This window comes from Dryobates pubescens, chromosome 3 (assembly GCF_014839835.1).
Source record: "Dryobates pubescens isolate bDryPub1 chromosome 3, bDryPub1.pri, whole genome shotgun sequence".
Classification (NCBI taxonomy): domain Eukaryota; kingdom Metazoa; phylum Chordata; class Aves; order Piciformes; family Picidae; genus Dryobates; species Dryobates pubescens.
Window position 1 is genome coordinate 34615822 of NC_071614.1, and position 72089 is coordinate 34687910.

The following is a 72089-nucleotide window of genomic DNA, read 5'->3' on the forward strand; positions in this document are numbered from 1 at the left end:
TACCTCAGAAAAAAAAAAGATCATATTACATGGAAAATTCAATAAAGTTAGATAGATCCATCTGCTGCCCAAACAGTTCAATAGATGCTTTGGGGTAAATTATTAAAAGATGAAGCCTAGAAGAGGATTAAAAAAATTCAGGTGAAGAAACATGCAAAGCACTAACATTTGTGTTTATCATTTGAAAATGTGTATAAATGCTGAAAAAATGTAAGCCACTATTCCTAGTGCTATCCTATTTTTAATGGGCAAATCTTTGGAAACAGTTTTCTTTTAAATTTAAAACCATGCTCCATCTTTTTTCCCCCAACACTTAATCTTACAATATGCTAGTACATACTTTCTTCACAAAGAAGATGTATAAAATTAATCTTACAATATGAACACTATGAACAACTTCCTTGAGATATCTTCTGGACACAGAATTTCTGTAAAGATTTACATATAACAATTCTAGGATAATTATGTAAAAACATGTACATTCATTCTAATGTCCTAGACCTAAGAAGAAACCCAAGAAAGCTCTACAAAAGTGGCCAGTCAGTCTTGCCCAGTTAGGATTAAGTCCAGCTTCACTATTCCTTCTGTACTTCAGCATAATCAAACAGTTTTACTTGCTTTTGTGTAGGAGATTGCCAAACTTTTGCATAAACCCTCTCAGCTTATTTTCATTAGGCTGCAATGGATGGTAAGCAGTTGAGTTGTAGCTGACCATGTGATTACCCCTGCCATAACTATTATTTCCTAAGGTCTTGTTTTTGATATCTGAGAGATGTGAATTGCTGTTGGGTGCATTTCCTGCAGGTTGGCTGGTATTTTCCATCTTGCAGAAGGGCTCAAAGCGGCTATAAACACGCCTTTCACTCAAACGAGGTCTTAGCTCCTCTTGGCGTTTGGAGCTTGCTAGCTGTGGTGTCACTGAACTTGCTCTTTGAAGAGCAGAAACAGGGGGACTTTCAGGAGTAGCATTGGAGGTGATTTCCTTTACATCTTGATACTGGATCTGTTCTGTGTTAAATCTTGGGGTAGATGCATCTCCTGCAGTTTCTATGAACGTACTGTCAAGGGGGCACAAGAGAGGACACTTTTGACTGCTTTCATCAGATGGAGGTTTTTGAGGTTTTGGTGACTTTAGAGACTTTGGAGACTTTGTTGGGCTGCTGGTTACGTCTTCTTTACTTTTGTTCAAGCTACCTTGAGAATTTGTTGATGTGTTTCTCTTTCTCCTTGGGGAAGAATCTGTCTTATTCTCAGAAATCTTTGGTTTCTGATTCTCCTCTTCAGAAACCAATGTGTCAGAACTGCTACACATTCTGTAAAAGGCAGGACCTTTGTTTTTTGACAAACTTTCCTTCTTGTCTGGTGTGAGGTTAAGAAGTGACCGCAATTTCTGGGATCCTTTCTTTAGAAAACTTGGGGAACTCTTACTTTCTTTCTTTGAAGTGCAATCCTTACAAGTCTCCTCTTTGTTAGTTTCAGTGAGAGCAGCCAAAGAGATTGCCTTGCTAGCAGTTGGGCTCTTCAGTTCTCCTTTGAGGTTCTTTCCCTCTTGAGTCAAGTGGTTGGTCACACTGTGTAAACTTTTAGAGCTCTTCAGTGTGTCTTCTGGAAGTTTGGGGCTAACTGGCTCCTTAAGTCTGTGCCTAGTCAATGTGCTGTAAACATAACTGGACGCATGTTTGTTGGCACCAGGGTCTAATATGGACTTTGAATTAAACATGGGAAAACTTCTCCTTTTTAGTATATTTTCGTTTTGAAGGTTCTTCAAATTTTCTGCATGCTTGTCTGTAGACAGTGTTGTGTACAAGTAGCGAGATGCATCGCCCACTGCATTTGAATTGACACTGGGCTTTGTATTGTCTGCAGTTTGAACTCTCTGTTTTTTTGGCGCATCTGATTTAGGTGAGACATCTGTGCTAAGTTCCACTAATATATTATCTGTTCCATTTTCCATGCTTGGAGCATGATTAGATGTCCCTTTAGGTGTTGCACTTCCCTCTGACCCAATTATAGTTGAATTTGAAGAACTAGCACAGCTGCTTACTTCCTGCTGTTCAGGTAAAGTTGGCTGAAACACCAATGATGATCGTAAGCGAGAATGAGAATACAGCACGTGAGCTTTAATGTTTTCAGCTGTGTCATAGCTATCATACCTGTCCCCCAAGGCTGACCCATTAGACTCTACTGGATAATCTGACTGATCATTCAAATATGACTTAATCCTCCAGTTACGCAGGAATGACTTTGTTGTGTGCTCGAGGGTTGGCATCCTTTGCTGCAGATGGCGAATGTGATTATCTGTCCCGTTAAAAGATCTCCGGACAATGGAATTTCTTTCTGCAAGATTTACCTTTGGTCGTGAGAACTGATCAGCAAAACTTTGCTGGGGTGTATTGTAGTTATTTGTGTATCCCCCTCGTAATGAAGAAACAATACTAAGGCTGTCAGATGGCATATTCCAAGTATTTGATGGATTGTTGGCTCTATTAATAGCTCTGTTGAGCAACAGATAAGGTGTCCTTTCTGGCTTCTCCCCAGCATAACTATGTCTCTTCCAGTGCTCATTTTTTTCACTAGGCTGATACTGCTGGACTGGATTTTGCATATTAAAACCTGGATGAAATGGTTGTTTATTATAGGCTTGATTTCTCAAACCATATTTATCAATTTCATTTACTGCATATCTTCCATGAGTTTTCCAACAAACAGGATCTATCTTGTGAACCTTGTCTTGCCTACCAAAAAGGTTTCTTTGGCTAGAAACTGAAGCCAAGGAAGACACTGAGTGTTGGTATGTATCATTATTCCAGAGTGTCCTGTGACTGTTTACCCGCACTAATTCTGGGGCAAAGCAACTCGGAACAGAAGAACGGGCATACAGTGTCCTGAACTCCTCATCAAAGGATTCAACCAGCTGTCCTGTGATAACTTGAACCATACTGAGGTTGGTTTTTTCATATGACCACATAAAGCTGAAAGCAGAAAAAATTACCATTAGAAAGAGTTCATCTGATCTGAATATTACATTGGTTACTTTTCATAAGAAAGCTTTCACACAAACCTAGGTCTAACTAACTAAAGACACCATGGGCATGATTCATGAAATTTGAATTAAATTCATCTGGAGACTTTTCACTGCTTTAGCAAGAGTGGGAATGATTCTGTTAACTACTTAATTGCCCTTATTAAAAAATGGATATTGAAAAAAAAATATTCAGATGTAGAACAGTGGAGGACAAATACCTAATGGTGCAAAATTACCTGTACAAAGAGTAAACCAGAATTGACTCAACCCATTGTATTTACCCCCAAGTCAGAGAATGTTAATGTGTGGTTATGTTGCAAAAACATTCAATTAGAAATAGTATGTAGAACTCCTTCATGAGTTCTGAATTTATTTCACTCTAAACATATTTTCAAAAAGACACATCTCAGAATTGCTAAAAGCTTTACATTTTCTACTATGCACATGAGATTGGATATGAACATTTCTTTCAATTGCAATGAGGAGACTCTGATGAATGAAATTTCCCTCTTTTCTGTTGTGCTTAGAAAGGCTGAACACATGCTCAAAGCTAAGTAGCTATAATTATTTCACAACTACAAAATGAGATCAAATACATTAACGTGTACATTAAGGATGTTTCAACAAGGCTAGTATCATGGTCTTGAAAGCATGTAATTTGTAAATTGCAACAAAGAAAAAATCTTATTTTCCAATCTTATTTTAATTTTTAAAAAAAAAGAAGCTAAAAACTTAAACTGATGAACTTGTTTTACTTGTATTTTTCTTCTGAATGTTAGAAAATAGGTTTGCTGTGTTCATGTAAATTGCTTCTTGATTTAGTTTTACTTGATTTGTTAGTTTTGTCATATTCAGAATATCATAGCATGCTGCAATTAAATCAAATCATGCTGCCAAAGTTTTTTTTCTATTAATTCTCACCATTAAGAATGACATATTTTGTAATATTTTGAAAAAAATCTAAACTTTAAATTGAGTTCAGAGAGCAAGAATTCAGAAAGACTCACCTTTCCTGTTACAAACCACTAGATTCTTTCATAAAGCAAGCTTATTTTCTACAGAGATTGATTATTTCAGCCTCTGTGGTTATAGATCTTAAATCAATGTTATTTTTAAAAAATAAATGAGAAAAAATATCACATTCTAGCAGTCTAGCATTGCATGTAGAAGCCAAAGCAGGTGGATTCTCTCTGGACTTTATGGATCCATTTATGAACTTGTCATTTACCTCACTTCCATTTGTATACATCAGTCTGACTTTGGGGCTGCCTGAGACTCAGAGGAAATGAAAAACAGATTTTTGAAAGCTTCTAGTGGTGTAAATCTAAGAAAGTCAGTGGGTGTGCATCTGGCACCCAGAGACAGTGTTGGCAGAAGTTAATTCAGTAGGCCAATGGAGAGAAGTGTAGCAGGAAAATACTTCACAATATCTGAGATAAAACTGTCCATGATTTAACTTAGGTGTTTTTCAGCTTGGCAAATCTCTAAATTCTCCCAGTCTAAGCTTTGCACACACACACATGAAATAAAATGGAACGAAGAACAAAGAAAGTTAGCCAAACATGATGAGAGACTGTATCAACTTGGGCAGCTCTGAATTCTCTGATACACTACAGAGTACCACTGAGTAAGTCCATAATGCCAGCTTTAGAAAATTGTTATGAGGAGAACTATTCAAGAGAGTTTATGAAATAATGTCAGCCTTTCTGGAGTGAAAGTTAAACAAAAAAAAAAATCAGACCATGTAATAAAAATCAGAATTTTTCTCTCTAGCACATCTGCAGTTGTAGCAAAACCCCTATTTAAAAAGCTTTTATTTCTTATTCGTGAGAAACTAGTAGGGAATCTCAAAAGCTGTGTCTGTTAGGCTAGTTAGCAGTAAGTATCTATAATAACTTGCTAAATTACAGAAAAGATAATAAAGTTTGTCTATTGAGTTCCCCAGAAGAATTTTCAGAAGTAGAAAAAAAAAAAGCAAATTTGCAATTGGAAAGGTGCTAAAATGACATATCTTCTACAGAAATCTCAGTAACTCATCTTACCTGTAAGAACCATATATGACTTTCTTACAGTCAACAAGAATAAATTTTTGTTCCATTTTTCCATGGAATTTTGCTCCTGTTTTAGAATAGTAATCTTGTCCTTTCACTGTCCGTACCCTCATGTTCTGAAAAAGACGGTTGAAAGACTTTAGTTGGTGTACTACCTTCCATACTTAGCATCCAGGAGTTTAGAAGTTAGATATACAGTAGGAGAAGTGTTATATTACTGCATATTAATAAACTCTGCAGGGAAGTAAACTATGACCAAATTTGTACCCCAGGGACCCAAAGTGGCCACTTATTGCTTTATCTTCGACACATGAGATTCCCCAGGGCCACAGAAATTAAAATTCTGCTTCTCCATAGCCACCAAACCCAGAAATAAAGTTCTGGTACAAGAAGTCTTTGACAAGAGAAAGAGGTTTAGTACTATAAAACAAATACATGTCTTCATCATCTGATGTACAGTATTTGACTTCCAAGCATCTCAGCTGATCAAAGACAATATCTAAAGAGCTCAGATCACTTTTCTTTTACTTGAACAAGGCTGCTAGATCTATTCTGAGGTGATCCACTGAATGATACCACCTGGCACCAGAATCCACTGCAGTTTTGTCACCCATACAATCTCTCATGCAGCTCTGCACCATGGGATCATATTTCTAAATTCACAGATGCTATCACAACATGCGTAGGTAGCATAAACTCTGTACAGCAGTTAAGTTTGAATTCTATTTTAAGAAGCTTTGTGTGTTACTTATGTGAACACAGTAAATTGCACTTGGGAAATTTTCTATGTGGGATCTCAAAAATGTAATCAGTTTTTCTCCCAGACAGTGGATGAAATTGATTAATCTAAGCCAGTGTATTTTTACCCCCCTCTGCTATCACTTGTTCTTTTAAGCTCCTAGAAACAAAGAAACAAAAAAAACCACAAAAGACATGCTACTACACCTTCCGAACTATTAGTAATTAGTAATAATTTAAAAGTTCTTACGTGGCTGTAGAAGAAATCAGAAGCATTTACCATAAATTGTTAGTGAATTATATTTTTTTTAATAGAAAAATAAACATTCATATTCAATGCAAACTGACCTACAGCATCTACCTCATGTGGCTGTGAGATGCAAAATGCTTCACAGGACATAAAAATAACTTGGAATACAGCTGTGAATGAACACAATATTTACAGTAGTTTCTAGCATGGTGATATTTGTTTTACCAACACAAATTTGTGGTAATTTGTACATATTTAAATGGGAGTAAAATCAGATGTTTAGCATTGGCAGTAAGCAAACACAATCCATAGGATTATTACATAGAATGTACACACAGAAATAGTAGAATATAAGACTTGTAAATACACAGGAATGTCTTGCTTCATTGGATTACAACATGGACAGGTTGAAATTTCATATATGAAGCTAAATGGCTAAGATTTTGTATAGGTTAAATTCAGAAAAATCATGGAGAAGACAGATGAGATGAGAAAGGAGAGGAGTGGAGAGGAGAGGTTGAGAGAGGAGAGGTTGAGAGAGGTTTGGTGAGAAGAGAAGAGAAGAGAAGAGAAGAGAAGAGAAGAGAAGAGAAGAGAAGAGAAGAGAAGAGAAGAGAAGAGAAGAGAAGAGAAGAGAAGAGAAGAGAAGAGAAGAGAAGAGAAGAGAAGAGAAGAGAAGAGAAGAGAAGAGAAGAGAAGAGAAGAGAAGAGAAGAGAAGAGAAGAGAAGAGAAGAGAAGAGAAGAGAAGAGAAGAGAAGAGAAGAGAAGAGAAGAGAAGAGAAGAGAAGAGAGGAGAGGAGAAGAGAAGAGAAGAGAGGAGAAGAGAAGAGAAGAGAGGAGAAGAGAAGAGAAGAGAGGAGAAGAGAAGAGGAAGAGAAGAGAAGAGAGGAGAAGAGAAGAGAAGAGAGGAGAAGAGAAGAGAAGAGAGGAGAAGAGAAGAGAAGAGAGGAGAAGAGAAGAGAGAAGAGAAGAGCTATTGTCCAAAGATCTTTTACACACTGACAGGCTTGGAGCATCAAGAGTTCTGGAGGAAGCCAGATCCAGAGTCTGACCACTTTCTCAGTAAAGAAATGTTTCCTAATGTCCAGTCTAATCTCCTGTGATGCAGCTCTGAACGATTCCCACGCATCCTATCACTGAATACCAGTGGGAAGAATCAGCACCTCCTTCTCCACTTACCCTCTTCAGGAAGCTGTGGAAATGTTTAAGCTTATGGAGTATTTAAGATTCCTGCCTATAAAGTATGAGTGAGTTTGCACTGCATTTATTGTTCATGGGAGCAGTTACACTTAAGAAATTTTAACACATAGAGGTTGCAGAAGTTGGCCTACTTTGAACTTTTATCTTTCCAAATAGAAAATTAAAAAAAAAAAAAAAGGAGAAAATCTCCATGAAATGAAAGCATGTTTTCAAATAACACATGCTTTCTGAATCAACATATATTTAATCATTGGTATCTTAAAACTTTGATCAAAAGCAAAATGAAATACGAGAAGCAAAAGATATATTTAAAAGCTACCAAGTTGGCAAATTATGGTTGAACTCAAGATATCCAATTCTTCACATTTTATTTATTTATTAGTTTTTTTCTTAGCATTTTTGTCAAGCTCTGTTTGAACAAAAATGCAACTCAGTTAAAATGTACAGATAGCATTAAGGAATTACCTATGCCTGCGACCTAAATACCTTGCAAATGCGGTAGAAACAAAACATAGTTTATCTCTTAATCAGATAAATAAAATGTATTATCCATAAAATTTAAAAGGTAAAATTTTAAAAGGTAAAAGTTCTAGAAGTTAAAGATGGATGCTTAGGCCTATTTTCAGAAACAGTTAAAAAAGAATAACAATAACAAACCGATTTGCACTCTTAAATGGGAGTTTAACATAATTTTGCATCTTTACCTGCTAATTACTTTTGACAATCAGGCACTGCGTCTTTCAGGTATTCTGTGCTCTGAATAGAAGTTTTCTTATTAATGAAAATAAATTTTCCCACTTTTTCAGTGTGGTTCTCGCTGAACTTTGAACTAGTCAACCCTACTTAATTCTTTCTCCAGCAGATACTCAAGCTTTTAGTAAAAGTAATTAAATGAAAAGCTTTTCTTTGGAAGTTTAATCATGTGGGAAAAGTTAATTCCTGAAAAAATAACAAAATAAAAAAATGGAATTTATCCATTCTGAAGACTACCACAATAGCAAACTCTTGTTTACTTTAAAATAAAATTCTGTGAATTAATCATGAAAATTTGCATTTCCTTCAATGGTTTACTCAGTTCTAGATACCATGCATTATATTTGCATATCAGATTTATATTTAGCTATATTAAATTATATTTATGTGATTATAATTTGAAAAATGTAATTTAAGAGGCAGCTTATACATTTTCAAATAACCATAACAAGTAATGCTAGCCTAGAGACATGCCAGTTGAACATATCAAGACTTACTGAGATAAGGCCCTGCTGATGTTGGACAAGATGCCACTTGGGAGTCTGGCACTCTTAGGTACAAGCAAGGCTAATGGCTTGCAAATTACAACACTGTATTTAAAACCCCCTTCGTGTTAGGTACTCATAAGCTGAAATATAACTTCAAATAGGAATAGCTATTTTGAGAAAAAAACAACCATATACTCTCTGCTTCCTCTGTTTTCTTATTACTCCTCCTGCAGCTTTCTGTCCTGTTTGCTTAATCCTGCCCTCTTTCCCTGTCTCAGTAGGTCATCCTCCAAAAGATGTGAACACAGCATTTACAAAGGCATGTGCCCAAGATCATGCTCCCCTTTCCTGTACAACACTTCCTTTTCATCCACAGTTCATCTGGCGTCCTTCACCTACTTCAAACCCTCTAATTAGGTGCCAAGGATGCATACTTTGAATCATCACCGAAAACACAGACAACATTTGTGGATATCTAGAAACAATGCATTACACTTTGGATTACAAGCAGTAAATATGCATGCACTGAATTGCAAGCCCCATTTGGTATGCAACGCTGAGCTTCATCCTCATACCTGGTTTCATCCTTAGGATACAGGTCTCCTCTGCTAACAGTGCTTTGTCACTGATCACTTCATCTTTGTAGATAAAGCAATAACTTATTTATGAATCTTGAGAGGAAAATCCTGGATAAATCAGAAACCACACATCTTGAAGCAACCAAGCTAGACTGATAGGGATCACAAATGTGTTTAAATCGCCCATAGTGAGTTAAATGGAAAGTCTGTTTGGGGCCTGTAAAATGGTTTTGTCAGTGACTGCTAATGGATATATGGAAGAACAATCATGGGCAAGATGCTAAAGGATGTTTTTGAAGCCAGACACAGGAAAACCTCCCTGATCTAAGAGCAGATTGTAGGACACTCAGGGACTCCAGTGGCCAGATTAAGGCTGGCCATCAGGGCTATCCAGTTAAATGAAACCCAAATGATGACCAGGAAACAAGCTCTAACCTCTTTTTGTGTATGACTGTACCACTAATCCTCCCAGAAAGAGCTACATAAGCATGATTTAAATTTTTTAAGTATAATTGAACATTACATATATATTTTCATTAGCAAATCCCTGATTTACTTTTCTCCTGTATGGAACTCGGAAAACAACCGCAGAATATATATTCAGTTACAGCTTTCGATAAAGAGGGAAACATGCCCTGATAATACAGTCAGACTAGAGATGAGGAAAATTGTGTGCACAGATATTTAGTGTAGATGTATGAATAAAATTCTCCATTTTTTCTATACAGAAGACAAGTGGATTGTAAATCTAAACTATACAGTTTTACTGATCACTGCATCTCATTTTTTATTGATTCAAAGGAAGAGAAAAAGAGCCAGAGGAGGCACGGTGTTAGAAAAGCTTTACTGAAATTCCCTATCACAAGGATCACCTGCCATATTCCTGCAATACTGAACCAAATCACTTCAGAGAATAATAAGAGTGATGTTGCTGGTGCTACCTCTTGAGAAAAAGAAAGAGATCCATACATGTCCATCCTCTTCCTGCTATCACTAACAGAAGAAGCCAAGAGAGTGAAAAGTTGAACATGATTTTATTTTTTTTGTGAACCTTGAGGTGATGGGAAAGAGGGAAAGGCAGAAACTTCTCCCAACTACTGACCATGAAAGCATGGTCACCTGCAGTTTCTCTTCATCCTCAATAAAGGCCCACGAGAATTCCTGTGGGTAGTAAGCTTCTGTTCTCAGAGCAACAGTCATTGGGAGCAGCACTTGAATGAGAAGACCATTAATTTGAAGAGTTTTATTACAAGCTACCTAAGCTGGAAATCCAGTACATTACAGGATTACTACTTGACTCTTCAGCTTATATTTTTCATTTTCTGATAAAATTCAAATTATTCTCTTTAAACCTTGCAGAGTACAGATGTCTCTTATTTCTCCCACCATTATGAAAAAGAAACATAAAACAATGTCATGGAAGTGGCCAAGTCCATACCCCTCAAATCCACACTAATTCATACAAAATCCACTCTAATGTATATACATCAATTCTTCAAACACAGTATAAATGCCTGTAGGTCTACACAACTGTATCAAAAAGACAACCTCAAACCCACCCAAGAGATGTTAAGCTTTCAAACAGTTGTACATACACAGTGCACAAATTTGAAAATGCATACTATAGGATTTTTTGAGGTATCACTTGAAATGCATGCTCCTAATTTCCTTTCTTTTGGGAGGATAAAATTCATGCCATAAAAAGAAATACCCCTTTTTTTGTTTGTTTTCTTTCAAACTCTACAGCATAGCTAACCCAAGCAACCAGCAAGTGGTGGTATCTCAAGTTCCAGATTATGGAAATATTGCCAAATACTGACTTCACAAAGGCAATCATGACCACTGTTTACAGAACACGAATTTTTGATCTTTTCTTTCCTAATGTTCCCACAGCTCTGTGCATCAGGCCACCAGAGGGCAATCCCATATATTCACACACAAGAAACAATGCAAAATGGTATGGGTATACTTTAAGGATCTAAGTAAGTGCTCCAGGGCAAAAATTGGTATAAAATACCAATTAGTTATTCCAAAATCTTAATGAAAAGCCTTCTTTGTCCTCACAAATACACCACATTTTCATCTGATTTTCTGAATGTGTTCTTAAAATGCTCTTCTGCTAAGAAAAGCTTTCATAGTATTTTTGCCTAGTATTAGCATGGTCTAGCTAGCTGCAGAAACAAAATTTGCAAACAGAACTATAAGGAAGTTTCACTTAATGCAGTGCTCAGAACTTCACAAAGAAACTCTGGCAACATCCTTGGAAATTCTTCAGTGCTATTTACATTACAACAAATCTACAAGTATTTCTAAAGCATTTACTTCAGGTCAGCGCAGCTCATGGTTTGTGTCCTAAACCCTGTTAAACATTAGGGTAGTAAAGCACATCTTGTGAAAAATTTAAATGTTAGTCCTGTTATCTTTCTTAGAGGATAAAATTATATATTTCATGTATAAAAGTAATACTTGCTAAGAGATGATAATATGGGTTTTCAGACAAACACTAATAAAGTAGGATCTTGGGATTTTAAAAGTATTTTAATACATAATACCTTTAAAGAAAAATATCATAAAATCAAGTAAGCAATTTATTAATTTACATAAGCCTTATGAGTATTTGCATGCTACTTTAAAAGAAAACAAAAGAAGCCCAGTATTCCTAAATATATAACTGAAAATCATTTTATAAATAATATATGAAAAAGGATGTCTTATTTTGACACATGAAGGAGATAAAAGTCTTTCTAAACATTTGTGCAGAAGGTTCTGCTGAAAGCTTACCTATTGACACATCGCCGTTAATGTGAAAAAGCACTATTTGATAGTCACTTTTTGAATAGACGAAGGAGAAATGAGTAGTGAATGTTCATGCACAGGAATACAGGAAACCTTACCCTGAGCCTCTGAACTTGACAGCCTTGTTTCTCTGTCATTTTCATAAAGTGACTGAAGTTTGACTCATCAAGCAGGAGATACACTGCAATCCCTCTAGCAGATGCCTCCACAATTTCTCTGAAAATATCCACATCTGTAAACATATCCATAACAATGGCAACGACCTGAAAAAAAGCAGTAAAGATACAAATTATTGTATTGTATAAAGATCTATATAAAGCTCTTCACAGAAGCTTGCACTTGACAGCTAACACTTTTTGACAGATCAAAAAGTTCTAGTATTTTTCATGTGGTACCACACTTTACCTGGAATGCTTTTTAAGACCACTGGATCTTCTTGAGAAGTTAGGTGACTGTCAGTGCAACATGTCATAAGTATCAAAGTTTGGCAAAAAGTTGTTTTGAGTGTGTGTATGGTGATCAGTTATATGAAGAATAAGAAATCTAGTGGAGGAGAAAGGAAGGGGAAATAGCAATATGAATAGACCAGAAAATATTAAACCATTAATATAACTATGGTGTGCATGGAAAAAAAAATACAATCAGACAACATTTTTGCACAAGAGGCTTCTTCATCTTTTATCATCTTCTCTAAAGCTAATGGCTCAAGAGGTTGAAGAAGTTAATCAAGAGGTTGAAGAAGTTAATAAATGGACATTGAAGGAATGGAGAAATTGAAGATTTCAGGACCATACTGATTCAGCACTCTTGCTGGGATGAAACTTCCTGAGCTCAAGAAGATTACAGTGCTGAATACCTGCTACTGCTGCCCTTCAGCCTATGAGGATAAAGTATTTCTGACTGGGAAAAGCAAGTGTTTTAGAGATGATATACTATTGACATAAAATTAGCAATTTGGGAAGAACTAATATAGAAGCATTACACAAAATAACAGTAGGAGAAGAGATATTTGTGTAAATTCTAAAGATAATACTCTTATCCCCTAGAGTCTTCATGAAAAGTTCCAATGAGATGTCTCAGGTGCAAATTAAAACCAGGTAAAATCTTTCACAGGTACCAAACATTTTACCATTTTTACTATCTTTAAACTATCTGTTTCTCAACTTTAATGGTGTAATTGTTAAGGTACAATCACTGCATCTTATTCTGGAGCTGCAACATTTACCTCTCCCAAAAACTGTTGTTGCACAGACTCAAGTTAAAAGACATGTCTCCCTTCAGTCATCTGAATTACCTTTTTGGATCCTATCTGCTTACAACTGAAAGACTCACTCATGCCAAACATACTTAAACCTCTAGAAATATTAATAAAAGCTGAGCAACAAAAAATAGAATAACAATGTCATTAGGGAATGCAAAAAAAGATGGCTCCTGAATTAGTGAAAATGAAAGGACTTGCCAACCATAATGTTGTCATCTGGAAAAGAAAAAGACTTTTTAAAAATCCACCAGTAACAGTGGAAATGAACAGCATGAAATAATCAAATTCTCTCCTAAATCTTTGGTAATATGCCCATCCACTGCCTCATTCATTTGACTGACTTTTTGAAAAGAAATGTGATTTTTAACTGTAAAAATTATATTTCACAATCTAAATTTGAATGGAAAGACCGAAACCTACAAGTTTTTCTTGACTCTAAGGACTCAACGACTTTCAGACTGTGCTTTTGCTTGTTCTTGTTTCTGAGATATACAACAGTAACTGAACATGGCAACCCTATTTATTCATCCGTCTTGTCTCACTTATGTCCAAGTAGAATTCTGCCAAGACAGTTCAAGTGTGTTAGGTAAAGAGACCAAAGAAGAAAGTCTGTTCTCAAACAGTTCTGTTTCATTACCTGTGTCCCCCTCCTTCCATACTCCCTAATTTCTTCTTAACCTTCCACCTTCTTCAGATCTTTTAAAAATATGTGCTCATTACATTCAAGAACCTATTTAAGTATCAGAGAGAAATCCTGAATGGATTTATTGGTGCACAGTGACATGAATACAGGAAATATTCAGAATCAACAGTACAGCCTTCGAAAATCACTCCAACATCTTCCTATGGCAGATATCGAAGCTAACTTATTGCAGCATCTCTGGTCACAAAGGCTGACAGAGAAGAAATATATAGAAAAGAGAAAAAAGAAACCAAAACCAACCAAAACTAAAAGCCAACACTGACTACAATGGCCATATCTATCTTTATGAAGAGAAGATAAATAAATATGTAAGCAAGTAGACCAGTAAGTTGGTGGCTTGAGAGAGATGCACGCACACTGCTATCCAGATACTCTGCTATTTGGGAATTAACAGGGAAATCCTCTCTGTTTTCACTAGCAGAATTATCTTAAAAGCATTTAGCTTATTAATTTTGGAGTTAATTCTGCAAAGCATCATAGTAGTCTTGTAAGAAAAATTAGGTTTCACTTCCAGAGCTGGAATAGGGATTACATTTTGAAACTCAAAGCTTGTGCTAGCTGAAAAGTCCTCACCAGATTTAAGGACACATATGCAAAGCCACAGTCATGATCTGACAACCAGCTGGACATCCATTTTTTGCATTCCCTGGAAACCAAAGATGTTTCTTGTTTGATGCCCTTATTTGCCTGCCCATTCACTCTTAGCAACACTCAATTAATATAGTCAACACAATTAGGCTCAATTGCTAGAGGAATAACAGTGCCAAATTTGAACAATGCAGATGATACATATGAGTAAAATAATTTACTAAAGTACTCTATTAGTCATCATTACTAAGTGAGAAGGTCATTTCTGAATATAGATTTCTACATACCAGACTACTTGTTTGATTGTAAACTGTAGATTTTGATACAGAAAGTATGGATTCCATAAATGTCACAGAATATAGCACATTTGTAGAAAGTATTTTAAAGCCAGTGTGCTTTATTTGATTTGCACAGTACTGCATAAAGTAACAGTTTAAAACTTACTATTTGTAAACTAGCAGAACATTTTAATAAAAAGTTTTTGCCCTTCTTTACTAGTTTTTAATAATCTCCAAGTTCAGGAAATGACCTGAATGACACATTCTTGCAAAACAGGACTTAAGTACATGACAAAATAACACCACAGTGAATATTATGAGTCTGTAAATGGAAGCTGATGCTCACCTCTGTTGATCTATCATGTTACTGAAGAAGCTGTTGCTCCTAGGAGTTGCTAGTCTGGGCCCATTCACATGCATTATATTTGCTTCACCTTCAGAAACTACTCAAAGGCTTATATGGAAAGAAGTTGCCAATCCCAACAGTACAAATACATCTATCACTAACCATCTCCTGAGTATGTTCAGGGGTAGGCCACCAAGATGTTCAGGGCTGGAGCACTTGCCTTGTGAAGAGCACATGAAGGAGCTGGGTTTGCTTAGTCTGGTACAAAAGTGGCTTTAGGGAGTCTTACCTAAGTCCCCAGTGCCTTACACAGAAGATCTTAGAGAGGTAAAGCTGGGTTCTTCATATTGGTGGCAGGACAAGAGACAACAGTGAAATGAAACAAGCAGTTCTGACTGGATATAGGGAAAAACCTTTATTCCCACAAGGAGAGCCCAGCAGTGCAGCAGGTTGCCCAGAGAGGTTGTCCAGTCATCATCCTTAGACGTTTTCAAGACCAAACTGAATAAAGCCCTGAGCAACCTGGTTAAATCCTATTGCTAGCCCTGCTTTAAGCAGGAGTTGGACTGGAGACCTCCTGAGTCTCCTTTCTCTGCAATTCAATGATTCACAGATGTCCACTCCCATCATTGTCAAAATCCAAGCAAATTTTGCCATGTTTGGTAGTAATTATAAACTTTGCTGTGAAGATTAAAGGAAACAGAGCTGAGTACTGAGAGGTAAATGAGATGTTTTGGCTTTACTTTCCCACTTTTGCTAAGAAAATTCAATGGATTTTAAACTTCACAGCTTAGTTTCAGGACATCAGAATCAACTCTTAATGGGTGTGTACTGAAAATAAGACATAGATGTGATGAAAGGCCTTTACTGCTAGTGCTTTGTAAGTCTATTTTGTGAACGACTGACAGTTTTATTGCCCCAGTAACTTCACTCCTTTCACAAGCACTAATTATAACTCTAAGGGATACCTTGCAGAGTGTGTAATTTAACACCTCCTTTGCTATAAACACTAAAAACAGGAATCCTCTAATGCAACTACTTCCTTCAGTCAGGATTTACTAAGAACCACACACCATTATATCAATAACCTATGAGTGAATAATGCTGAAGACCTACTCTACACTGCAAGAGTGCAGAGACTTCTTGTAATCTATCTTTTAGAACATGCCATGACAAAAATCCATTGTGCTCTGCAGCACATTTAAAAAGCACCACTCTTTCTCACCCCAAGACTGAAGAACCACATTTCAGGTTGAAATGTCAACTCTGTTTTCATTGACCTTTTCCTTGGTACTTCAATGAACTTCCTTTTCACATCTCTGTTTTGGAGAGAATCCCCTTGTGGCACAGGCTTGGCACTATTTGAATCTGTCCTTCCTCATAGAGCTGGCATGCCATGACCCTTGCAATAGTGCAGAAAGAAGATAGTACCGCATACCTTCCTGTTAGCAACAGAAGTCAGTCAGGCAGCAATTAGACCAGGTGAGTTTCAGGCACCATAAAAGACAGACAAATTTTCTGATCAATGCTAACGGTCTTCATGCTGGTAAGCAGATCCCACAAATTACTGAGAGGTTTTTAAATTATACTATGCTGTTATTTATGGTTAAGGGTCTAGATACACTTTATGCTTACTGCAATTTGTATTAGCTACATCTTAATAAAACATACTCTATCCATGCTTTATGGCACTGTTGCAAACACCAGGGTGCTTCTAAGATGATAGCTCATTACTTTCATATTAATTTTCAAAATTAAATACAGCCCTGGAATGATGTGCACAACACACCCTTCCATTGCAAAACATACTTTGAAATCATTGTGAGCTGCATCTGAGTATCTCAGGTCACCTTCAGGCTGGCTGAATTGCTGAGTTCTTACATAGCAACTGTAGCACCTCAGAAGTCTTGAGGTGTCAAAGAATAGTATCATGGTGGGAGGCCTCCTCTATAAACAGCGTCTAGATACAATAATACAAGCAGTAACCACATATCTGAGTATGACCCATGACTGTAGTAATGTAGTGGAATAAATACTCCGATGATTCACACTTATGCAACCTCCATGAAGTTGATGTCATTACTTGTAGTAGATTATCACCAAAATTGACTCCCTGAGATCATAATTCACAGAATGGTAGGGGTTGGAAGAAACCTCTGGAGACCATCCAACTGCCCTGATACAGCAGAACCATCTAGAGAGTATTTAATTTATTTAACTTAGCTCTGCATTCAGAGAGCAATAGATCATATCAACACAGTGTACTTCAAAATGTTCTTCCATTACTGCATTCTTTACAAGCAGTTTAATTAACTACAGGGAAGTCTGACACTTTATTATATCAGGCAGCTACACTACCTCATCATCCTCTTTCCCTCTTTCTGCTCCAAAAGAAGTTTCCACCATCAATTGTAAGGACACAGCTCAGAACTGGATATATCTTCTATTCTGATCACCAAGCCTCAGCTTATCATGTCACATACCACCTACACAAGCATTTTAAGGTGAATAAAGATTAGCTTTGACATGTATATTAGCAGTCTTCAATACCCTCAACTGCTTTTTTCCATAATAGTGTGTTACACTCGCTCAATATGAGAATTCATACAAAAAAAAGGTCATTGTCCAAAAAAATCAAAGGTAAACTACAATTCTATACTCCAAAAATATATGGAAAAGAAATGCAAAATACTCTGAGAAAATTATATGTGCAGGCAACCACATAAAGCACTATATAAATAGTTCAGCTGTGTTTAAATGTACTTAAATGTGTAGCCCACATGGCAAAGCCTCATTTGTTCTGTCCAAGAAAGATGCGTAAGAAAGATGTGTGGTAGGGGAACTTTCCAGCTCTTAGTAATGCTCTGTTAAGCAATTCCAGTGCATCTTACCATGCCTCAAAAAAAAGCAGATCAGAATACCTGGAGTAGCACTTCTACCAGTGAAACTAAAACCAACATGGAAGAAGAATTCTCTAAACTTTTGATAAGACTAAACTGTAGATAGGATCTAAATTGTAGATAAGACTGTTTTCTCTGAAATGCAAATGTACAGTAGACTTCTGTATTACCTTTCAGAAAGCTACTGCAGGCAGAGCTAGCAAGTCATACATGTGCTATCTTAAAATGACACCTGCATTACCTCTTAATATTCATGCAACTGGGAATTCTGCAAAATGTATGGGAGTGAGCTACATAATGTGATCTGTATCTGTGGGTTTGGTAGTTACTATTCTGGCTGAAGATTACAGCAGCAGAGGTGATAATTCCTCTGAAGCTTTACTTCCATGCATGAAGAATCGAGTTTCAGCAAGTCACAGAGACACCAGGAGGGAAGGGGATATCTGGGGGATTCCCTGTGGGGACTTTGTATAAAGCGTTTATAAACCTAAACCTTGGAAGAAGAGATCAGCAAAGAAACAAATGCTGAGCAGCAACTGGTGCACCATAGACAAGAAAATATTTACCAAAACCTGTAAAGAACTGTCATGCATGATTAAAGCAACAAGCACTCACAATGTTCCTTTTTAACACTTACATTTCTGTTTGCAATGCTCCCATCAATAACTAAACCATTGCTGGTATTTAACGAGCAAGCTGTGTTCTGTCACTGTGAACAGAGGTGGGCAGAGATCCTACAGAGAAGCACATAAGGCAGCATAGGAAATCCTTGGTGTGATAGCAAGAGTGTTTTGGAGCTTTTCTGCCCTTTCTTCTCTTGCTATTGATGTCATTGCTCTGTTCTCAGTGCCATGTGGGCTGCAGCTGGTTAGGTAGCAGAATTCTAGTATTTGTATTTAGCTTTTCAGAATGTTCCTATTCAGTTGTTATTTTGGGAAGCTCCCATGATTTTCCTGAGGAAAGCAAACAGAAAGGAAATGGCAGGATTTCTGACAGCTTACAGCTCAGTTATCCCAGAATGGAAATTCATGACAAAAAAAAAAACAACCAAAAAAGTACTTCTCTAGCCTCTGGCTTTCTCTATGATGCATTTCAAAGACTTGCTGCTTCAGAAATAGTTTTTTATTTAAGAGCATTAACAGCTTTAATATGTGGGTTCTCACTGGATGCCTTAATATTTATGGAATGTTCAGGCTACTAGAATTAATATTATAATGCTATACTTTTATGTTAAATTTGTTTGCAAGTAGAGTTACTCATTTATTCATGCATGCATTACTTTGTGACTGCCCCAAAACAAGCAATGCACAACCATGTGATAAGATTTAATTTATTTATTAAGTGCCAGTAGTAATCAGAATTAAACTCTTAATGCATTTTACTGTTTGATCTGCCACGTAGGACCGAAAACTTCATATGACAACCTCAGAGACATGTCTCAGTGTTGAGGCTTTTGCCAAACAATTAGAGTACTAGTAAGACCTGCAGACACTCCTGGATAGATGCTACCTGGCCAAGGGAAATACGAGTTGACTACTACACAGTTAAGAACTCTTTCAATACTTGAAAGTATGAATGTCTTCCATAAATTGCTATGCACAGTTAAGAACACAGGAAGAGGCCATATCAAACAGGGTGGTGTGGGGGGCAGAATGCAAAGGAACACAAACATTAAAAAAAAATTTAATAAGAGTATCCATTCAGACTGCGTCTGCTTACAAACAGCCTTCATGACAAGGTAAACTAGACTGGGCACCAACATTTCTGAGGGCTTTTTATGAGATCTCCTTCAAGAAATACTCAAATAATTTGAGGCTTATCAAGGACTTAAAATAAATGAGATTTCAGCTAATCTAAGTAACAATTCTATATTTTTAAAAAAATATATATTTTTCCCCTCCACTTTTAGAGTATGTTTGGTAGTTTTTCTCAGACCAAGAGTGGAATGAAGCTCTGAGCCAGTCTGCTTTCCCACTGCTCTTCTCCATCTCCTTAAGAATCCTGTTTGAGCACATTGTTAACACTGAATGCCACTTCCTAAGAGCTTACATATTTAAAGACACTAGAAAATCTATAGAAAATCACAATGTTAATGAACACTTACAGCCTATAGACTTTAAACTAAAAAACCAAGCAATATTTCTTTAAAGCAGACAACTTTGCTGGCATTTGTTAATTAGATACATAGAAACAATGAAAGATTATTTTAGTGAAAGGCAGATTTATAGGAATGAAAGATGATCCAGACCCACTTTTCAAGACTGGGAATAATAATTTTACTCTTAAGTTTGCTTATGCAAGAGCTGTGCACTGTTTGTCATATTTGAGACCTTAACAGTAAACTCACGTTTCTGAAATGAAATGGGAAGACCTGAATATCTAATATTCATGTTTTATAAGTAAAGAGCATATTTAAAATGTCCTGCACAGGTTTCAAAACTGCTGCTAGTATATTTCAAACAAACAAAAAAAAAGCCAGTAAAAAACCCAACTATATTGTTTAACTCTATTATACTGCGCTTGTTGTTACTTACAGGAATGAGTATGTGCTACAGGTACTTTGAACACAGAAAATGAGAATCAAAAAAAGAAAGTCAGAGACTTAAGACAGAGATGGAAACATTGTTTCCATAGTAAAACCTGGAAAACAGTGGAGGAAGATGAAAATATGTGTTTCAAAACCAGGAAACATTTATTTTCTAGGTTTCCAAGTACAGGAAGATTTTGGCAGATCCAAGTCAGCACACAAGCCTGATGTCTTTCAGAGCTGCTTGTGATTCAGACAGATTTTCAAATGCCTATATGCAGTACGGTAACCACAGTCCACAACAGCCTATCAAACATTTTTAGCATGCAGAACAATAAAAGCATACAGTTGTGGAGATCCTGTAAGCCACATACTACTAAGTCCATGAGCCATATCAAGGTGACCTTGCAGTAAGGAACAGAACTTCATTAGAAGTTTCATTAGAATATGGCTCTGGGAAACCTGATCTTTTGGAAGGTGTCCTGTCCATGGCAGGGGGGGTTGGAACTAGATGATCCTTGAGGTCCCTTCCAACCCTAACAATTCTGTGATATTCTACCATAAAAGCCACTGCATATGAATGAAAACAAGTCTAGTTTGGATAGCAATGCCCAATTAAAAAAAAAAAAAGACTATGCAACTGCCAGATTTCAAATTAGTGGAATCATACAGACCAATGAGCATGACCTACTTATACTCAATATTGAAAAACAAGCCCTAATTACATCCTTAGTTGCTGGAGGTTAGTTATCTATAGACATGTAAAACTTCTTCCAAAAGGAAGATTTCATAATCCTAAGGAACACTATGAGTAAAAGTGTCTCAGAGATAAAACAAGAAGAAAAAGAAGAACAAAAAATGTAAGTTTTTGCAGGAGACATTGTTAAATGTCCACAGAACCCCAACCGAGACTTGAACAAATTCTGGTTAAAAACCTCCCCTACTTCATGGTTTAGCTAAGGTAACACCAAAGTGGAGAACTCAGTCCTAAGAGAGGCTTCAGTTGGTCTTTGGAAAGAAGTGGCATAATCTCATTGCCTTATAAGTTAAAAAGGAACATTACAATTGAAATTGATTAATATTTTTTAGAACAGCTAAGATCTAAACCAGTGAAAGAATTCCCTTCACTGCTGCTGGCCATTTGTAATTAAACTTCTGAGTATCAGAGAAGTAACACTTATGCTCAATATTAAAAAATCAGCTTCATAACCAAGCCGGTTGCTCAGCCTGACTTCTAAAAGAAAAAACAATACAAGAGTCAATGAATGCAGAAAAAAAAGGCTAATCACAGATTTAGGGAAGAGTAAGTGGGACAAAAACCATTGCTTATTTCATCTTTATTCACGGATTTGGTATTCATCTTCATAGAGACAATTAAGAGTCAGTAACGGACACATAGGGTGTACACACTTAGGAACTGCCAGATCTATAAAACTGTAAAAACACTTTTATTGAGTATGAGTACTTCTAGCAGCTTGTAGGACTCAATGATATTAAAAATCTTCCTTGATGTCACAAAAACGCAAGCAAAACCACTGTACGACTATAATTTACAATTATGGCCTACTTCTGCTACACTCCTCCCTCTCTTCTCTTACTGCCTCCCTCTTCCTTACCACACTCTTTCCTCCCTTCCCTCTCCCCCTCCATTCCCTTAATTCTTTATTTCTCCCTCTCTTTATTTTCTGCCTTTCTCTCTCTCTTTAAAGAACTTCAAAGTCAGTTAAATTTGAGATTGGAAAAAAATAAATCTGATTTTTGGATACTGAATGTGGGCTTAAAACAGATTCCTATGCCTTTTAAGCAAACTTTAAAATATGTCACTATTTATTGCCTATTTTACGACTATGTCATTATTATATTTCACAACAAAGCTTTTGACTCCTGCTACAGAAGCTATTTACTTCACTACCACTAATTTTAAACTTTGTGGATGCACCCAATTATGTTTTAGGAGCTATATTCAAGGAGGAATATGGTTAGGGTGAACCAGAAAAATATAGAATTCAGGCTGCTTAAAATTACTTCTCCCAGGTCAGTGATAGGTCAGTACCAAGGAAAGACAACAATCCTCCTGTATAAATACATGAGGAGGAATAATGAGAAGCTTTCTCAGGGTTTAACTCTGAAAAGTTCTCTGCTTTTCCAGTTCAGCTACATGATGTAGTAAAATGCATTTTTAAGTCCAAATATCATGTCTGGACAAAAACATGTAGTAACAGTTGCTAAAACCCCACAACAGAAATGATGTCAGATCACTATTTTGCAATATATGTTACAGGCAAAATATGTGTTTGTTTATGTCCATATGGCACATAATAACATCATAAAGGCCAAGCAAACAATCCAACCATAAGATTTTAACTTTTGGTTGGGTTTTTTGTTTGTTTGTTTATCCCAGCACAGTGCCACTTGAGCTGGATCCATCCCTGGAGAAGGAAAGAGAAGAGGTTTACAATAGTTGATTATAGAGCAGCTACAGTTGATGGTGTGACACGTTGCTAATGACTGCATGCTGGCAAGCTGCATTTCAATTTCTCCTATTTTAAAGACAGGTTGTGAAGGTAATTAATTAATTATTGTTGCAAATCATGTTGAGATCCTCAGGTGAAATCCATTATCCTGGCATGCTAGATTATTTATTACAGATTAGATGAAAGAAAAAAATAATAATTGCAGACTAGTCTGAAAGCATCACCAGAATGTCCTAAAGATAAGAAAAGATTAATCAAGGTAATAAGTAATTATGTGCAGCTTTTCAGGAAGAAAACAAATTCAGATTTTTATGCATATTACCATATGGAGCAAAATGTTTGAAATAGCAGGGAAGCAATTAAAAAAGCCCTGCTCAAACCTCCAGTGAAGCAGACTGAAATGAAGCAGATAAGTAATTCTACAAATCTTGTAGACCCCAGTGGAGTGCACAGTGAATTGGAACTAAGTAAGGTATTAAACAAAATTTTATTCCTGGGTGAAGTGCAGCACTTAAAAACAATAAAACAAGAGGGAAATTACAAGAAAAATCATTACTAGTTGAGTCATAACTTCAGTAGTAATACAATACTTTAAATATTGTATTAAAAATTATTTTAATTTTAAAACCCTCTAGAATATTTTAAAGAGAATCCTGATATTCTTCTTCAAAGGTGAATCTTCCACAGATGTGAAGGCATTTAAGGGAGTCAATGCAAGGCAAAAGACAAGAAAGAAAAGGAAGATAAACAAGTTCCAAAAATTAAAAGAAACATTTATTTATTTATCTTTCTGGCAATATTTTGCTAGACTGATCTTTTAATCTCTGTGAGCTGAAGGTTGAACAACCATCTTTGTCAGACGACAAGCCATACAGCTTAAGAATTACTTTGGTGCTGCTATTTTTTTGAACATGCAGCTAGTGTCACATTTCACTGATCTGCATGCAACTCCTCAGCCAGGCCACAGGAGAAATATTAATTCATTATTTGCAATTTGATAATGTAATTATGCAAAGTCACAGGAAAGATTAAATGGTCTTTGTGATAAAGTCAGATCAGATAATCATAGTGCTCCATCTTTAATATTTACTAGTTTTCCATTTAAATAGGAAAGTTTACTTTTAATGTTTAAAAGTTTGTTCGGTGTATTCATAATATTTTCTCAAATCAGAGTCTCTGGTCACTTCCAGGATACGTCTGAGGAGAGGCAGCCACACAGCCAGCCTGCAGGACAGAGTTTTGCAGTCCAGACTCCATTGTCTCAGCCATCGACAGGCATTGTCATCCAACTCACAGTCTGCTCCTCTCATTTTTCTCACCTTCACCTTCACCTCTCATTTTCTCACCTTCACAAGGCTAATACAAAGCATTCATTCAGGAATGAATAAAATGAATGGTTATTCAAAAAAATTAGTTATCAACATGCAAGTAAATGAACCCTTTACACTCAATGCAGCTTAGTGACCAACATGGATTATCAGTAGGATTATATTAATGGGTAGGAGAGAAACATTATCACAACACTTACAACTTCATGTGTGAGATCATTCCCCTTTCCACAAAATATTCCTCCTGATGTACACTGCATACCAGTTCACAAACACCTCCCTCAGATTTGGGTAATGATAATCAAGGACCTAATTGGGAAGCTTGCTGAACACCTGCAAGAAATTCAAAGCTCCTGCTATGACAAGGGAGTTCCTTTCGAAACATCGGAGCAGGCACCTGAATTCAAGAATGAGGGGCACCTACCGCAGTGCTTCAACAGCTTTCTTTGAGAGACTTGCTGCCTATTTGTACCAGGGAGGCTTTGCAGCCACATAACATTCCCATACTAAATAGATTTATGTCTCAGAGATATCCATGGTAGCAAACATGAGAGGTGGAGAGAAAAATGCAATTTTGTTTGTTTTTGTCATTGAAAACTGAACCTGTCTAAGGAAGAAAAAGCAGAAACAAATACCACTGGCCACAACATTCATGGATTCACGTTAAGCTACATTCTGTTGGAAAATTTTCTATTGAAAAATGTGCCAAGCATCCTAATTGCTTAATATACTAGATGAATTGCTTCAAGTAAGGATGGAGATGAGATCTTGCAGTACATCTCTGGTAGAGAGGCAAACATTTTATTCCAGCAACACTTTGGAAAATAACTGCTTTTTGATGCAAACTAGTGCCTTTCAAATAAACATTTGTTTTTATGAAGTACCTCTCTGATCTCAGAAAAGATCTTCCCTTGAGTAACCTGCCCACTCCACATTCATGTTAATAAGGCTCTCCATACCAAACTGCTATGCAATCCTGTGTGCTTGTGCATGCCTAGAAACCATGCTTTCTGTAGCAGTGTGTACAGCCACATGTAAAGGATCACACACATGTGCATGCACACTGAAAAAGATATATTCTACTATTTGCCTCTTTCCTTTAGATAAAAGTTTTCAAACCAGCATTTTATTGACCATATGGTAGAAGAAAATAGAACTCTTTCCAGGTGTTATAACAGAACATCTTTTACCCATTTTTCTTGCTCATTTAAAAAAGTGTTTCTCTTTTGTTGTTCTTCAGAGTCTTTTCTTGTAATTCTGAGTCTGCTCCCAGATATTGGTGCAGTCTACACTCACTAGAGAGATGAGGTGTATCTGTCAGGATGGAATTTTTCAGGTAGTGTAACCTTTTTTGTAAAATGTGATCAGTAACTGATAACTAAAAGATACTCTTATCAGTCATAAAAAAAAGGACAATATCATCTTAATTGACATGGCAACAATGTTTGCAATGAAACAGGAGTCAGGTATGCAATAACTAAGGTACATGACATTTATGTGGGTGACTCAGAATTTGCTGAAATGCAACCTAAATTAGAAGCACTACTACAAATGAACAACAAAAAAGGTATTGTCTTGTTTCGCACAGCTGTAGAGAGGAATACTGTGAGGGAAAAGTATGAGCAGAACACAGGCAAATAATGGAGAAGCAAATGACTCTGCTTGGTATTTGGATAAGACTGAAATATCTCTGCATACTCTGAAGCAAACAATCTCATGAACAAGAACAAAAGCATAAATATAAAGTTTAAAAGCATCAGAAGAAGATGATGAATTCCAGCTTAGGCTCTTGAAACTACCCCTAGTATACGAGTACTTCAAACTACCTACGTCTTCGCAAATCACTCAAGCTATCATTCATATTTATAGATGGGAAGTCTGTGTCCCAAGAACAAATTGTATACAAGACTTTCAAGTTATAGACCAATGCTTTTAATCATAATACTTTTATATTCTGCAAAAATGAAAGGATACAAAGAATAATGATGTTTATTTTTTTTTTTAAGGTTGCAAAATGTATTTGCATCAATAAAGATTTATGGAACTGGAATAGCATGTGTATCACTCCAAGAAAGCATTCCAGACAGTTCTAGAAAATACTAGCCTAAAAATAAATTTTTAATAGCCTAATGTTATTTATGGTCATCCCAATCATCCAGTGCATAATTAAAAAAACCCCACAAACTTAATGAAGCCTGCTACTTCTCTTTCACAAACAGCTCAGAAAAATTACAAGAAAAAATAAGCAGCTTTTTGAATTCCTCTTGAATTACTTACAATAACACTTAAAATGAATACAGAAAGCTTCTCATATGCAAAGCACAAACCATTTCATAAATGTGGGAATAGCATTATTGCATCTGGTTTTATCTGGGAAACTGAAAACTGTATGTTTTCATGCACATGGGTGTGTGTCTGCATGTCACACATTAGTTTTGTCTAGACTGCAAACAGTCTATTTGAAACAATCTAGTCACGCTGAGGTGATACTCTGAGCAGGAGAAATACCCTGCTCCATGTGAATCTCCTTGCTGCTCTGCACTGCGCCATGTGAACAGATCCTCAGAGGCTAATGGCCTCTATTTGCAGAGAAGCTGAGCATCCTGAAGTCCCTCTGAAATCAATCCCTGCAGCTATGCAGCAGCCTGAGCCTTACCTTGCCCTCCAGTCCTGCATTTAAAATTCTCTGCATCTTCTCTTTTGGCTGACTGTCATGTTGAGTGATGAGACACAGAAGCAGAAAGATCAGGCAGGTTTGGTCCAGGCTCGCAAAATGGGTTTCTTCAAACAAATCACTTAGAGGAAAGCAATTGTACAGAAAAAACATCTGATCTGCTGAGCAATTATGAATTAGTTACCCAGTACTGACTGAAAGACTAGCACCCAAGTGTTTAAAAGTCAGATTTATTCTTAGTATCAGCTCTTTGAAGATGCAACACTGTCAGGTTTGTGTTGCACAGGGTGTCAGATTTCATTATCATAATGGTCCCTTCTGGCATCAAAATCTGTGAATCTTTGAATTTTATCAAATTCTACTGATACTGTAGTCTGGAAATGGATGCAAAGATGAATAGTGGGAGCTGAAATACTGATATTAAACTATGGGGTTTTAAAGGATACAAACATTGATTACTCAGCACTTCCAATAAAATCAAACAGAAGAACATATCTGAAAAAGAAAGCGATGAGAGGATCCCTGAAGGGGTTAAGTACAGAAGACTATTTATATAAAAAAACCCCAACTATTCATTATAATATCAGAATCACTACTAGTCTTTAGTTGGGGAGATCATGTCTTTATGAACTAGCTCAAAACTAAAGGTTTGCCACTGGTATTTTGAGGGAAATGAGCCTTGAGTGTAGGAAGTCTCACTGGATGCAGTGCAGAAGACTCAATCCCTTCGAAATTCCAGGCACAAAGCACTTAAAAGTGTGCCTAAAAACAACCAAGCAAGCAAAAGTGTGGCCAGCAGGTCAAGGGAGGTGATTCACCCCCTCTACTCAGCTCTGGTGAGACCCCACCTGGAGTACTGCATCCAGTTCTGGAGCACCTATTACAAGAGGGATATGGACATGCTGGAATGTGTCCAGAGAAGGGCCACGAGGATGATCAGAGGGCTGGAGCACCTCTCCTATGAGGACAGACTGAAAGAGTTGGGGCTGTTCAGTCTGGAGAAGAGAAGGCTCCAAGGAGCCTTTTGTGGCCTTCCAGTATCTGAAAGGGGCCTATAAGAAGGCTGGGGAGGGACTTCTCAGGATATCAGGCAGTGATAGGACTAGGGGGAATGGAATGAAGCTGGAGGTGGGGAGATTCAGGATGGATGTGAGGAGGAAGTTCTTCACCATGAGAGTGGTGAAGCCCTGGAATGGGTTGTCCAGGGAGGTGGTTGAGGCCCCATTCCTGGAGGTGTTTAAGACCAGGCTGGATGAGGCTCTGGCCAGCCTGATCTAGTGTGGGGTGTCCCTGCCCGTGGCAGGGGGGTTGGAACTAGATGATCCTTCCAACCCTGACTGATGCTATGATACTATGATGAAAAAGTGTAGATGAATGATTCTCTGAAAGACTGAGGAATATTTGGCAACTTAAAACCAAATCAAACATTTAATTTGATATTTTTTTTTTGTGTGTGCTTTTGGGCAAATTGGGGAAAAGAAGGGAAAAGTGGGTATAGTTTATTAAAGTTAAAATAATTCAGGGACAACTACTGACCTTCAAGAGCCAACCATGACTTTGAAATTCATTAAAATATCCTAAGTGAAATGTCATTCTTGACTTTCACAAAGTGTTAATTCAGTTAAATAGGTTAATAGTTACTATGAAGTATGTTTTGCATACATTATATTCATAAGTGCTCTGCATTTCCGCCTTTCCACCTCTGTGGTGAAATATTTGCTGGGGCAGTGGCTGACAGAAAGCTTTTCAATGAAATTCCAGAGTGTGAGCATATTTATTTATATAAATATTTTGTAACTTGTTTATAAACTCATCTGAAAATTACTTTACATCACTTTTTCCCTTTTTTTTATAGGTAAAGAGTTTTCCCCTATTTGATTTATAGAGTTTATAGTTATAAGGTTGGTCAGTTAGGATGCTTTAGGTTTTACTGTTTCAGGCTAAAATCCCATCCATAGCCATCAATAAGGAGCTTCCAAAGAAAATCAGAGCAGATCCACATGTGTTACTCACATTGCAATTGCTATGGGCTTTAGTCATAGCTGTTGACAAACATAGTATGATGCGAAAATCTAACTCACTGTATTTTTACTGTAACAGTGCTGTAGGATTTAGAATCAATAGAAGATACTAATTAAGATAAAAAAAATTAAAAAGGTACTGGATTATTTTTAATTTGCATTTTATAATGCTTCCCATATTTTCAAAATTATCCTCATTAGAGAAATAACCTAAAGCCTGGTCAAAGTGATTTCTTGCACACTTTCCAAACAGGAAACTATTTGGTGCAATTATCAGTTATACCTCCACTGTAAGGACAGCAATGCCTTCAACAGGAATCAAGATGAAAATTCTTGTAGTTCTTTGTCACATCAGAGATTTTTTTTCCTAAACTTTGTGAAACATATTCAGCTGACCAAAGAGTTTACCCGAATTTTTATCTACTAAGAAAGGAAAAATTATGCTTAAACAGCACTGGTTAGGCCACACCTCATGTACTGTGTCCAGTTCTGGGCCCCTCAGTTTAGGAAAGATGATGAGTTGCTGGAATGTGTTCAGAGAAGGGCAACAAAGCTGGTGAGGGGTTTGAAGCACAAGCCCTACAAGGAGAGGCTGAGAGAGTTGGGGTTGCTTAGCCTGGAGAGGAGGAGGCTCAAGGGAGACCTTATTGCTCTCTACAACTATCTGAAGGGACATTGTAGACAGGTGGGGCTTGGTCTCTTCTCCCAGACAACCAGCACCAGAACAAAAGGACACAGTCTCAAGCTGTGCCAGGGGAGGTTTAGGCTGGATGTTAGAAAGAAGTTCTTCAGAGAAAGAGTGATTTGCCATTGGAATGGGCTGCCCAGGGAGGTGGTAGAGTCACCATCACTGGAGGTGTTTAGGAAGAGCCTGGATGAGGCACTTGGTGCCATGGTTTAGTTGATTAGATAGTGCTGGATGATAGGTTGGACTCCATAAACTCAAAGGCCTTTTCCAACCTGGTTAATTCTATTCTATTCTATTCTATTCTATTCTAGTCTAGTCTAGTCTAGTCTAGTCTAGTCTAGTCCATTCCATTCCATTCCATTCCACTCCACTCCACTCCACTCCATTCCATTCTTGTTTTTCTTTTTGGCATGCATTATAGTATGGATCCCCACATAAACTGTACAAAAACAAACAGCTCTTAGTAAGTTCCATTTGGTTTTTTAGAACTACAAACTGCACGTAAACACCAAAGTTAATGGAAATGCAGCCAATAATGTTATTGTTACTTCTTTAAAACCAGACAGAGATATTTTGATACTCAAATTAAAATGCCACAGTTTTTTGTTTCACATTTGGTACAGTATTTCCATAACAGATAACACTGCCAGAACATTTCAGTCAGTGTACTTTACTAACTGAACCCAAAGATCTTGAAATGCCCAGCTTTTTGTGTTCCTTTTAGACTGATTATGTTCTACAGAGAAAAAGTCTGTCAAAGATCATCTTGGTAATTTCAATGCCTGCACTTAAATTATATTATATATTTCAGAAATTATATAGTTACCATGTTCTAAATACTTGTATTTTTGTCATGTGTAATCTTTTACATTAAAAACACACAGCTGGGTTATGAACGAGGGAGTAACATTTTAAACTGAAATGCTTTTATCTTTTGCTTTATACCTCAAGAGGGAATACTTTGTGTAACTAAATGTTGTGAGCCACCTCCTCAGACAGTGTATGCAATGTCATTTCATAGAATTTAGTAGAGTATGAAATTCTGATCCCTAGGAATTTTGAAAGGCCACTAACAAAATTAAACATAAGTACACACAATGTTGTACCAGCACAGTGTCATAACTGTTCATGAAACTATTTCTCAAGGTGTTGTTATTTGTAAAAAATTTAAGAATATGCATCATTTAAAAAACAAAATCCATAAACTACTTTTGAGCAATTCTGCAATAATAACTAAATTCCAGATGTTCACTTCTTACTGCTTTTTCTTTCAATTTGCTTGCTTGCATGCCAGCACATATGGAAAAGGGCGTGTGCACGTTCAATATACGTTTTGCAATCATTTCAAAAGTCTTAAGAGTACAAACTGAAAAACTTCTTTATGGAGTCTGTCTTGTACTGTGCATGAGCTCAGTAAGCACACATAATGTGGCAAAAATTAATACAGTCTCTTTCTCCTCTACAAACTCTTAATGTTTGCTAGCAGAGGACTTGATCTTTCGTTGAGGCCATTTATAAGAAGTTAGAGATAAAAGCTTTTCTTACATTCTGTACTGGCAAAACCTATTCTTGCCCTTCATTCATTCAAATGATAGCTTAGTCTTGCTCTTGAATTTCCTCTTAAAAGGCTAGCCTATATTCTGTAACATACATATGTGCATCCATTGCCTTGTATGAGACTTCTGTAGGACCTACATGTGCATGCTGGGGGCAGTAAAGGAGAAATGAGTGCTGGAACAGCATCTCAGAAAGGGAAAAAACCTACTAGTTTCAAGGTCTTCCTTGAATTTTATATATTCAGCTATTCAATGCAGTTTTCAATTAGAATAGAATAATTACAGCATTCTCTTTGGACACAAGTTACTTTTATTTTAGTTGCTCACAGTGGATGCAATCAATTGAAAATATATGCTTCTTTTGTACTGCAGGCGCACTGTGGCATTATTTAAGAGAAAGATTAATCAAACATTTTAAATCAGATTCTTACTGATACACAGTCATATCCCTAGCGATCAATCCTGCAAACACCTATGCATGTGAAGTTAATGGAACCTTTTGTGTACACAAATTGAAGTATTTAAATCCTCTCAGGATTAGGGATCTAATTTTCTTTGAAGAAGAAAAAAAGTGTCTTCTCTGAGCAAGTATATTTTTCACTCTCTGTCCTTTACTAAATACCTAAAAAAAAAAATAAATAAATTGTTTTATTAAATGTATTGTTTGACAAAATGAGATTAAAATCAATTGTGCATAGAAGTAATTTTTGCAATTAAATAGCACATTATAATTTCTGATACACAAATACTCTATCTCTAAACTTCATCCTTGTTGCTGAAAAAAACCTTCAATTTATTGCAAAATACAACAGCAGGCAAATAAGATAGTTTCTTCTTCACCACGAGGGTGGTGAGACACTGGAACAGGTTGCCCAGGTAGAGAGGTGGTAGAAGTCCCATCCCTGGAAGTTTTTATGGCCACGCTGCATGGGGCTCTGAGCAACCTGATCTAGTGTGAGGTGTCCTTGCCCAGGGGGCTTGGAACTAGATGATTCTTGAGATCCCTTCCAACCCTGGGAGACATAGAGGATAGGGAAAAGACTCAAACTCACTTACTGCAAGCACTTGCTTTAAGTGTGCTGAATGGCAACCTCCAAGGCACCCACATTTCTCTATTGACCTAAGAGGGAGTACGCAATCCCATGTCTTGCCTGGAACTACATTCAGGAAAGGTGCCAAAAAGTACCTGAAGCAAGTAGTATATAGTCACTTTTGGCTGAGATGCACAATGAAAGGTGAAGAGACAGAGGAGAGAGGAACTCTTCCATGGAGTAAGAGTTGGAGTGGGCAATGGAGAGGTGGGGGAAGGAAAGAGGAACTCAACCAAAATGTATAGATTTCCTATTGTACTGGAAGTATGATCTCTTCAAGCAGTGAGAGCAAAAATGCCTGCACACTGATATTATGCACACATTTTGTGCCTTACTTCCAACCATTTGATACCATTTCTCATGGAGTTACGTCCGATCAGCGCTCAACGGCACATGAAAGAGCCTGGCTGACTCAAACACTGGTCCATCTGCATTTGTGTTACATTGTCCCCTTCCACATGATGCTGTAAGACTTAAGTGATCCAAAGCTGCCAGTATTCTCCCCCTGGGTATAGGATCTGTAGGGTATGGACCCTCAGGAGGTCTAAACAGCGTATAATTGGTGCCCTGGTTTCAAATAGGAAGTCTTCCAGCAACTGAAAGAGCTAGCATAGAACCCTGCTCCTCTGACATGCCTCCTTCCCAACTCCCAAGAACAGCACAGTTTTCCCTTCCTTTCTATTTTTCCAAAAAGCACCTGGAGCTCTGTCTTCGTAAGGCTCTAACATTTACACAGAAGGGCTTTCTGTGCTCTCAAGAGCTCATTGCAAAGACACTGTTTAACTTCTACAAATTTCAAGTCAAAGTACTGGTCCTGTACTTGAGATGGGAATTCTATATCAAGAGGTTGCAATACTGGATCTGGACTGCACTTCCATCAGTAAATTTTATTTATGCAAAAGAAATCTAATCACTTAACTGAGTTTCTGACACAGGATCACAGGACCATAGGATGTCTGGGGTTGGAAGGTACCCAAAGAGATCTTTGAGTCCAACCCCGCTGCCAGAGCAGGACCATACAATCTAGCTCAGGTCACAGAGGAATGCATCCAGATGGGCCTTGAAAGTCTCCAGAGAAGGAGACACAAGTGGCTTACTGTCATTCAACAAGCCTAGAGTCATGAACAAAATAACTGAATGATATTACTGCAATCACATACTGTGTCATAAAATCTATCATAAAATACTAAAATATTACTGGTGATAATATAGTGCTAAAACATGAAATAAGGTGATAGCAAACAAATAGAATAATCAGCCATCATTCCCAGTTTCATCTCTACACTTAGTTTTCTCATTTCAAAAGTATCTCCTTTGAGCCTAGTTTTTGTTACATTTAAAAGCAGCTTCCTGTAGACTTGTACATGGTACTGTAAGAGTTGGATCTGCTGATGGCTGATAATTTTAGTCCTCAGCAAGGACAGGTTACAGATCTCTGTCAAACAGATGCTGTGCAGCCACATATACCTGCCTATTATGTAAAAGAAACCTACACTGTTCACAGTGACTTTTCAGGCAATTACTGCATGCCTGTGCTAATCCACAACTAGGCAGTGCCAACAAATTATCAGAACAGCAGATAGCTTCAGATATTATTGTGCTCTGTAATGCTGGATGGAGACCTGTTTGCTCTGACATGCCATGCCCCTGGCATTTGAGGGAAATTAGATTTGCTGGCTGACACTGACACTTCTGTTTAATGTCTCTGATGTGTCAGATCAGGAGGTACAGCTCACTACCAGTAAATTCTGTCAGCTGAAAAAGGGCTGTCCCTTGCTGGGCATTTCTTGAGAAAGGGCCAACAGAGAAGCAACAGATGCCCTTCTTCTATGCTGGTTATTTCATCTATTTCTCATTATTATTTCCAGCTTACTGAGCATCAAAAGCCTAGCAGGAAAACACTAACTACAATACTTCCGTGGGCTGATACCACTCAGATTCACCTGAATTAGAAGGTGATATTGAATGATTTACTAGTGCTTAAGCCATATACAGAGTTTATTGAGCTGAAGTGCAGTCTGCTTGGCAAAGAGCGCCTGCAGCTCCAGGAAACAGCATGAAGATGTACTTGCTGTTTGAACTGAAGGCACACCCATTTGGCTACCTGAATGCACAATCCTGTGCTACTGTTCAAGCCTGATCGCTAGTGGATAAAGTAGATATCAAAGTTTTCTTTTCATCTCTAAGATATATTGTGCATAACTTCTCATATTATCCTATCGCCCAGCTTCATCTCTAACAGCAAGATTGCTGGCAGAAGTGAAAAGGCTTGAGGAGATTGGCTGCTGCTGTCAGCAAAAACCCATGGATGCAGCAGGGAAGTTTTCTGAAGGCAACTTTGTGCCCACATGCCTTGCTCGCGAGAGCAAAGGTCATAACAGACCCTGTTTGTGAGGAATCTGTTCTGGTTTACATCTTCTGCTCAGTCACTGCAAGCATGCCAGACCAAGAGGCAGAACTGGTTAAGATAATCAGTTCTTAGCTAAGGTATGAGAACAGCCTGTGTATGTCTTGAAGATACACCCTCTTTATCTGAAGATAAGAGAAGACTTTAAGCTGTTACAAATATTTTTGCAAAGTAAACCCTACAAAGCTACAGTTATATATTAATGCAGACCTTTTCTGGAGAAGTACTGATGTTCCTCAGGAATTAGTTTTCATAACTATAAATGCACAAATATGATTTTTTAAAAATCAACTAAAACCACAGGCTTTTGGTTTACAATTGTATCTCCTTTTGAACTGTTATATATATTAATTTAATGCTTTTGTGGCTCAGTATTCTTGTCTATAAAACTGCATGCATTTGTCATCTTCTGGCTAAGTATGAAGAAGAGAATTAAGTTTACATCTTCATAAAACAATCACCCAGAACACAGGAAAGTATGTCAAACAAAGGCAAGGAAAGCAGAGATGGGTTAGCTCGATTGCTTCCATTTCTGCATCTATAATGCAAGTATCACTATTGTAAATTCAACTGGCTTACTAATCAGTGGACTGTATACTTTAAAATTATTAACTTTGTTGATCAAGCTACACACAGAGCTTGCAATTATTTGTTTTGAATGGTTCTATTGAGGTGAGTCATTTTATGGATGTCTGCAGATCCCACCATAAAAGTGACAGACTCAGCGCCAGTTACACTCCGCTATGTTGTGGCTGCTGCTTCTTTCCTCCCAAGGTAAATTGCCACAAGATTTTAACAAGTAAAAGCCCTCTGAGGTCTCAGGCATGCTGGCATGTGGACTTTTAACTTTTATTGTACAGAATAAAACTTCTTTATTAGACAATAGTTACAGACATAGTTTATCAACAGGCTTAAAGGAAGGGCATAATCACACTGATATCAATGGCAATGTCTGAACTTATTTTAGAGGTAAATACTAAAAAGTGTACTTTGACTCCTCTGCCACCTGTGCTGGAATACTTTCAGTATTTGTCATACACAGTGTAAGCAAGTAGTTCTGAAATAATCACAAGTGAAGTAGAGACTGGTATATGAGGAAACTTAATGCATATAACATAACAGCATTCAATCCCACTCCTTCCAAACAGGGAAATTCTGAACTGGCAACTCTCCTTCGAGTATTTTTGCTTTTTCATTTTCTTCTTTGACAGCAGTTCTCCACTTTCCACATAGCTTCTATCATACCGTATTACACAAATACCACTGCAGTACAGATAGTCTAATATTTTAGCTTCCAAGTTCTGATACACAACAAACATATAGTAAATTTAAAGTTGAAAACCAGGTACAGTGTCTTCCCCTTCCCCCAAAGCAGGACTAACTATGCTGGACAGTTTTTAGGAATGAAAAAATATGCTAAAACTGTGAGTGATCAAAAAAAATGTGAACTAATCAAGCCTACAGTTCTTCAGCCAGTACCCTAGCTGAAAAAATGTAGAAAAACTCAGATCACTTGAGGACAGGAATTGAGAACAAAAATAGCACTTCCACATTCAGGGTGTTTTGACAGGCAAGAAAAGGAGAGGGACAAAACACAAATACACTGGACTACACACTGAAAGAAAAAAACATTCTGCCTGGGCAATTTTATTTTGTTTAATCAATGGGTTTGTATCTGGGGCATATTTTGACCTGTAATTGCTTCAGCATATTGTAGTACAAAGTTACTGCTGAATACGATAAAGGACATTTGAATCTACTGAATGTGCAAAAAGCCTAAATGACTTTTTAATAGCACTTTTGTTTTGACTGACAAAGATTTATATCAACGCCAGGAAAGATTTTAATGAAAAAATACTGCTAGAAAGCATCTGTGTATGCTTACTTCTTATACTTCTTATACATACATGAATGACACGAAAATTAATGATGAAATACAGCTTCCTGCAAGACCTGGCCTTTAATTTTCCCTATTCCGTTTTTAAATCCATCAAGAAGACGTGATATCTTGACAACACATTAGCACAGTTGTGACACAAAAATGGCAATACCTATAAATTAATTACATCTTTAAATATAACAGGACAACAGGGCTGGTGAGAGGTCCTGAACATAAGTCCTCCTTCTTTCTCCCTGAATTCAGCAGATAGCTGTAGCTTTTATGAACAAACATCTTAAAAATGTAGCCACTCTTTCTCATCTCTTTGGACTGCTGCAATTAATGAGCTAAGACAAGCACTGCCACCAGCACAATTCAGTATCATTGCTTCAGTCTGTGCTCAAATTACAGAGTATCGTTGAAAGAGTATCAAAAGACTGCTCAGCACACCCATATTGTACATGTTTTTTTCTGTATAGGCGTACAGGCATGTAAGGTATTGATTTTCTTTCATACTAAACTAAATTCAGTACTGTATTACTATTATTGTATTATACACACAACCAAATGAGATTAATAGTGAATAATATTTTTTTTTCTGTAATACACGACATCTCACTCTCACCTGAAACAAAAGTGAAAAAGAAATCAACCCTAAACTGTAAGAAAATATTTTTCTTTTCATCTGGCTGTAAAATGAGTCAACTGGTTTTTGTTTATTTAACTAGGTCCATTCCTCTACAAGACAACACGGGCATCAGATTGCATACGTAACTCTTATCTCACAAGAATTCAAAGTCCTTTACTAAGGGCTTACCTACAATGGGTCCAGCAAGACTTAACAAGTCACACTCTTCTACAGTGTTACTTAATTCTTTCTCAGGAATCCAAGTTTTGCAAACTTTTCTAACATTAAAAAGCATCATGAGCAATTAATTTGCCAAAATAATAACACAGCAGACATAATTTTTTATTTAAGCTTCTAAACAATTAACTTTTTTTTTAAAAAAAAAAAAAAAAAAAAAAAAAAGAACTTAAGAACTATCACTGATTGTATGAACCCAGGCTTACAACTGCTCATCTATTTGAATAAAACAAAATTAGTGAAAAGTACTGCATATTTATCAAATAGTGTGCAGCTTCATACTTTCCAGCAGAAATCCCAAAGTGTTTCACTGTTTTCTGGCTTGTGCAGCAAACCAGCAATCCTTGTGTTGTCTAAACAACATTGTTCTGTAAAAAACAGGTTTGAATTCTCTCCTTATTTGGATATCAGTCTAAAAGACTCATAGCTATGCATTCTCTCTAAAATTCTGCAGGAATGTCTCAGTGGTGGAGAAAGAACTCCAGTAAATGAAGTAAGAGAAAAACAGACTTCTAGAAGGACCCTTTCTTGTTCTGTCCTTTCCTTGCTGCCTCACTCTGTCAATCATGGCTGAGAAGACAGTATGAGCTATTCCTTGCACACATAAACAGGCCTCATAACTGACTGTTTTGACATAACTCTTATGAAAAGTCATACAGGGAGAAGACACTTCATTATTGAATCCCCGTGTTACTGTATAGTAAGAGAAGGAAGTTTCACCTGACAGAGATGAGTAATCAACTTGATATCATTTCCCAGGTGAATAACCTTCTCAGAAAAAATTGCTAAACATTATCAGCTGCAGTTCAGACAGTCCAACTGGAATGAGTCAGGCCACAGGAGCACCTCAAGCTCCTGGGAAGCCGGAAATCTGACAATAATTAAAGGTAGAAGCCTCCAAAAGACATGAGAAATAAGGCTACTGGCTTGTTTGCAGAAGTCTATCCATCATTAAGGTCAGACAGATCTTGAGTGCTTTTTCCCCACGTGGTTATATAAACATCTGAAAAACACTAGTGTCTCCCAGTCAATATAGCCAAGCAGCCTCCTTGTATGAACACAGGTTATGTTGACAGAGGAGGGTGGTTGGCAAGCTGTATCATTTGGAGATGAGGTCTAGTTACACCAATATGCCTACTTCATTGACATGTTAGGTTTGACCTAAGGCACTCTACTGACATCACACCTATCTCCTAGTGCAATATAATGCTATCTTACATACATTTTCCCTGGTCTAATATAATATCAGACACATATATCACAAGCATGGATTCATCTCCTTCAAATGGTTAGGTCATTTTTCTAGGATTTAATAATACCAATCTATTTCTGTAAGAAAAACTCAGTCATTATATTGCCTGTATTTCTAGCATGAAGGTAATATGCATATTTTTAATGCAGATTATGCTTTTAAGAAACACGCAAGTGACAGAACTTTCTTATAACACTTATTCATAGTCACTATGTTTAGTGTAGCATAGCCTTACAAATGATTTTCCTTTTTAGTCAGGAAAAATCACTGTCAGCAAGGAAGTTGCCTAATGTTGTTTACAACACGTCTTCTTAAGGTCAAAATTAACATAGGTAATGATCATTTTAAGGAGTGACATTGTGATGCATCAAGCATGAAAGAGGTCAAGAGTAAATCCACTAATAATGTCATCTTATGCTTATATATCTCCAAATACTCAGAAGAATCTATGTTTCAACTGGCTTAGCCTCCTCCATTAATTTTTGGGGTAGTATATACATATAATACATGGGTTCCTTCATGGGGTGAATCAGTGCAGAAACATTCTCTGCCTTGCTCTTGTAGGAACTGGTTTCCCACAGCACCAAATGTTCAGGTAGCCCAGGGAAATCAGTGCTGAACTCAGGCACCCAAGTTTGGTGGTTAAAATTAGGTGATATGAATACACCCACCTCCAACAGTTTGTTTACTCTCCCACAGAAGTTTGCCAAAATCCCCATCAATTTTGCTTACAGCTGTATTGGTTTAATGTGATTTGCAGAAGAACTTGTTTATTCTTTACAGGTTTCTGTCTTTCATGTTTAACCTTGTCGTATGTCCTTTGAATATTTCATAAGACTACATATAACTACTCCATAACAAAGCACCCTGTTTAATATAACTATTTTTCTCAGTGGCTTAGGAGAAGCAGGTTAGCCTGTTTATGAAAGTGTTCACCTGATATAAGCATGTTCAAAATACCTTACTTTGAAATCCTTTAAAGTTTTCTATGCATCTGCAGACAGAAGAGGATGAGCAACACTACATCTTTCAGACTTAATTGCTGCTTCCTCAAGCAAGCAACCCATATCACTGTATCAAAAGTGTTATGGTTGTTGTGTAGAGATTGTGTTGATCAAATAAACAAACCTTTCAGCTGTCAGTTTTGACAGTGACACATATATGACATCCTCTTTATAAAATGGAAGTACCACAAGCATGTCAGAGAACCGACATACTATGCAGTCAACCTTTTTCCAAAGAAAGGTAAGAATCATGTTTAATTTTGCTCCATAGCTGCATTCAAAAGAGGCATATTCCTTAAAATGTTGTTCTACAAGGTAGCACCACCAGAGAAGATGGCCATCAGAATGAGATTGGATTGCAGGCAGCCAGCCAGCTAGGTACAAAGAGCCAGGAAGCTAATGCACACCCTTAGTGGCATTTCAAGACCTTGTAGCAAAACTGAACTAGTCATGGCAACAGAGTTAACTGTGTTTTTGAGGCTTCACTTACAGTGGATACATTAGTAGCTCAGGAGATGCAGTTGGAAAGGATCACAGAGTATCTTGGATAAGTCAAGATCAAGCCTCATTACACAGAAAAGCAGAAAACACAAAATCTCACTCTGAAAGGGACAAAGAGGGAAAGAAGTAATTAATTCTCCTCTTCCTTGAGCATACAGTCGTTCTAGACTGTAAACTTCAGGATAAAAGGCCTGCTGATAACTCTATTATGGCAACAAATTATATGCTTTATCTAAACAGAGGAGAGACATTGTAAAAAGATGTCCTTTCCTTCCCCATTCTTTTCAGTCTGTTGTACATGTTTACATACACATTTCAGTCACTGATATGTTTATGGATGAACTCAAGCTAGAGTTGGTCCTACCAACTTAGAGGCCATAGAGTCACACAGAATCCAACTTATTTCACAGGGCAGAAACAAAAGCATGATGCACTTGCCAGGAATAAATCTGAAACCTTGACACATTTGTTTACATAGGCAACACGGCCCACAGTCAAACATCTGCAAAACTGACACCAGAAAGCTGTATATACAGCACCCTGTCAGTCAGGGGTAAGTGGGTATGCTTCACAAAACTCAAGGTTCCTTATGTGCAGAAAAGTACATCTGGAAAAGTGTTCACATTTTTAAAAAATTTGTCATTAGTCAGAAATGAAGGAAGAGTACCCAACTAAAATCTACTTCCTCATTGCCTAAACTTCATTTTCATTCATTTGAACACATTCATTTGAACTCTCTTTAACACTAAATAACTTCTGCAAGGACAATTGGCATGTAAAATCACAGAACCCGAGGCTTTCGAGGTACATGAACAGGATCTACATCAAGGTGTAGCTTTCTTATAACAACTGGTTACCATGACAAACCCATACATGTTCCCATTGATGCAAGAGAGAAATCTTAGGATATATCCTGAGGTTGGGTAAAATTTATCAATATTCAGCTGAGGTCTAAGGATAATAGATGATATCTACAAATTTCTCACAGACTGGTCAGCATTACAGTAAAATAGTAATTATGCTTCATTAATCACTTAATCCCACTTTGTAAATTAAGCGTGCACATCATTGCACATGATACCAAGGGACTTATCTCAGTCTGGGAAAATCTTTCTGTTTCAATTGCTATCAGTCAAAATGTTTTTTCCTGCCAGAAGCAAACAAACAAACAAAACCACACACATTAAAAAAAAAAAAACCCACACTTTTTTCCTTTTTCGATAATATTTTTCATGTTTACCTTTCTTGCATCTCGTATCATCTTCCGAATAGTTTCCTTTATAGTGTAAGGCTGTGCTCGTGGTGGATGAAAAAGTAGATCAATATTTGTGCCACCAGAAATTCCAGGCATCAGGTACGGCCAGCCTAAGTCAAGATTTGGAGCTTCCACATCTGATTCAATGGGCCAGTAGGTTCCCGAGGATGAAGTATCATCAATGGCATGGTTAGATGAATAAATTGTGGTTTGAGGAAGTTTGTGAACGTTGTTCAAAATATAATCAATTTCCTCATCTGCTAGGAATTCTGAACATCTCTCTTTGGAAAGAAATTCTTTGTAGGCTTCTAAACCTCCTTCAATTAGAGCATCAATAGCTACTCGGTACCACTCCTTGTAATGAGGTTCAATATAATTTTCTGATCTGCATTCATCATGTAAGGATGACAGCAAAGATGAAGTTTCCATTTTCACAAATGTTTTGTATAAAGTCTCTTAAACTTCCATTTGTGAGCTGATGAGATCTATCTGTAAAGAGAGAAAAGGAAGAAAACAGTCAGACTATTTCTGCAGATCTGTGACACCTATTTTATTAAAAATATTTTTCTGGTGATGTTTCTATACATTTTTCTAGGATCTTCCAAGAACTTAAGATCACTTTGAAAAGGCTCGGGGATTAATATTGCCAAAAGAATATTAAAGAGCTAGATAAAGAGCCTCATCTATGTAAGGCAAAGCTAAATACATAATTAAGTGATTTGATGAAGTTCTTACATTAAAAGCTACAGCAGAGCTCATAACAAAGTAACACCCATACATACCTGATGCATGTTCCAATATGCTACCGTAGGTTGTGTTTCAAAACTCTTTATAACAACTCACAGAGCAGTGTTCAGAGAAACACTTCGGAAACCAATTATATTTCCTACTTTTGATGCATTACTTTTTCTGCAACGCTTCAGTTTTCTTTGGTTTCTTTGAAACTACAGTCAGGTCCTCCTTATCTATCTGTTCTCCTATGCTGATCTAATCCATTTGTTGCTCCCAAGCAGGACCAGCCTATCTCATTTCAGTGAGTTATGAGGAACTCCAGAAAGATTTCTCCTCCCACATATGGGATCAAACTCTGATTCAGCAATCTGATGTCTAGTTTCCACCCTGCTTATTCCTTCTGCCAAAAGGAGCGGCTGCTTTAATCTTTTTTTTTTCTTTACTTTTTTTTTTTTAATAATAAGTTGTTTACTGATGGTGATTTATAAATTCATGGCCATGACCATTTTATTTCATTTAACAAGAGCTGAGAGGGTTGTTTCCTGCTATGACACTTTGGGATTTAAAGTAGAGAGAGGACAAATGGCCAATATTTCTCCCTTCACATTTCTGCAACCCTGGGGGACTCTAGTAACTCCACCATTCGCCTAAAAGCTAAACTGCAATTAATTTCTGCATTAAACAGGTAAGCCACAAAAAAAAAAAAAAAAAAAAAAAAAAAGTAGTGTGGTGCAGTATGTATTTTCATGACAGTAACATGAGTATGGCCATGTAAAACAGAAAGATGACACATGGTAGCCCTGTTTTATCTTTCAGGGCTAGGGCACAAAGCTGATGAGAAACAAAATTAGAAAGGACATCCAACAAAGGAAGAATACTTACAAGATTATATACAAAGTATAGCTTGAAAGTTAGCACTGGGTTTCCCTACAAGCCCAATTTATAGTGCAGAACTGTAACAGCAAGTTCTGATTTCATTTACTGGCATATAAATGTAACACAATTTTGTCTTTACATCTAGACCTTTCAGACATTTTTGCAAACAGTGCATTTGCTTTCCACCATCTGCTGGGAACAGTTTAAATCTTCTTGAAAGGTAACATAAATTAGCTACATTAACCTAAAGGAATGAAATCAAAATCTCCGTGTAATGCTGATACTCCAAATTCCAATTAAATGTTCAATTAAGCCAAGATTTCTGAGGAACTTTGGAAGTCTGAGGTTAAAAATGAGACCAAGAAAGAAAAATCCAGATCTGAGGCTGGCATAAGCATGTCATATGAAATAATTCCATTTCAATCTTGTCTTTCAGCCAAGTAGCAGGGTAGATCTTCCCAGATAGGACTGCTCTCGAGCCTGGGGGAAAGGAGTGTTTCTGGCTGCTTCCAGAGTAGCTCTTTGTGGTGAACTGGAAAACAGCAAGTCAAAGGGATCTGACTGCTCTCTCTCAATCAAGAATTACATATATTCCTGTGACAGATACGCATTCTACACTGCTCTCACAGGTAGAAATAAAATGTTACAAAATAGGAATGATACCTGTGTGATTTGCCCAGATACAGGCTGTGGTTTAAGGTGACATGGTACAGATATGACAGACTGATTCAATGGCCAAACTCTTAAAATGCTGTAATCAGCATGCCATGGAAGCTGGTCATTTAGAAAGGCTTTCAAGTCTTTTTAGGTGAAGAATGGGAAACTATCAAGAGTACGGAATGCAGATTTACTCAGATAAGTTATTCCGAAGAGCTTGAACACTAATACAGGCACTAACACAGTGACTACTGAGAATCTAATACACCCCTTTTGTATGGCCCTCCAAGGCAAGTAACTCTCTGAACAGTGCAGTAAAACAGTAAGCCCTATTATGACACATAAGACTAAATCAGATTTATAAAAAAAAAAAAAAAAAGAAAGAAAGATATTTCTAAACTTCCTATTACTTGGGAATGGATATACTTCAAAAATAGGAATTTTGCAATAGATTTCATATATACAGTTGAGAAAGACATGTTTATTTCAAAAGCTTGTCTAAATCCCTTTCTTCTTCTTCTCACTCTTTCCTTTGAAAATAATATAAGGGAAGAGGACTATACTTAATATGTTAAGTTGTGCAATACAAAATCCTGAATGTTATGAAAAAAATAAAAGGCAAAATATTATTGCATGTGTGCCCTGGCTCATGTGTGGGTTTTGTTTTGTTTGATCCTTTTGATTTGTTTCTTGTAATAGCACAATATATTGTTCAAGTTTTCATTGAGAACAATGAATGAATTATTTGTGGCATAGGTCAAATGCAGTAATTTATGCACAGACCTATGCTGAAAGCGGGGTATAAATATACCATAATCATGGAAAGCTGAGACTTCTAGTATAGTGTCTTCCCAACAAGAATAGTTATTTTACATCTTTGATGTTGATCTTTGATTTACAAGTCCTGCTTATAAATGAAGCTTAAACCAATGCACATTCATTTAGAAAGTAAATGTAAAATCTGTCAGGACAGAAATAAATCACAAAACAGATGAGAAAAATGAAAAAGTGCTAATTCTGCTTTCTAGAATTAAGGAAATCAGCATGTGATACATTCATGAGAAGAAACAACAGAAAACTCCCCAATTAAAACAATGGCATCAAGAATATTTGACAAAAGCTCTACATGTGCTGACATTAATTTTCCTCCTTCGAAGGTAAAAGTTATTTTGCAGGAATGACCCTACAAAACCAATCTAATTTTGGGTAGAAAGGCAGATGTTTAGACAAAATTTTAAAATAAACTTTTTGGTGTCTTCTTCAGCCATGTGTAATGATTTCTGCATAATCAACTCGATTCTTCAAAGATCCTCCACAGATCAATTCTATTAGCAAGGTGATGCAGCGTGAGGCCTATTACTGGAGGCTTCCAGAGCTTGATCAGACTTCATGTACAAGATCACAAGTTTTACCAGCACCAAGAAAGTTGCTGTTTAGCCTGAGAAATTACCTTGTCTGTTAATCCCAGCCCAGAGTATTAGCCATCTTTTCTGCTTGGACACAGGGATCAGTTACTTAAACATTTTGTATTAAATGCCATTCCTGGGCTTAACTTGAATTTGAACACACCTGCCAAAACGGAATCTTTTGCTAAAGAACAGAAATTCTGATTGCTGCACAAATGTGATCCTCTTGTCTTTCTATTAACAATATGCTCAGACCTCTCCAGTGCCATTATCAAGAACACAGCAAGAAGAGAGGCTTTTCTTTGAAAGAAAATTAAACGTGTCTTTTTGCAGAAAGAATGTATCTCAGCTTCTACAAAAGCAGCAGATGACAAATGCCCACTGCAGAAAATTCCATGGTGGCTCTAGGAGGAGTCCCTCACGATAAAGCTAAAGATATATAACTTTCCTTCCTTACTAATATTCTCAGGACTTAACAAATTTCCTATTCAGCAACTCTGGGGAGCAGCTCTAACCTCAATCTTGTCCTGGTCCTTAGCATGGCCGTGGTCAAGGTGCTTTCCTTGGGGTCATCCTTATCACTAATATCTCTAACTATTATTGCTTTGACAGTTTCTACATAAAGTTTCAATCTCATCACCCTCAGATAAAGGAAATATAAACAACGAGAATATTGTGTTTCAAGTCCTTCTCTCGAGTGTGGCTTTTGGGACATCCACCTGAGCACCACTTATCAGTGGCTCTGCTGAGGAGCCTCCCCACCACTTCGGGGCCTATTATGAGCAGCACAAACAGGCGTTTTACAGCAGATGCCTTCCAACAACCTTCGTATTAAGGAATTGTATCAAGAATAAATAATAATTACCTACATTAAGCATTGTAGCAGCATTATTTCATTATTAGTGAAACTACATATTTTCTCCGGATGCAAAGGGCATTAAATTCAAGTGAAAAACAGCACCGCAAGCGGTCCTGCTCCTTGCTTTCTTTTGTGTTGTTGTTTGAAACCAGAAAGTTAACTTTCGAGGCAAAACTGCAGCCGCCGGCCCTCCGCTGTCCCCGCCACGTGCTCGGGCACGCCTCAGCCTTGAGGACCCCGCACTTGGGTCATCCCCGGTCGCTGCGGGGCCGCAAAGCCCTGTGCCACCGGAGACCCGGTCGAGGGGCCGGTTTGTGAGATCCCGGCCCCTGGAAGGAGCGTGGCGTGGGGACTCGTCCCCGCGGGCCGCACACGCGCCCGCCCCTTCTCCTGCCGCCTCCACTCGCCGCTCGGTGCCGGCTCCCCGCTCCCCTCTGCTTCCCGCGACGGGACCGCCGTATCCATTCCGCGATGCCCGTGCCTCCGTTTCAAACGCCCCGCGGCTCCGCAGCGAGCGAGCCGCTGGTGGGGGGCGGAGGGCGGCAGCCCCACCCGCCCGTCCGCAGCATGGGGCTTGTGGGGGCAGAATCTGCCCCGTCCCGTCCCGTGAGAGGCAGAAGAGAGACTCACTTACTGCGCCAGTGCCACGCGGTGGGATCTCGCCTCCGGAGCGGCGGAGCAGCTCGTCCCAGCTGCTGCGATCACGGCTGCGGCAAGTCAAGGCGGCGCAGGGCTCATCGCAGGTACTTCCCGTCGCTCTCAGGCGCGGTGGGTGTGGAAACCAGTTACAACATGTCAGGACGGTGTCGCACCAAACCCGCCGCCGCAGGAACGGGGCAAGGACTTGTCTGAACTGGGGAAGCCCGGCCCTTACGCGGAGCGAAGGGCAGCGCCTTCCCAGCGGCGCGGCGGGTGCTCCCCCACCCGCCCCATCTCGGCCGGCCCTGCCCTGCCCTGCCCTGCCCTGCCCGGCCCTGCCCTGCCCGCCGGGCCAGCCTGCAGCCGCGGGTGTCCGCTGAGCCGTGGGGCAGAGGCCGGCGGGACAGCGCATATCGCGGCCCCGCCGGGGAGGCCTGGAAGAGGGGTGTGCGTGAGAGAGCAAACGTTTTTTTGCTGAAAGAAAAAGCAAACCTGTCAGCCTCGAGTCACAGTTTCCAGGTTAACTCCGGAGAGCTTGTCATTGCAAGGGATACCTATTTGAGACCTTTAGGTTATATGGGTGAACCCTTCCCGTAGCTCAATTACTTTAAAAATCTCTTCATCACATCTTACTTGTGATATCTCCCGTTAGAGAAACAGACCTGAAGGTAGAGTTCACCATCCTGGCTGCGGTGCTGGCCAGGCCTTCCCGCAGCCAGTGGCACTTTCCTCAGACCGAGCACCCCAAGGTCACAGTCCTGCCTTTAGAAACGTTTGAGATCCTTTCGGAAAGGCTCTTCCAAAACAAGACCATCTCTTTAGCAAGATCATGGGATTGCCAACAGATCAGCATGTAGCATGTATGACTTAAGCACACTAAGGCTTAAACATGCAAAGTTTTATCATTTTGGCAATAAATAGAAAACAACTTCTGGGCTTTGTGCATACTGTACCCTGTGGTGCATAACTGCAGGCAGTTGTTACAGCAGCCAGTTGAGACAGTGCAATGAAACCTTGGTGATTATGCATTATCAGCACTAATACATTCACTCTGGCTTTAAGCACAAACTTCTTTCCTGCTCATTACTGATCAATAGTAAGTGCACGGTAGATCTATTTCTAAAGCTAAGCATGGTTCTACTGTGCCGTTTTGATGGTGGTTCTCTGAGGGAAAAAGTAAAAAGATGCAGTATCTCTACAACATTATACATGCAGAAATGTATCAATCTGGTGGCCAGTAAGCTGTGACTTTTTCTGTACAGTGAATTCAGGTAATGGAATGCACAGGACAAAAGTAAGTTCTGTACTTTACAGACACAGGATCACTTGAATTAAATGATTAGACTCTTCTCACATCCAAAAATAATTTCTCTGGGTTTGATTAAAAAAAAAAAAAATAGGGGGCGAAACGGCTGTAAAAATGAACAAACTTTTACAATGTGCTCTTACTTTATAGGTAGATAGTACACAGCACTTTTTTCCCATGAAGATATGTCGTCAGAGTGCTGGGTTACACCCATCCTGTATGGGGGCTGAAAGAACCGAGCCCCTAGGTGAACAAAAGAAACTTGATCCAGCTGGACAGAGAGAGACTTGGTTTTCCCCTTCCCAGGAGGAAGGGTCCCCTGGGTCAAAGTTGGTCTATTCCACTCCCCCTTCCTGTCCAGCAAGCCTATAAAAAGGGCAGACATCTTTTACTGCCCTCTCTTTCCCTGCTTCACCTGTTCAAGAGAGATTATCTGCTGCTGCTGTTTCCTGCACTGACCATGTGATTGGGGCATATTTTTCAAGTTGCATCCACGCTTTCTAAAGAACTGAATCCACAGGGAAATACAAGGCTGTCCAGGCTTAGTTTTGTATATTTTCCTATTTATTCTTATCCCTTACCTTTGTAAACCCTCCCTGTTATCGCAATATATATATAGTTAAAAATTTACCTATTCTACTTGCAAACTGATTCCACACTTTTCTTTCATGAATTTACCTCTTTTTTTCCCCCTATCCTTTTAATTGTTTTTGTTTTTCTTTTCCTTACTAGGAAAAGGGAGAAGAATCTCAATCTGTTATCATTTGATCTTTTAAATTCCAGTGAAAGTTTAAACCAGCACAGATATTCTTGGTGCCCAATGTGGGGCTTGAAAAATAATACTGTGTTTAAAAAAACAATACTGTGTTTGGGGAAAAAAGGATTGGAAGTAGAGATGTTAATTTTACAGACTCTAACAGTCCCAAGATTTTGGATGGACTGTTGGCTGGATTTTTTTGGCCTATATTTATAAAATAATGAATTATCATGTAATTTGGTTAATGATAGAGATGCTGTTCAACTGGGTAAAAACTTTACCAATGCAGTTTTGCACATATCTCTTGAATTCCATCAACTTATCTGATATAAAGAATTTTTCTGAAGCATGCCATGAAACTAACCCCATAGATAAAAATGTTTTTGAAGGAAAATGCTATGATTTAACAATATGTTCTATATGTTTAAATGTAATCTTTATAATTAGATCAGCTCTGGCCGCATGGGAAGGGGTCAGTGTTAACTTATTAAGAACTCTCTGCAGAGGGACAATGGTCACAATGCATACTTTAGTGGGCTCTGATTGCCAAGGGATGGGAGGCTGTAAACACTGCAGGCACTGTGATAATGCTTATGAGAACAGGGACCCAGAGGGGGAATCATAGAATCATAGAATCAATAATGTTGGAAGAGACCTCAAAGATCATCAAGTCCAACCTGTCACCCAAGATCTCATGACTACTAAACCATGGCACCAAGTGCCACATCCAATTCCCTCTTGAACACCTCCAGGGATGGGCATCCACCACCTCCCTGGGCAGCCCATTCCAATGGCTAACAACTCTTTCTGTGAAGAACTTTCTCTTCACCTTGAGCCTGAACTTCCCCTGGCACAGCTTGAGACTGTGTCCTCTTGTTCTGGTGCTGGTTGCTTGAGAGAAGAGACCAACTCCCTCCTGGGTACAACCGCCCTTCAGGTAGTTGTAGAGGGCAATGAGGTCTCCCCTGAGCCTCCTCCAGGCTAAACACCCCCAGCTCCCTCAGCGTCTCCTCATAGGGCTTGTGCTCAAGGCCTCTCACCAGCCTCATCGACTGCCCCTCTCAGCCTCGGCCGAAGGGTTCGGCTCCTCACCGACTGCTTCCCACTTAACCCCTGATGCTTCTACCCACATAGTCTCTCTAGAACCTGTCACCACACACTGGAAAAAGTTGCAAAAATCAGTTCTAGAGATGGACAGTTAAGAAGGCACTTTGACAGGACCCAGCACAGTCAGGAAGTAGAACATACTTCTGTGGAAATTTGTCCATAAATAATTGGGGACGTGCAAATTTTTAAAAGAGCAGATATATTTTCTAAAAGGTTTCTAGTGCAGGAGTTGGCTGGGCTCATTATACATGCTTTAAGCTACATTGGAAGGCAGGGAGGGAAAAAGCCAGGCTTACTGCAAGCAAGCCTGTGACAATTGTGGGGCAATGTGTCAGCTCCACTGCTATCTCAGGGGAGGTAGACAACAATGAGTTGTGTGTTGGAGAAGATGCAATGGGTACAAGTGAGGGATGGCACACCAGGGTGGGAGGCTAATAAGAGCCTTCAGCCTGTTACCTTGCACCCGGGGACACACAAGAACTCTTTAAGTATTACAGATATGTACCACAGGGATCAAGTAATAAGGAATCAGCACATGCAGAGCTCACTGCTAGGTTGGTGGCCATGGAAGTGGCTGGGAATGGTCAGACTGCAAGAGTGAAATCAGATAGATTAACTCCCTCCCTGAAATGCTTATATACCAATGCACAGAGCATGGGTTATAAGCAGGAGGAGCTGGAGATCTGCATTAAGATGAATAGCTATGATATAATTGCCATCACTGAAACATGGCGGGACAGCTCCCATGTCTGGAATGTCTACAGAGAAAGAATAATCCTGTTAATTGAACTCCCTGCCTTTATTTCTTGTGCCTGGAACACTTTGAAGTGGAGGGATAGTTTTGATGGTTTTATTGATAGCTGAACAGTTCTGGGTTCCAGTCCTGGGCCCCTCAATTCAAGAAAGATGTTGAGTTGCTTAAACATGTCCAGAAAAGGGCCATAAAGCTGGTGAGGTGTCTGGAACACAGCCCTCTGAGGAGAGGCTGAGGGAGCTGGGGGTGTTTAGCCTGGAGAAGAGGAGGCTCAGGGGAGACCTTATTGCTGTCTACAACTACCTGAAGGGTGGTTGTAGCCGGGTTTGGGTTGGTCTCTTCTCCCAGGCAACCAGCACCAGAACAAGAGGACACAGTCTCAAGCTGTGCCAGGGGAGGTTTAGGCTGGATGTTAAGAAATTCTTCACAGAAAGAGTGATTGGCCATTGGAATGGGCTGCCTGGGGAGCTGGTGGAGTCACTGTCCCTGGAAGTGTTTTAAAACAGACTGGATGAGGCACTGAGTGCCATGGTTTAGTTAATTAGATGGAGTCGGGTGATAGGTTGGACTTGATGATCTCAAAGGTCTTTTCAAATGTCATTAATTCTGTGATTCTGTGAACAGTTAAACAGGCCTTTTTAAATACTGAGAAAGCCTTGCATAGAAGATAGAAAAAAGGGGATGACAATTGCTGTTGGAGATTATCTCATGCGTCTGGGGGCTGTCTGAATTTATCAACATAAATCCTCCAGTATTATACCAGACCAGACATTTCATAAAGCTTAATTTGGTTTACAATTTGGAAACCAGATCTCCACAGTCAGCTGTCAAATTCAAGAATGTTTTTACCTATGAGCAGTAAACTTCAGGGTCTTGACACCACAGTGGAGGCAGATGGTACGAGCAACCTCAATATGACAAATTCTTAAACAATAACTATTAACTGGATTCTAAAAGGATGAGGCAGAGATGTGTCCTTCAGCATCCTTATTCATGGAGTTGTGGAGCTGCAGCATTTTGAGGTGAATGGACTACATAAACTGTCCAGACTTTCATTTGCCTAAACAGCCCTTCCTTTTGCCATGGAAATGTTAACATTGGGCAGGACCAGTTGAAGCATCCTGTTGATTGGAATAATTTTACTGGAATCCCACTGACAGATGAAGCCTCAGAACTACATTAAAAAAAATAATAAAATTGTAGGCAGAGTTTGTTCATGGGGAAAAAAAATCAACTTCCTAACTTTGATACCATTATCTTGCGAATGTAATCTGAAAGAACACTGATTGTCTTAAGTGACATGAGTGCTCTGACAGTCATGCTGATAGATCATCTCTGTGACTTCCATCAGTTTACAGCTGTCAGTTCTGAGACATTTTTTCTATTAACAGATCATTTTGCCATTTGCCATATACAGGTTTAGCTGATTGCACACAGAAGATAAATGATTGTGACACCAGTCCATAGGTTTATGTTGTGAATAAATATGATGTGATGTGGATAAATATTTATATGAATGATACTTGTATTCCTCGAGCATGCTCACTGAGATTTAGATTTACTAAAGCAGATATTGAAGAAGTGAACCTTTATACAATTAATGAGTCACACTTTATTAGATTTTGATCAGATGAAGAAAGGGTACAGTCCTGAAGATTCATACTATTTAAAAATCAAAGGTCATCTCATTTATAGCATAAGCACAGAGACTTCCCACAGTAATATTAGAATTAGAGGAAATGTATTGTTACAAATATGAATGTAAAAGAAGCTGCACTGCATTTATCCAACTCTTGATGAGTACCGATACAAGACCCCACCTTTCATACAGCAGCGGAAATAAAAATTACAAAGGACAAACAAATATGGAAAACCAGGTGTCCTACTCTCAGTACATGCTTTTTTTCAAATGAAAAAATCATAACCTACTCTATTTGATATCATAGTCTTAAATCAGAGATAGATTCATTTGGTCATAGTGGCATAATGGAAGTACCTGACAAAGTAAAAGAGAAGAGTAAGAGAGGTCATAAAGATGAGTAACAGCTGCCATCTGAGGAAGAACCACACAGACTGGGACTCTTGGCATTGGGAATGAAGTTGGTGAATTCGTGATATGGTTCATCACATAACATGTAGCTCCACTGTGAAACAAGGATGTATACATAGAAGGAAGCTCCTCTGATGTCTGTTTTAATATGAAGACAACAGCTCTGGCTCAGGAAGTTCCGCAGTGATGCATGACAAAGTATTCTCCACCCATATACTTTGCTCTCTTGTTTTGCTCTTTGCTGTGTTTGCATGCACTGCTAGTCATTGAGGGGCAGACACAGGGCTACATGACCTTTGCTCCTACTTCATATAGATGTTCTCAAAGCACACTAAGGCCATTGAATAAAGGGGAGGAGTACAGCTTCATTACTTCATATTAACTTCTTTCTCTGGGTCTGAGGGGCAGCTCCCCTTGAACTTACAGCCTCTCAGACCTCTGTGTGTGCTCTTAGACATGTGCCCCAGGGGAAGGATGGCTGACAGCCAGCAGCCAGCTCCATGGCTGGTCAGCTTTTTATGTACACAGTTAGGTATCTTCTTAAAGGTTACCTAAACTTTCATATTTTCTGAGATCTTCTGCGATTTTATGATCTTATAAATCTTCTGGATCAGGTAGTATCTGTGTTGTCATAACTTTCAAAGTACATACTTTAGGCTGATTCTTGTAATTATTTTTTCTTTCTTCACTTGGTTTTACTTTAACATCCACCTTTACTTCTAAATAGTACTCGTACTATTACTACTATAAGCAGGAAGTTAAAAAAAAAACAAAACCTGACCAGAAAATAAAGAAAACAAACAAACAATCCCACAACAACAACAGCAGCAGCAATTTTTTCCAGTTGGTTGGAAACCTTTTTTATGTCTTGCACTCCATATGCTCACTTTCTCAGTAAACTAAACTTGCTGAAGTATTTTCATTACTGGGCATAACTTATCCTGATTACATCTTCCCAAGGACTGGTGCACTGCTGGCATTTGAACGACAAAGTCTTAACTGTTTGCTTTTATGATTCAGACTCAGGGCTTCAATTTTAGAGATGAGGGATGAATATGGGTGTCTCTTGAAGCCAGACATACTTCACAGAGATTAATAATGAAAATTTTATATTAATGTAGTAAAAGGTAATCTTACAGGGAATTTTGTATAATCAACTTCTAAACTATGATTAAAACCATTATACAAAACTTTGCATTGGGTATAAGTAAGAATCACATTATTAAAAGCTATCTTTAGACCCAGGATACACCAGTTTGACCAAGTTTTTGAGTACATCAAATTCCAATTGGCTGTTGATAAGTAATGAAAAGTATCTCTTCCTGTTAAAGCTATGTCTCTTCAGTATAGATTCCGTGAGTCTACATCTCCCCATAGGAAGGGAGAATAATTCCCTTATGGAATGGCAAGCTGCCTGTTGTTTAATTATTATTTTTTTTAATGAACTGCAGACCCAAATCTTGCATGAGGCCATGGCCAGAGACCCAAAACAAGCACGCCAGGTCATGTACATACTTGTTACATATCCATAAGGATCTTCTAGTCAAAAGGAGAATTCACAGCTCCTGTGTTGCTTCTGACTGAGAAGAAAGGTAGTATCTGTAAATAAATGCATGGAAAGAACTAGGCTAGAGGGAGTGAATTATTGCTCGATTTGCACATGGGTTTTTTTCAACGCTACAACCACTTTAACAGGCCTGTGTTGGCACTTAAAAGGACTTGCTTTTGGCCTAGTATTCACCTCTCCACTTGGAGCTGAGGTTGGCAAAAGTATGAAAGATCTTTGTCTCTTTTCCATCCCAGAAATGCCTAAAGCTAGTTTTCCTCCAATTGCTGGTTACAGTGAATTCTTGGAGCCTTCAGTGTTACCTTAATATTTACCTGGGTGCTTGTGGTCCTAATAAGCTTTGTAAACCCAAGCCCATCTTTCTTGTAGCCTTTTTCTAATGCTGGCATTCACATGTGAGTTTAGCAAATGCCTTCCCATGAATCCTGTGCTTCACATTCACTGTGAAATGTGAAACAACATCTCAAACAGAGAGGGACCTGGGGGTACTGATTGACAGCCACCTAAACATGAGCCAGCAGTGTGCCCAGGTGGCCAAGAGGGCCAATGGCATCCTGGCCTGTATTAGGAATAGTGTGGCCAGCAGGAGCAGGGAAGTCATTGTGCCCCTGCACTCAGCACTGGTTAGGCCACACCTTGAGTACTGTGTCCAGTTCTGGGCCCCTCAGTTTAAGAAGGACATCGAGACACTTGAATGTGTCCAGAGAAGGGCAACAAGGCTGGTGAGAGGCCTTGAGCACAAGCCCTATGAGGAGAGGCTGAGGGAGCTGGGATTGTTTAGCCTGGAGAAGAGGAGGCTCAGGGGTGACCTCATTGCCCTCTACAACTACCTGAAGGGTGGTTGTAGCCAGGAAGGGGTTGGTCTCTTCTCCCAGGCAACCAGCACCAGAACAAGGGGACACAGTCTCAAGCTGCGCCAGGGGAGGTTTAGACTCGAAGTGAGGAGAAATTTCTTCACTGAGTGAATCGTTCGTCATTGGAATGGGCTGCCCAGGGAGGTGGTGGAGTCACTGTCCCTGGAGGTGTTCAAGAGGAGATTGGACATGGCACTTGGTGCCATGGTCTAGTTATGAGGTCTGTGGAGACAGGTTGGACTCGATGATCCTTGGGGTCTCTTCCAACCTTAGTTATACTGTGATACTGTGATACTGTGAAATTGTTAACTGATATGTACAACTAATGAAACATTTATCAAGCTGTCTTCAGAATCAATGTAGAAGTACAGCAACTGTGACCATGATAAAGTAAGGATATAGATTATGTGGAGTTTTTAGTACAGATAATTGAACCAAGAAATACTGTTGTGAAAACTAAGCAGTCTTTAGCTCAAGGTTCTCCAGGTATGAAACAGACACAGCAAACTTCAGATCCAACTACAAATTTTAAACAGTTGCTCTGAGATGAATTGGAGGTGTTTAAAGTACAAAAGAACATACAAATAAAGGAGAAGCAATGCTAGGTCCATCTAATTCAACACCACATCTCTGACAATAAGTGGTTAGATAAAAGATTTGGGCACGCTCATAGTCTCCAATCTTCAGTTGCCAGCTGAGGCACAGGCAAGTTGATGATGAAAAATAAGGTACACTGAAAATTCAAACATAACTGAAATCCCTAGGAGAATTGTTGCAATTTAAGTTCATAAAAATCATTGCTATGAGGCTATGGCAGGAAGGAGATGCATTATGATGACACTTAGGCAGTGCTCTTCATGACAATGAGACAAGACGCAACAATCACAAGTTGCAGCAAGGGAAATTCTAATTGCGCACAGGAAAAATTCCTTTCTGAGGGTGGTTAAGTACTGGGATGTGCTTCTCTGAGAGCCTGTGGGATCCGCCTCTGTGGTGATTTTCAAAACATGACTGAACAAGGACTTGGACATTCTCTTCTAATTTTTCAGTTAGACCAGCCTGAAGCAAGAGATTGCACTAGGTGACTTCCAAAACCCCTTTCCAACCTCTTATTTTCATGATGGTGTGATTCTATGCTTACTCTCCTTCCTGTAACAACTGTAATTCTGTCATAATTTACTACTTCCATAGAATGGTAAAGTTCTCACCAAAGTTTTACTAAAGGTAGTTTTCTTTAATGCTTCTCTCTGTGTTGTGTGTTAGAGTTCCCAGTCTTTGACTGAAATTCCCTGGTGGTAATCAGAATTTTTCTTTTACAAACTGAAGAGTTTTCTATTATTAACACATAAGAGCACTGTAGAAGTTGCCTCTACAAAATGGAGGGGTTTGTCTGTTCATAAGAGAAGCAATTGGAAAATAGAGTAATAGCTTGAGGTTATGAAATAATTACCTGTTTGCATCTACTAATATTTTCACTAGCTAGGTGGCTAATTTCTCCAATAATTAAATTTGCTTTAGGATTAAAACAGAAAGACTAATGTAGTTCCTAACACCAGAGTAACACCAGAGTCTTTAGTTAGCTCTGTCAATGTCTTTAAGGCCTCTCCTGAAATTCTGAAGCACAGAAATACATGTTATATTTAAACACAAGCTTAGATCTTAACCGCTATCCTATGATGCTGTACAGATTCCATGTATATGTATTATACACAGTTATACACAGTATCACAGTATGTTAGAGGTTGGAAGGGACCTCAAGAGATCATTGGGTCCAACCCCCCCCCTGCCAAAGCAGGATCACTTAGGGTAGTCCACACAGGAATGCATTCAGGTGGGTTTTGAAAGTTTCCAGAGAAGAAACTGCAAGAGAAACAAAGCAAATGCTGTAAGATTTTGCCTATTATTTTTTGACCATCTCATGTTAGAGTGAAATTTTATGTCAAATGTTTACAAGCAAGCAAGCTACAAAGTTTCTGTACTTTATCAATAACATTGATATAGCTGCAAGAGCTTTTATTATGCATCAAAACTAAAAATAATTCAACGCTTTGAGTCCTCTGTAATATTTATGGTTAATCTGAAGTAGGCAAGTTTCTAAACAGTGTCCTGGGCAAAACATACTCATAAATTTAAACTTTAATGGATTCTCTGCATTCCCTTCAGCTATCTGAAATGGTAAATTGTTAACCTGTGTGATAAAGGCCCAGAGGTGGCATTATGAGATATCATATGCTTGCAATTAATTTTGATTAAGCAAACCCATTAACATTTAAGTGGCAATTCTAATGTGACGTAGTTAATTAATAAATGAATAAGGGTAGGTCAGCTCAGATTTCAACTCAGAGCCGCAATTCAATAGAAGAGGCTGGCTTATGAGCATGAAGATTGGCAGTTGCTCTTGCCAGGAATTCAACTTCTTTTAAAATATAATCACTTATACAGAAAAAAAAAATAAAAGACATAAAAAGAAAGAAAGAAAGAAAGAAAGAAAGAAAGAAAGAAAGAAAGAAAGAAAGAAAGAAAGAAAGAAAGAAAGAAAGAAAGAAAGAAAGAAAGAAAGAAAGAAAGAAAGAAAGAAAAGAAAGAAAGAAAGAAAGAAAGAAAAAGCAGAGCTAGAAAATATTTAAAGCACAGTCATGCTGAACTAAAAATGTATGGCAAGCTAGAATACACAATAGTGTGATACAACACAAAAACCTTCTCCAAATGAAGTAAGTGCTATCCTTTAATATTTTTATCAAAGGCTATGCAACTTCTGAATGAAGTAGCCAAAATTATTTCATCTCTAACAAGGGACTTTGATGACTAACACAGGACCTCAGGCACCTGTGTTGAAAATCACTCCTCAAATAAGGCTTTCTCTACTGTTATTTAAACTGACTCCACAGGGTCTTAGTTTTCCATTTTAAATCTCCAGGGACCCTGTCGCTCTGTGCCTGTGTATATACAGATCTTGACCCTTCTGGGCACATTCATACCTTACTCATAAGTCTAATCAACATCCAGAAGCTTTGGATTCCTTCTCTTGCAGTCCACATGATGCTCAGATTGAAAGCCATTTAGCTACTTAGGTCCTCTGAATTAGGTCCTCTGCTTTTTCCTAGTCCTCTCCATTTCAGTTGTTTATTGTAATTCACAGTGAAATGAAAATGTTCCCAATTTTATTTCCTTCAGTCAGCTTTAATTCATTTCAGTGGAGACAGGAGCAGAGAGCATCAGAAAAGACTGGTGCTTAGATGGAAGTGAGTAATGGAGGCTTCCGGTGACCTCAGAAACATGCAGGGCTAGTGACCTTCTACATCACGAACTAGCATGCAACACGCCTACACCCACAGGAAGAACAGCAAGTGCAAGGTTATGTTCAGTTGTTATTATGCATGTCTTAGTAGTAGGAAACAATAAAAGAATAGTGGAGTTGAAAGACATGTAGACAACAACACTTAGATTTTGATCAATAACCTCCAAACTGCAGTAACATTCGACATTTATTTGTGCCTAATGCAGGTTTGGTTTTTTGTTAAGCAGGGTCATAACAAATCACGGTCTGAATTTAGGTAGCTACTACCGACGTCAAATGTAAACCAGAGTAAGAGGCCAAAGGATAACTGAGAAATATCAATACAAGTACTTGCAGATGCAATAAGAACAAAAGTGTTCCTTGAGGGCTGTTCTATAGGCAAATGACTTAATAGCCTCCCGTGTAATCTCCCTTATCCCCTTACTTGAGTATGCACATATGTGCTACATGCTTTCATAGCAATTTAGTTTTCACTGCCAAAATTTTCTTCTTTTCCTAGGCAACTTTATATTTTTTCCTGATAAAGCCTGCTACTCCTGGAAAAAAAGTGAATTTTCATTCTCCTTTGCCCCATGGGTTTGTCCATTGTTATTGCAAGACATTCCTCCAAAGGCAAATAAAGTGCAAAAATACACATAGCACTCAGACTCTGTACCTTGTCTAAAAGTTTTGATTTAATTTCAGATTGGACATTGCAGAAAGTCTAGCACAACAAAAGTCACTAAGAAGTGCTTGAGTGACTATTTGTTTAACTGAATTCTTCTTACTTTTGTTGCCAGATAGAAAATAGCACAGTGGAGATCCTTATGTTATCAACTGGCACAGAGGAGTCACCCTGTCCCTAGAAGAAGCCTTAAGAGATTTCTGAAAATTCCTGGCCTTTGAGATTGGAAATATGAAGATAGGGAGAAACGAGATTCATTAAGTTTTAATTCCATGTAGTGCAAGTTAAAGTTCTAAATTCAGTGTTAGAATTCATAACAGCTACTGTAATCTATTTTGTCAGCAGATAGATTCTGGACATGCATTAACCAGAATGCTGAGAAATGCATAGGAGTGACTGGCATCTTTGAGGAGGGCTGTCACAGCAAGTGGAGTACATTACTCCAATAATTACTGGCATCATAATAAATGGAAATACATATGGAAATGCAAATAATCTGTATGTAACTTAAAATATTCAGAGTGGAGCTTAAAATATTCAGATCAGCAAAGTTAACACAAAAAATGAGGAACATAGCACAGGTACTTAAAGGAAAAAAAGGGAAATCATATGATAGTGGTGAGTTATTTAATAATAATTAAAAAAAAAATATTCATAGAACTAAATGAATACATTTGCCCAGAACAGGTGGGGGAATATACCTGAAATATGAATTTTAATTCTGAAAATTATCATTAGTTACTGAGAAACAAAAGTAGTCATGCAGGAAAGATTGTAGTGAATTAAGGTAAATATTTTTGTGCATTCATTTGCACTGGGCAGCTTTATCACCTATCATACCCCTATTGTAGTGGCATTTCTTTAATATAAATGGCATTTAATGCTGATAAATGTATGTAAATCTGAGTGCATGTGTACTACAGTTTGCATGAAGTGAAAATCATGCTCCAGTCCATACACATCTTTTTTCTTATCCTTCACCATTTTATCCACCAACTACCAAGTTTTGGCTAAGTTTGCCAATGGTATGCGAAGTAGTAATTACAGTTCACTCTGTTTCTTTTCCCTCAGAGGGAAGGTTGTTTACATTTTATACTACTTGGCTCTGTAACATTTTTCCAAGAAAGAAATGAAGGATTAAAAAACCAAGCCAATCAAGCCAACAAACACAAACCTGTTTTTTTTTAATCTGGTAAATTTAAGATCGGAGAGCAGGCATTGCATCTGAAATGCAAATTGTTAAACATGCACTGGTTATTATTTTCTGTCCAAGATAATTTTACATTTGTTGGAATGGACCTACAAAAATAGTCCTTCGCTTGGGGACTCATTTTATCCTTAGGCAGAAAGTTGGATTGTTGTGCACATAAGTTCATAAAAGCATTGTATTGAACAACAAAACTCATTTGCGACCTTTTGATGCTGGTTGAATCTTTTTTGAATGAAATATATTACTTTAATAAAATGTCAGAAGTCTATTTTCCATTAATCTAATTGATTCCAACTTCATATGTTATATAATTTAATGACCTGCTAAACTTCCCGGTGAGATTTCAGCTACCATAATGAAAACAATGCAGTATTTTATCATGCTATAAAAATACTTACAAAAGAATCACAAATACATGGTAAAGATACAAAGGACAGTCAAATCAATTTTAATGGCATTGTGTATGAAAATCAGAATTTTCAAACTTTCAAACTTTTAAACTACTTAACTAGTTTATACAATAAATTCTTTATATAATTTAAATAAAGTTACCTATAGGAAGAAACCATACCAAAATAGGGATGAGTATTGCAAAGTCAGGTGCTTAAAACATAAAGAATATAAGAATAAAGGTTTCCTATGCAAATTGTATTCTTCCCTTTTTATGTATACGCATTACCAGATAGCTTCTAATTACATGATTGTACAGGTGGGTTTTTTTCCTTCTTTGAGAAATCTTGTCCTGTTCATTAAAGCAGAGGTTACTCATATTCCTTCAATATTTAGTATCAGATCTTACTCAACATCCAACAGGCAGATCCTGCATCAAATGTAAAATTATTTAATATCTTCATGGATGATTGTGCTGTGCTCTCACCATAGCGTGTAAGCACTTAATAAAATTAGCTATTCTCTGTTTTCCTACAAAATAAAGTGCCATTATTGTCCTAATTTTATTACTGAGAAATTGAGACACACAAAGATTGGGGTCAGATTTGTCAAGAGCATCCCCTAATTAGGGATAACCAATATAGGATGTCTTTTGCTTCATTTTCAAAGCACATAATACTTTTTATCACACTTTTTATCTTCAAAGCACAGCTTTAATCAGCTCCAAGTTTGTCAACATTAAGAACAGTATTGTAGCTGTGTTCCAGCCTGGAGAAACTGAGATTGGGTGCTTAGCAAGTGGATTTATAACCCTGTATCTGAGGGATGAGGTACACTCTCTGTTGTAAATAGCTTTGTTGGAAGAGGAAAATGGTGCTTCAGTTCTCTTCAAGGCTTTGGAAGGGAGTGTGCTCTGATAGTGTTGGGCACATACTTGTTAGTATGTAGTGTACTATAGAGATGCTAAGCTAGTGCCACTTGAGCTGAAAGGACCACATGATGCTACACATATTAGGAAATACAAGCACACATCCTGTGCTAGCAGATAAGTGGTATCCTTATATCAGCAAGCTGACACACCTCTAGTAACAAGCTCCAATTTTCAGATGGATTAATTAGCTCACACACAGCAACGTAATGGCAGTAGTTACCTTGTTTTGGAGCCAGCTCATTTGTCTCACTCTGCTACAAAGTAGGCTGCCCATAGAAATATTAGTGCTTCCCCTAGTCATGGCTGATGCCACCTCTATTGCTTCTAATCTGTTCCAAGAATGTGTCTGTAGTTCTGCCCCCCCAGTTTTCTATCAGTCCCAGAACTCATGATCCTGAGAAGAGTCTGTCAAGTTTGTACTTTCTCAGTGTGCCTTGCTCTGTTTCTGGTGTCAGTTTTCCACTAATACTCGATGGCTTCTTGCTGTTGTCAGAGGGAGCAACAAAACCCAGCCCCTGTACTGGGGCTGGATCCATCTGCCCTCTCTTTCATCCCTTCCTGCTCATTCCTTCTGGTTCTAACGCCAGTTCCTTCCAATTGCCCTACTGGAAGAGCCCACATGTTTCTACCCACAACTTTTTCCACCTGACACAAGTATTTGAATGGCTTACTCAACCGTGGTGTCCCATACTTAAGTCTTTTAATTTTGGTGTTGAAGGTATCAGTAATGAGTACAGAACCTGTGCGTAAGATAAATAACAGAGCTCTCAAGTCAGTCTGCAAACTGAGATGATGTTTGAAAATCAAAACCAAGGCCTCTTTACTTTCTTATGATTCTTTAAATTAATTTTCTTACAAACCTTATTTTTCAGTGTGTATCTGTCCTGTCTAAACCTCCTTACATATGTCCTGTGTAAGGCTTCATCTGATGCAATAGCCTCAGCTCCTTTCTCAAGGCCCCATGCTTCAAGTTGCTCTACTATACTGTGCACACTGTCAGGGCAAGATCAGCCTGTGCTTCTGACTCACTGGCCAAGCCACTCAGGCAGGTAAAAGAAGCACATGGGAGGATTTTGCTCAGGAAAAGCATTACTCTGAGTTGCTTTTTCTTCCCCTAAAATCAATTTTAATGAAATCCACAGCACTTTAGTAAGGTGTTACTGGCATGCTTGTATGCAGTTGACCAATAGATTAATAGTACTATGGAAGTGGAGAGGGTACAAGGACATCAGATGGACTAAGAGACAGAAAAATCATAGGCAAAGCAGTAAAATAGGGTCCAAATATACTTCAGATTAAAACTGAATTGCCAAAGGAAACAAACAAAGGCTTTTAAATTAAATTAGTGTTTCACTTATTATGACTAAGTTACAAACCTGTGAGGAAATAATGCCAAAAAAAGCTAGGCTTTGTTAAATACTGTTTCTGGCACCTGTGTTTACAGTAGTAAAGTGCAGTCACACTAAAGAATGGGAAATTTGCTAAGATGATGTCTCGTCTTTTTTTAACTTGAAGCAGTATATCAGGAAATTCCTGCTAAAGAAATAGGTAGGTAAATGGAGAATCCTTTCTGAATAAATTACTATGGAGCTTAATAACAATGCCAATGTTCTAATGCTTTTGTGGCCTTTAATGGAAACCAAGGTAACTGATCTGAAAGAAGATGGTCTGCTGATAACTACTGTCCCAACTTGCATCTACTCCAAACTTAAATTGAGACAGACATCCTTAATTAGGTTAGCACTTGAACAGTCTCAATTATTTGAGGTGTGAACACTTTACTGGTATAAAAGACACTTAAACCTTTGCAGCTTTTATGATTTGCCTGGAAGCAATCTTCTGTTGGGCAAATTATTCCCAGAAAAGGTATTACTACACAGAAAAGTGATACTAACATATTCTTGTAACTGAAAATGCCACCAAGAAATATTTTTTCTCTACTGAATGAAAAAATAAATGCAGGATGAGCTAAAGTATTTTTAGTCAGTTACAAGCTTCGATATTGCCTCTCAAAAGAAAAGAGTTTTGGTATAAAGCCCTGTGTGTTCTTTCTATGGTGCTTTAAAAAATGTTTTATCATCTTCAAGTTTTGCTTTCCTTTATATTCCTTACTTTTTCTTTTTTCTTCTTAGAGATTGGTAATGTTCTGCACTAGTAGCCATGCTAGGTGCATCTGCCATCCTTGTGTCTTGCTGTTCCATATATTTTATGTACATCTTTAAAGCTCTTTTACATGAACATGCATTTTATACCTTTCTTTCTCATTTTTATTTCACTTACATGCATTTACATCACATGTTGTAAAGATTTAGCATGTGTATCTTTGACATGAAAATTTTAATTTCTCATTCTTGCTGTCCTTAAAACACATCATATTGCTGCATAAAATAATCCTCCTTTTATTTGTTCCTTGACTACATGGTACTGTTGGCAGCTCTCCAAGATCGGGGCTCTACTGAAGCATGCCACCTCAGAAAAAGTCGTGGGGAGCACTTTGTTATCTGCTTTCTCTTCTCTGAACCCATCACTTCATCCTTGTGCAAAAAGCTGTCACTATTGCATGATGTTTGGGAAAAATTAAACCAAGCTCTTCTTTACCTCTTTCCTCATCTCAATTTAAGATCCATGATCCTAAATTGGATTAATAATAGAGTAGCCCTAAAATTAAGTGCTGTGTTTATTTGACCTGACGTAGGCCATGCAAGGTAGGTCCTTGGCCCCAGTTCCCTGTACTATGGCGTGCAGATGTGCACAAAGAAAGGGAGGACAATCTATAAAAGAGTTTGGTGATACTTTTCCCACAAATATCCCGTGGTTTCCTTCCTTTTATATGTTCCTGAATACTGCATCACTAGCCTGTGTAGTGATATGCGGCCTGTAGTGCACTCCTCTGTAGATTCTGATGGGATCACTTTTATCATTGATATTATTCAATGTGAGGGTAACCCCATTCTTAGGATGGATAAGGGACAGTGATATTGTTAACATACTTATGCTTATGTTTGAGTTGTTGTGCAATGAAGAGCTGGATTTTTTTTCTGACATTGCTAAGAATTTGGCCAAACTTGGTCCCAGCCCTAGTTTAGTCTCCAGGAAGAATTATTAAAAGGCGATGTCATGCTACATACTACACAGTTATTCATTTAAAATACCTGAACATTTAGTGACTTCCCCCTGCTGAATCCTTCCAAGCATCAGAGCCACCTTGATGTTTTTTTAGGGACAGAAAACAATTGTGTCCAGGATGTTGACAGATACGGTATGCTGGAACTTGGTGTTCATTTCTAGAATACCAGGTTGTTGGAACATAGCACTGGTCTATTCTTAACAGTTTTGCCCAAGAATGGTAATTTGTGACCAAAGCAGAACTTGGCAAAATATTTAGATCCTCCTAAACTAGTTGTGGATTGTTTTCAGCTCTGTCTGGGCCAGTTGTCATGATCCAGGCCTTTTGACAGGATGCTTTAGAAAAATGATAAGGAATTAATTTACATAGGATTTATTTTTTCTCTATGTCAGCTACTTTAAATTCCTACACTTGGGTCTAGTCTTTGAGGTATATCACCTCACAAGCCTATGTAATTAAAATAAGACTGCATGGATCTATAGATGTGCAATTCCATCGCATTTTTACTGTGGTGACAGAAAGCTTATTTTACCTCCACCTGCTGAGCACAGGCTTGTAAAAGCAGTTTATACTGCCAACAGGTTGTGTTGTTCAGTGTTGGTATTTCAGCTTTCTGCATGGCTACTCCAAATAGTGTAATTCATTGGTAGTAATGGGTGATCTCCATCCATGTGTAAACAACTCTGAGCCTGTAGGTAAGTGTCAGCAGATAAGAGGTGCTACTTTACTAGGCCACTAAGGCTTTTCCCATTATTTGTGTAGCCTTTTGCTTACTGTCAAATGAACTCTTCAAGATTTCAGGAGTTCTAGAAAATGCTTGAAATTCTCTGGGCCCATAAAGAGGAAAGTGATGTTTTATCCCAATTTAAGCAGATACTTTAATTTATACCAGAACTGGTAAAAGCTAAAATAGGGCTCCTATTAAAAGCAACTTTGAGTACCATAGAAATGTATTGTATTTATTCAAAAGTCTGTTTGTGGTGATTTTGCTGTGTTGAAATGTTGAGTTGTTATTTTGAAAACATAAAATCTGGAGATCACTTGGTTATTACTATGACTTTTCTGTTTTCTCAGTTCTTACAGGGTCACAAGGAAATAAAGACAAGATAACCTATCCAAACAAGATAAGCATTCTTATGAACTTCAAATGAAGTCAATAAGAATAAGGGCTGTACTTCAGACTTGAGATTGGTGAAACTTTGTTCTAATTGATTATGATTTGATAAATAAATCAAATATTGTATTCCCCGTGTGTTATCATCTGTCTTTCTGTAGCTGGCATCAAGCCAAAACTAAAATCATTAATCTGAACAAATCAGTGCATCATGTCTTGCATCATGGCTGCCTGCCCATTTTTCCCCTGCAGTGTGATTGTGTACCCCTGTGTGACCCAGGACAAGTCTGTCTTGTTCAGAGATGTGGTAATGCACATCTGGAATTAAGAATGGTGAAATCACAGCCTCACTTGTTCCTCAGGTTGTGCTCCCTTGTGTAAATACTGAGTAGGCTTAAATTCTTCTTTTTCCCATTATTGCAAACTAAGAAACAGACCTTAATTTAAACTGGGAAGAAACAAAGAAAATAAAATACACCAAACAAACAAAACAAAATACACCAAACAAAACACAAACAAAAAACCAAACCTACCCACCAAACCCAAACCTAAAAACCCAAACCCAAAAAACAGCTCCAAAGTAGCTAAACTCAAGGATATTACACAGAATCACAGAAAATCAGGGGTTGGAAGGGACCTTGAAAGATCCTCCAGTCCAGCCCCCCCTGCCAGAGCAGGATCACCTAGAGTACACACACACAGAGGAATGCATTCAGGCAGGTTTTGAATGTCTCCATAGAAGGAGACTACACAACCCCTCTGGGCAGCCTGTTCCAGTGTTCTGGCACCCTCACAGTGAAAAAGTTTTTCCTTATGTTTAGGCGGAATTGAAGGACAAATTGTACAAAGGCTACTAGATGTTTCTAGGTGTTTAGAACCATTTTTATAAGTGGTGATAAAAATGATAAAAAGTACCAGTTTGCTGACACTTTGATGTGATCTAAGAAGTCATACTTGTTTAGATATAATAGATGAGTGATATTTCATGTACCTACAAAGACCAGTGGTAACCTATCCAAAGGTAGTGTGAGGCTAAAAGACATTATGTTTCAGTTTTAGATTGGCAGTAATTTACATGGCTTTCTTGACTTGTATTAAGCTGAAGTAGTGTTTGAGTGTTGCTAATCTTATGCTAAACTTATTAAGAAATCTTATGCTAAACTTATTAAGAAATAAGTTTATGCTGCAATTGAAATTTCTACGCAGTAAAAGAACAGGGAACGAATACCTCTGGCAGACAAAGAGTGTTTCCCAGTTTATTCTGCTTTTTGATAGAATTATGTAAAGCTGGAAAAGACCACTCTTGGCATAGTTTTTTCTCTGAAATTAGAAAACAGCTAGGTACCATTTTGCTTCGTCTCTGAAATTACCACTCATGTTTTCTAGGTATTATGCTTTCAGTAGTATAAAATAAGCTAGAAGAAAAATCGATATTAAATCTTTTTGAAAGAGTGTAATTCAGCACAAACCCATAGATTTTGATATTAAAGGTCAAGGAGAAGAGTCTATGTTCATCAAAATCACAGAGGTCTGTGTTTGCATGCAGTAAGATTCCTATAAATCATAATGACAAGAGACTGACCATGTAAATAGAGTATGTTTATTCAGAATTGTGTAACTTAATCCACAGATCAAACTAAGGTAATAACTAACTTGGAGTCCTAGCTGAGGTCTCTTGAGAACTAGTAGTCTGGGCATCATGTCAGATCAATCCCATTGTAGTTCAGGAATCATATAACATAAATTATTGTTTTGTTTTGATGCCCAGTAAGTAGGGATTTGCAATTTCAGTGTGGCACACACAAAATGGCCTAATGCCTCTTCTGCTTCTTATTTCTCCATGAAGCTTAACTGCTATTTATGAGGCTTCAATCTTAGGAGTGCCTGTTGCTGTTGCACTGAGAACATCACTGGTTACTTCACCAAGCTTATGGGCATGTTAGTTCCTGAATAAGTTTTGCTTCCTGAACTGCAGTCTCTGAAGCTGGCTACAGCTTCAAAAGACATATCTACAGTAGTTTTAAATGGATTAGATGGGTATTGGCACTGAAGTGGTAATAGTGTAGTGCAGCAGCGTGAAGCATGTGTATTGGTTGACTTCTAGACTATTTGGGTTTATGGTGGATTTTTCATCCTCAGCCGGGTATGTCAGCAACCTTTGCAGCAATGGTAAAATCAGCAGAGCAAATATATACCTAACCTGATTTTTTTTCCCTGCAGCCTCTAACATCAAGTAGACAACAGTAACAATTCTGATGCCAACAGGAGCTTTGGCTCAGGTAACAAAAAGTAAAGACATTTTCCTAGAGAGAAAATAAAATATATTTTCATCTATGTAGCATGTGGATTACCCTGATAAAAGACCCTCTCAGAAGCTGGTACATAATGGAGATTGGTGATGGTAGAGAGGAGTCAGTCACTAATTGCAATAAAAAGTTGTTAGAAAGAAAGGAAATGTTATGTGTCATGGGCTTTTAACACTGAAAAATGAGGAAATTCAGATAAGCTTTTACTTTTTGGTGAGCAGATAATTTCTGTTTAAAATGTCCTTCAGGTCATTGTGCTCAGGAAAAGAAATTCTGCTTGAAACAAACATCTGTATCTGTATCTGAGTATCTGTATACTCAAATATAGACAATAATAAAAAAATAAAATCACTTAGTGCTTTGAAGACTTCACTGCTGCCAGAGAGAATTCTTACGTGTCTTAAAATTGTGGAGGAAAGTTGATTCATTGATACATTTAAACAAATGACTACTATGTTGGAAGCAACATCTATTGACTTAGATATAATGTAGTCTATTTTAAGACTTTTTAAACAGTGACTGTCACATATCTACATTTATAACAATTGCCCTGGGTTTGAAAAGCAGTGAGACCTGGAATTCCCATATGTTGGTAAAATAGAATTTGAGTTAAATACAAATTGCGTATAGCAAGTGAACATATATGATTCATCAATTTATCTTTTTTTACTATAAATCCTATGTATTTATGTGCCAATTGTATCATGCAGGCCTGTTTAATATACTTATAACGGCCCGACAAAGTGAAAGCCATATAGAGATATTTTATTCAGTGAAGTTCAACTGGAAATAAACTTGAGAACTGCAGAACTGTACAGCAGTTCTAAAAACACCCGCACTAGACCTAGACTTTGCCATACCAAAAAGTCTCATTGAACTTTTGATTCATAAACTAATGTACACAGAAAGTAAAAATTACTGTTTTATAGTGGTAGGTGACCTCCACTGAAATCACTGATCTCATGGTGTTGTCACATAAAAAAAAAAAAAAAAAGAATATTTTAACAGAATTGTTTCACTATGAATAATGTCATTTTACTTATTAGACTTTTCTGCAGCTTTTAATCCACATGCTAACCCAGATACTAACAGCAACATGACACTACTTGAGCAGTCTGATGCAATATTAGCCAGCACAGAGATATGATAGGTAATAGGCAGACAAAACACTACTTAAAGAAACCTATAAACTTCCCTCCTCAAGTACTTACGTGAAACCTGTTGGACATGCAGGATGACAGTGCAGGCTGCAGTGCCAATGGTTTTCAGATGTATTTGTCATTTTTAGTGGTGTAACCGCTGCCACTAAAAACATACCACAAAGCCTTTAAGAAATTATTTCCTCAACGAGGAGCAGCTACCTGAATCTTAAATTGTCCAGACTCACTTTTGAACTTACAATAAAGAAATATTTATGAATTTTATGATAGAAGCACTCCCTTCTTACCTTCTAGTACCAAGCTCTTCACTGTGATCAGACCAATTTTGTTATTTCTGGAACATGGTTCTGCATGGTTCTGCATTTCTTACTTTCTTGGAGATAAGGTTGCATTTGTATGAGAAACTTGGGTCAAGTGTAATGGGATTCATTAGATTAATTAAACACTGTATGTATTGATCAGATCCATGAAATATGTTTCTTCTTGATTTCTAAATAGATATTCTGGACATATTCAAAACTTCCAAAGAGGCTGCGAGGCTGTCCATGGGAGCCAATATCTGATACAGATTAAAATAAGAGCCCTTTTGCTCCTACAGTTGTATTTCCTAATGTCTGCTACTGCAGTTGTTACTCTGGCCTGTTAAACACAGCTTACTCACCACCACTTTTAAGCATGCCAAACTGCTTTTAAAAATCTAGGATGTGGTGACAGAAGAGAAAGAACAAGTTTGTCATGCTATCTTCTTTGCTCCTGCTGTAAGGGTAATAAAGTCGACACATGTGATGAAGGGGAAAACTTCACAGCGCCTGAAATCAATGTGATTGGTACCTCCCTGTAATTCCTAGAAGAGCTCTAAAGTTGGGTAAGACAGAGCAACAATACGTAACACTGGCACCTTGAACATGCCAGTTTCCAGTGCGTGAAAATCATAAGCCAGTCTGACCACATTTTAAGCCATCTTTATGGCAAAAAGTCGGGTAAACAACCAAGGGTCAGTAAGGCTGGAAAGGGCTAAGCATTCCCCTCACCTGCTCAGAGCAGAGGAGGACTGCAGCCCTCAGGAGCACTCTCCTGCAAGATATTCCGCATGTTAACCTTTGCCAGCACAGCTTTTCCTCCTTTCCACGTTCCACAAAGCACAAGCAAGCAGTGCAGCCATTCTAACCAGGCTGTGGGAAAGCCTTCAGAAAATGTTCAGCAAACATTCAGGGATAGGCAGAAGATGCAGTACCAACAGTGGGAGATACCACCCCTGTGTTCTCCGCATTGGACTTCACAGAAAGTGTTCTCATCTTCCCCATCCTTTACAGAGCTGACATGGGGAGGTCCAGGGGTCAGATTCATCCAACAGAACAATTTTATTTTGTAGTGAGTTGGCAGGCCAGGAACATTAAGGATACGTTTGTATGGCAAACTTGGGTCAAATGTAATGGGATTTATTAGATTAATTAAATGCTCTATGTAAACATTCTATGTATTGAACAGATCCGTGAAATATGAGCAGCCCTGAGAAGATGACCATCTGTGGTGGGTTGATTGTGATTGAGTGACAGGTGCCCACTAAAGCTTCTCTATCACTCCCTTCCTCAGCAGGGCAGGAAGAAAATATAACAAAAGGCTTGTGGGACAAGATAAGGAGAGTTTAATAAAGCAAAAGCAAAAGCCACTTGCAAAAGTGAAGGAAAACAAAAGATATTATTCTCTGCTTCCCATCAGCAGGGTTTTCCCGCCACTTCCCATGAAGTACAGTTTCAGTACTTGCACTGGTTGCTCTGGAAGAAAAATGCCTTCTCCTTTTTCTTAGCTTTTGTTTCTGAGCAGGCATCATATAGTAAAGAATATCCCTTTGGTCAACTTGGGTCAAGCTGTCCTGCTTATATTTTATTTTCCTTATTGTGGGAGCCAGAACACAAGTATTCTAAGTGAGGCAGGAATCTTGTAGAAGGATTACCTCTTCATACAATCACATTCTGCATTCGACTGCATGGCTACAGTAGATCAGCAAACATACATGCTTTAACAGTAAAAATGAAGGTCTCAGAGATATAAAATCTGAATAAATGTTCCTAGGATTAAAACATGTAGGTGCCTGGTTATGGCTATTGCTACCCCATTTTTGCATGTTTTTCTCTCTACTTAAAAGAGTGTACACTCACATGAATGTGTGTCCATGTTAAGATTCACCACACTCATTTATATAAGCTAACAAAATCTTTCTCAGATTTTACCACACATTCACACAGCCAGAATAATGGGTTCTAGCTCATGGCATCTTCTTCTAGTGGCTGACTTTCCCCACACTCAATCTTTGAAACCATTTGTTGTGTTATGTCCTACATATGATCTCAAAGCCCACTGTTGTAATTTCTTTCCCACTGGTGTTCTGCCACCAGCTGACTCTCAGAGCAAGATGGGTTTGACCACCAAACCAAATGAAACAAAACAGAAAACCCTTATCTAAACATTAATATCTGCCGCCTTGGGTATACACAAAAGCAGTGCCTCACAAAAACAGTATACACAAAAGCGGTAAGTGCATTTCTTTCATCACCCAGAGATTTCACATGATGACACTCATGTGCTGTGTCACACTAGGTACCATCAGTGTGCTTTTTGGATTTTTGATGGTAGGTAGATTTTTAGTAATAGGCATAGCATTAGGCTGTAAATAAAATGGGAAGCATACACACAGAGGTCTCAACCTGTAGCTGTTTACATGTCAAGCTTCAAGATAATACTTAGCCCTACTAATAATCAAAGTGATGTCTCATTGTAATAAGCTCAATGTGCATATAAATCCCTGCTCAGCTGAGGGTTGTATCTGATTTAGACTGGAAGTTAATT

At 38.1% G+C, this 72089-nt stretch overlaps 1 protein-coding gene across 1 annotated transcript; it reads right to left on the reverse strand.

Moving 5' to 3' along the window:
* Window positions 1-610: 610 nt before the first annotated feature.
* FAM83B (family with sequence similarity 83 member B) lies at window positions 611-41907 on the reverse strand. The gene is made up of 4 exons (XM_009911649.2): window positions 41464-41907; window positions 11979-12143; window positions 5068-5192; window positions 611-2972 (listed from the first exon to the last, which is right to left on the reverse strand). The coding sequence occupies exons 1-4, from the start codon at window positions 41905-41907 to the stop codon at window positions 611-613; spliced, it is 3096 nt and encodes a 1031-aa protein (XP_009909951.2).
* Window positions 41908-72089: the final 30182 nt, after the last annotated feature.

Coding starts and splice junctions, on each gene's coding strand:
- FAM83B (XM_009911649.2), bottom strand. CDS start 41,907: ATGGAAACTTCATCTTTGCTGTCATCCTTACATGATGAATGCAGATCA. Junction 12,144..41,463: donor TGATACGAGATGCAAGAAAG/GTAAACATGAAA, acceptor GCTTTTTTTCAG/GTCGTTGCCATTGTTATGGA. Junction 5,193..11,978: donor GTCAAGTTCAGAGGCTCAGG/GTAAGGTTTCCT, acceptor CGTCTTTTTCAG/AACATGAGGGTACGGACAGT.